Source organism: Trematomus bernacchii, unplaced genomic scaffold (assembly GCF_902827165.1).
Source record: "Trematomus bernacchii unplaced genomic scaffold, fTreBer1.1, whole genome shotgun sequence".
In the NCBI taxonomy this organism is placed as follows: domain Eukaryota; kingdom Metazoa; phylum Chordata; class Actinopteri; order Perciformes; family Nototheniidae; genus Trematomus; species Trematomus bernacchii.
In genome coordinates, this window is record NW_022987720.1 from 16639342 (window position 1) to 16709220 (window position 69879).

The window sequence follows — 69879 nt, forward strand, 5'->3', positions numbered from 1 at the left end:
GTAGTCGTTCACTTTATAAATCCATGATCGTAGTGAGCTTGTCTTATCTAAAACATCGTCTTCTAGTTGTTCAATAAACATAGAAATCTACAGGTGTAAACGAGCACGTAAGGCGAAAACTCGATATGATGATAAACATTGTCTTGTATTACGTTTTATCATTCAAAAGTGTAGTAGCCCTCATACAACTCATTTGAAATGCAGGGATTTTTGCTAACATAGCTCATTAGTAAACAACATTCAGATTGCTTCCGCCTGGTCAGTTGTCAACAATATCTTGCAAACAGTAGAGGTAAGTCGAGATAGTTGTTGTTCTCATGAAACGTATATTTATTTATTGTTACAACTACATGATAATCAAAATGTTGTATTACAATATATATGTTATACGAAATGGGTTTTAAACCCCAAAAATGCATTCAGAAGGGAAATATTTCGTAACGTATTGTAAGTGTTTCACCCATACCACCAGCAGTGGAACAGTCCACAACACCCGGGTTTCCCCGCGAAAAGACGGCCCGCGCGCCCGAATTGCTTTATAGCATCCATTGCAAGAGACAGCAATCGAGAGACAGTCATTGTGGAGACGCGCTGTAGTTACAAACGGCGTTTTTAACATTGTTTTAACGGATTTTTAAAGCAGTTTTATAGTTTTATCTCAAACGTTAACCTAGCTGTGTACCATGCCATCCAGGACTTCCCTGTCTTTGCCAGAGGATGTCAGGAAAAGGTACGTTAACGTTTGTAACCTCTCTGCTAATAATGTCTTGATGATGTAGCATGCATGCAGCTTGTTGTCTTGTCCAAACCCCAAAGCTACATAAAACCCGTATAACTCTCTGCTCTACACTTGCTCTGGTTGTTGCTCCTCTACTATTTTGCTTATCCTAGCATCTGCACCTAGCGTTAGCTTGTTGTCACTTGACAGTTAGAGCTGGTACTGCATACAGAGTTAGCATCCTGTTAGCCACTTAGCATGTTTAGGCTGTCAATAGACGGAGCAGCGTGTGAGGTTTGGCGCCACTCAGGAAGTTTTGCTGCCTTTTTATTTCTGCTAGCTGCAGCCACACTGGCTTTATTACCACGACCATGTTAGTAAATGTGTTTCAAAATGACACTAACGAAGCTTTGGGTTCGTTGTTCACAGGCTGCAGGTGCTGGGCGAGGATGGAGATTCGGAGGAGGTAGGTTATGTCTGTTTCTAATGTTACTTACTGCTCTTGAAAGCTTGCATGAATAAAGTGTAATTCTAGATGCTCACTAATTAGTCTTGTTAATGACTTCCGTTCCGTTTTGAGCCCCAAAGACGATTAAATAAGACTGTAGATTCACAGTATTCTGCCTTAAATGGAAACTCCACTATTTTATTGTCTAATTCAATTATATTCTGTTAGCAATGCATGACTGAGTTTCTCAGATGCTTAGCGTCAAAGAAATTAACTAGACAAAACTCCAAGGGCTACACACACACACCAAATTAAGTAGATTATATATCTCAGAACGTATTGCTCTCAAAAGTGTGAACAATCAGAAGTTTGAGTCTTGATAGTGTCACCTCAAGTTAAGGTGGTTATGCAAAACATGTGCTGACAGACATGTATTTAACTGTCATTTCGATATATAGCTTGGTGCATATCACCAAGGATATATAAAGAGAACGGGCAATACTTTTTTCTGCCTACAAGAAGTCAGTCTGATTCTCCAGGTGACACATTTTAGCATCAATTTCAGTCAACATAACAATCTAAACAGGCCATATATTGTACGATAGGATTTTACAATGTGTATCATGAACCTACTATACTTGTCAACAGCAATAGTTAAAGGGTCTTTTTTAGCTTCAGTGTTTTATTTTAAGTTGTCATTTTTGACTTGATCTTTTATTTCTTCTGAAAATGCCTCTCAGGATCATGTGAAAGAGAAGCTCAAGTTGGTTCAGGACTTCCTGCATGTTGATGCTCAAGATCAACTGACCAGCCTGGAAGACAAGATGAACAAATCAGAAATCTCAATGGTAAGTGACTTTAACATTTCAAAATAATTTACAATTCTGAAATGTCACTGCCTATCATTTCTAATTGTGTGATGTATTGCAATGTTCTTTCCTCAGGAGATCTACATCTCTAAAGTAAAGGCCTTGCTGGGAAAAGAGCTTCATCTTGAAAAGGGCTCGCATGTGGATGACGTGGAGCAGAATGGAAAGGCGAATGGCTCATCAAATGGTTCCCAAAAAGATGAGAACACTGAAGATGTAACCATGGATGTACAGGAGGAAGAGGAGGCTGTCAAGTCTCCAACTGCCTCCAAAGGGAAGGGAGGCCGTAAGAGCAAAGCAAATTCTGACACTAAAAGTACGTTTTAGAATTCCTTTTAACATTTGTCCTATAATGGCTGCAATATAAGATGGAAATTATGTTAAGATATTAAAGGAAAAACTCAATCTTGTTTTTATTTTTTATTTTTAAAGAGTCTCCAGCCAGCTCCAGGGTTACAAGAAACTCTGGAAAACAGCCAACCATCCTGTCAATGTTCTCTAAAGTGTGCGTATATGATTTCTGTCGTCTCGTGCTTTGTTCACAACTTCAGCAAGTGTAGAAAAAAATGTAAACAAACTTTTCATACATCTGTATTCTGTGAATGTCTTGCAGTCAGAAGCGCAAGTCTGAAGACTTGAATGTCGAAGCTACTAATGAACAAAAATCTACAAATGGACAAAAGGAAGTTACGAAAGTGGAAATGGAAGAGGATGTTGAGGAGGTGAAGCATTTTTGTCTACTAGTGATTTTCAAACGTGTTTTTCTCCACTTGTCTCGTATATAACACTGACCTTCTAAATCTCTTGTAGGTCCAGGAGGAGAAACGTCTAAAGGTGGAATCAGTTGAAAAGTAAGCGTTAAGATCCCTGAAAATGAATGATGGCTATTGGGCCCACACTAATGGAACATACTAATATTTCTCTTTGATTCAGATCTGCTCCAGAAAATTCGACGAGTGAAACGACTAAGCCAGTTTCTGCTGCAAAGGTAATGACACGTTTTAATTTTGCTCGGTGTCATAGCTGTTACAGTTTATGTAAACTTTAATCTTCAGTACTGTCAAACCTCTCTAATGTATTTTTTTTTTTCAAACAGACGCCACCCCCCAAATGTACAGACTGCAGACAATACTTGGATGACTCTGACCTTAAGTTCTTTCAGGGGGATCCTGATAATGCGGTGAGAATTTGTTTGTTACTTCCTGTGTAACTTTTATTTTTTAATGAAACCCTCCATTACCGTAATTTTCGCACTATAAAGCGCACCTGAATATAAGCCGCAGCAGCTAAATTGAATGATGTGTACATGTATAAGCCGCACTGGACTATAAGCCGCAGGTGTTTTAATGTTTAATTACCATATCTAAGGGTTCGTGCACAGAGGGGATTGTTGGGAAAGAGATGGCTGTTTGAGGAAGCTCTCATTTATTAACATTTCAACAAACAAGTTGCATATTTGCATAACGTATTCAAGTGTTACCATTTAGTGCAATAGTAGCTACAGAACATGTACTGTGCTGTGTAAACTGTACTGTATCACATAGCGTTTCAGACACACAAACTTTTCAACTTTCAAACTTAGGAGAGGTTACGTCTTCTTTGTGTTATAAGATAGGACTGGCAGGGTCAGTCAAACCTGGTCGTTATCCCGCGGAGCTCCTGTCCCGGTCCCTTGCGCTCTCTCGGCCCGGTGTCTACAGGGCTAGCCCGAGGATCCCCCGCTAGCATCCCCCGCTAGCAACAGGCCTTCAAAACAATGTTAGAGGCGCTCCTGAAACAGCGTCAAAACGGGTATATTTCCCGGGCTTTAATATACGCTTTGTTTCACTCGTTTGTTGTTTTGCTCCTCCGTGTTTTCAGAGCAAGTCGTCGGAGCTGTAAAAATCCATAGATTAGCCGCACCGTTATATAAGCCGCAGGGTCGAAAAATGGGAAAAGTCGCGGCTTATAGTCCGAAAATTACGGTACTTTAATGTTATTACCTAAATTGATCAAACTAATGTGAAACCTGAAATGTTTGTGCTCTTTTTCAGCTGGATGAACCAGAAATGTTAACAGATGAGCGCCTCTCCCTGTTTGACTCGAATGAGGATGGATTTGAGAGCTATGATGATCTGCCACAGCACAGGATCACAAACTTCAGGTCAGCCATTCTTCACCAGTGACACTTTTGCATGTTGATCTAGTTCAGAGGAACACACGCATGTCCCTACTCATTTTGTACAGTCACATGTTTTTGTATTGCAGCCCCCGAGTAAGTTGTAGTGTAACCTTTTTTTACGTCTTGCAGCATTTATGACAAGCGGGGCCACCTTTGTCCGTTTGACTCTGGCCTGATTGAGAAGAACGTGGAGCTCTACTTCAGCTGTGTGGTCAAACCCATCTATGATGACAACCCTTGCTTGGATGGTAAATCCCACATTTCAAGATCTTGTAAATATTTATTTTTCTTTTAGCCATTACAATCAACCAGATGGTAACTTATCTTTTTGGTTTCATCTCAGGCGGGGTTCCTTCCAAGAAGCTTGGACCCATCAATGCCTGGTGGATCACTGGTTTTGATGGTGGAGAAAAAGCCTTAATTGGTTTTACTACAGGTAGCTAAGTTTCCCGTTCCAACGTTTAATTGATTTCACCCTGTATGAAGTACTAATGGTATCTATGTTCATTATCTAGCTTTTGCCGATTACATCCTGATGCAGTCCAGTGAGGAGTATGCTCCCATATTTGCTGTGATGCAGGAGAAGATCTATATGAGCAAGATAGTAGTGGAGTTCCTTCAGAAGAATCGTGATGCTAGTTATGAGGACCTTCTCAACAAGATTGAGGTGAAGACTTTTTCCTACAAAATAATGTATTTGTGAATTAGGACAAGCTGCAATATTCATCATGGTCCTTTTTATTCTTGGATCTGTGATTAATGTGATGCAACAATGCAATTTATTAAGAAATCTGATTGTGTTTCACTTTTCTATTTTTATGATTCCTATATCCCATCGATGGTGACAGAAAGCTTTTTTTTTAATACTTTTTTTTTAATAAACTAATTGTTCAATTGATTCTTCTAATGTAAAATATTGCGGTTTGGAGCATCTGACATGTCAATGGACAATGTTGACAATTTGCAGGCTAAATAATAACAATACTCAAAACATTTTTTGCTCATATCGGGGCACTATAAAAAAAGAATGCAGGAGTTAAGCCAATATTTCCCGATTGATAGAACATTCGTTCTTGGAAGGAAAATCGTCAACTTTTGTTTCCTGCCCTCAGACCACCGTGCCTCCTGCGGGGCTGAACTTCAACCGCTTCACAGAGGACACGCTGCTGCGCCACGCCCAGTTTGTGGTGGAGCAGGTGGAGAGCTACGATGAGGCCGGGGACACTGATGAGCAGCCAATCATAGTTACTCCCTGCATGAGGGACCTGATTAAACTCGCCGGAGTCACTCTGGGAAAGAGGTATGTCTTGAGAATTATTATGAACTGGTTCCTTAACATTTGTACTGACATGTTTCATAAAAGTAGGCTTATGGTAACTGTAAAAAGTAGGCATATGGTAACAAGAGTGCTTCAACGTATTGAGGTTATTCACTTAATATTTTGCTTATATTCCTGTATTTCTGCTCCTCACTCCTCGTTATCCCTTATGTCTAACATTCCTTTGACATTTCCTAATGCAGCATGCTGCTGTACTGGTAGGTAGGCCTTCCACATGCATCCTTAGCTTGTACCGTGGTGTGTTTACTGTTTACTGTAATGCATTTAGAAGCTATATGGATCAAATAACTACAGCGTTCACGCTAGACGTTGACTTTTATTTTTAGTTGAACTGCTTTATTTGAATTCTCACTATATGATAAGTGTCCAAGATTGATCTTCACTTAGTTACCACTGATTAAGAAACTAATTGAAAAAGATGTGTCTGTAGGCTTTGAAGAGAAGCTCACAAAAGTTATTTCTGTGTTTTGTATAAAACAAAGCTGTCTTCGTACTGTTAGTAAAATTGCTTTTATTTTTTACATTGAAGTCATGCAACCCTTATGGTTCTGGTGAAATGTATTTATAAAAAAAAAAAAAAAAAAAAAAGGAATTATAAGACTTAACACAGTTTGTCAAGAAATTGTTATACACGGAAAGTCGTTTTTCAATTTAACCTTGAGCTCCTTAAAGGAAAGTCAGTCAAACTTCTAACTTAAGCATTGTGTACTAAGGGGTCTTCCTGCTCAAATGGAAATCTATTGCAAAGTTGAGGATGGGCTTTTTATTACTCAGTAACTCAAACCATGCTGTAAGGATGTTGGCTCTATTGGATGCTTATTCTGATTTGCTTACTCTTTGGGTTTAGGGTGTTCTGCCCCGGATCTATTACAGTCAATTATTAAGTTACACCTGGGCATCCTATATGCCTTTAGTAAGAGAACTCAAACACTATTTGGACCACATGGGTTCACTAATCCTATTATGCCCTCAGAGAATCTTCATAAGTCTTTTGCAAAGCTTTTAATAATTTCGATTTTTATAGCGCCTTTCAAGAAACCCAAGGACGCTTTACAATGGGAGATAAAATAATAATAATCAGACTCACAGGTTAACTTGTGTGGGAAAACATGTTGGTCACCATCAATGCACACTTTGAACCTTTAGTCTTAAGTGGTGTTTTCTGTGCAGGCCGAGGCCAGTTGCATCTAACGGGAACTCTGCGTTCATCTTTAATGTGTGTGTTTTGTTTGCTTGTCTCTTACGTTGCATGGCCTGATGCTGTGGTGTGTTGACAGCCAGGGGCTTCATTGTTGCCATCGCTCCACATATCATCAGGTGTTTATGCCCAGCCCAACAGACCTTTTCCTCTGAACACATTCCTCTGAACATATTCTATTGACAGGAGAGCTGCCAGAAGACAGTCCATTCGTCACCCTACAAAGATCGAGAAAGACAAGGGACCAACTAAGGCGACCACTACCACGCTGGTGTACCAGATCTTTGATACCTTCTTCTCTGATCAGATAGAGCAGAATGATAAAGAAAATGGTGGGGCCAAGAGACAGCGCTGTGGCGTCTGTGAGGTGAGTAGTGTCTGAACAGTGGGGCTGCTTCTTTTTGTAGAACTAAACTAACATTGTCTGATGCTTCTTGTGTACTTGGCAGTTGTAATTAAAACATGTTGTGTATGCCTTCAGGTATGCCAATCTCCTGACTGTGGAAAGTGTCCAGCTTGCAAGGACATGATCAAATTTGGTGGAAGTGGCAAAAGCAAGCAGGCTTGTAAGCAGAGACGGTAAGATTGTCTTCTGAGCCGATAAGTCCAAACATCCTTAATATGCAACTTCAGAATGTTTGAGAAGTGGTTTCAGCCAAAGCCTACCCTTAAAGGCTACTTTAAGTTGCTTGATGTGTATAATGTGCACCCCTGCTTTGGACTGTGACAAGGACATGGGACAACTTTAGTCCTTAATTCCTCTTGTTGACATGTGTCCCTCTGTTAGATGCCCAAACCTTGCCGTAAAGGAGGCTGAGGATGATGAGACCATTGAAGAGGAAGAGTTTCCTGTGAAGGCCAAAAAGGTTACTAAAGTCAAGAGGAAGAAGCAGGCCCAGTGCAAGCTGTCGTGGATCGGAGAGCCAGCGCAGGTGTGTTACTTCTAAGTACAAAGTAACTAAGTATTTGTTTGCTGTGTGGTTTTATATTAAATGTATTTTTCTCCAACCCCCTTCAGACCGAGGGAAAGAAGAAGTACTACAGGAAGGTCTGTGTGAATGATGAAGAGCTGGAAGTGGGCGACTGTGTCTCCGTTTCCTCAGAAGACCCCTCAGTGCCCCTCTATCTGGCAAGGTAAGACATTTTTAGACTTGATGGACAATGATAAGGTTTTGTAACTTTGGCTCGTATGCATCTAATGTTGTGTTTAATGTCAGGATTGCATCACTGTGGGAGGACCACACTGGGAAGATGTTCCATGCCCACTGGTTCCTTCGTGGGACTCAAACCGTGCTGGGAGAGTCTTCTGACCCGCTGGAGCTCATGCTTGTGGACGAGTGTGAGGACATGCAGCTCAACTATGTGCAAGGCAAAGTTAACGTCATGTACAGGGCCCCGTCTGACAACTGGTTTATGGAGGTACGTTAACTTCACAGCACGAACATTTGTAATTTGTTCTCATGCTCACGTATTTATTTATTTGATCAGGGTGGGATGGATGAGGAAATCAAGGTGATAGAGGATGACGGGAAGAGTTTCTTCTATCAGTTCTGGTATGACACAGACTACGCTCGCTTTGAGTCTCCTCCCAAGACCAATCCAACAGAAGATTGCAAGTTCGGGTAAGCACCAGCCACATGTATTTGCACGTGTTATTTATTTTCAGTCATGGTTTTTTTTTTTACCCTTCGTTGTGGATTTGTCACCCTCGCTCTTAGGTTCTGTCACAGCTGTGCTAGGATTAACGAGCAAAAGGAACAGAAGATCCCTCGTGCGTTTGAACCCCTGCTGGACAAGGACCATGACTCCAAGGTTTGTTATGCCCTGGCCTGCTATAAGGGGGATCAGTTCAAGGTGGGAGACGGCGTCTACCTGCATCCTGACGCTTTTAATTTCAGGTGAGTGAAGGCAATCCAAATGTTTAATATACTCAAACTTGTACAATTACAAACCTGTATATGAGACTCGCTGCCTCTGTTCTCGACTCAGTGTGAAGCCAGCCAGTCCCGTGAAGCGCTCCCATAGGAAACAGGATGTGGACGAGGACCTGTATCCAGAATATTACAGGAAGTCCTCCGACTACATCAAGGGATCCAACCAGGACGCTCCAGAGCCTTTCCGCATCGGTCGCATCAAGGAGATCCTCTGTCACAGGCGTAGCAACGGGAAAGCCGATGCCTCAGAGGTCAAACTGCGGCTCTACAAGTTTTACAGGTAAAACAAATTGCAACTAAATTAGTTTTGATTCAGGTTTTTTTTTTTTTTATATATGTAACGAAAGATTGCTCAGAATGAACTAGCTTTTGAATCCTCTCCCAGGCCTGAGAACACTCACAAAGGAGTCAAAGCCAGTTACCACACAGACATCAATCAGCTGTACTGGTGTGATGAAGAGGTGACGGTCAGCATGACTGAGGTGCTCGGCCGCTGTCAAGTAGAATATTCAGAAGACCTAAATGAGTCAGTCCAGGACTATTCCAGTGGTGGACCTGACCGCTTCTACTTCTTAGAGGTACATTTGGTCATATTTGTATCTGTTTTCCATTTGTTAAAGTTGGCATATCTTTTAACTCCTTACTGCTAGCATGTTGGTGTTAACACTGCATAGGGATGAAACGTAAAGCTACAATATGCAATTAACATAGCATGAATTCACTGTATATGCTGCACTGTAATGATCTTATATGAAAACAGCTTTCAATGATGTGTCTGATCTTATACATGTACCTCTCTCCCAGGCCTATAACGCAAAAACAAAAGGTTTTGAAGACCCTCCAAATCATGCTCGCTCGGCTGTCACTAAAGGCAAAGGGAAGGGCAAGGGCAAAGGTGAAAATCCCTGATATAAATAAAGATTCCTTGATCTTCATATTGTTTTCAGGCTCACTGAAAATGCTCATCTTTATAGGTAAAGGCAAAGGAAAGGCTGCAGCGGCACAGGAGCCTCAGGACTCTCAGAATGACGCAGAGTCACTTAAAGCACCCAAGTACCGCACGCTGGACGTCTTCTCCGGCTGCGGAGGCCTTTCTGAAGGCTTCCACCAGGCTGGTAAGTACTGGATCTGTGCCACCCATGAATGTTGTTTTCCAATCCACAAAATGACATGCATAGAATAATGGACAACTGTCATTCTATCCTTCAATGTAATGCTGAAAACAAGACTGCTGGTTTGTTTCAGGTATGAATGAGACTCTGTGGGCCGTAGAGATGTGGGAGCCCGCCGCTCAGGCCTTCAGGCTCAACAACCCCGGCACCACAGTGTTCACTGAGGACTGCAACGTCCTGCTGAAGCTGGTCATGTCTGGTGAGAAGACCAATTCTCTCGGCCAGAAACTACCCCAGAAAGGAGACGTGGAGATGCTGTGTGGAGGCCCTCCCTGCCAAGGCTTCAGCGGGATGAACCGCTTCAACTCTCGCACTTATTCCAAGTTCAAGAACTCGCTCGTGGTCTCCTATATCAGGTCAGTGTCGGACCACATTCTCATCTTGACCGTTTGAGATTTATTGTTGACATGAAGTTCACTGCAGTATTGTATTCTGTAAGTGCACCTTTTGAACATGTGTTTTCCTTTCTTGCAGCTACTGTGATTACTACAGACCCAAGTTCTTCCTGCTTGAGAATGTGAGGAACTTCGTCTCCTTTAAAAGCTCCATGGTTCTGAAGCTGACTCTACGCTGTCTTGTGCGCATGGGCTACCAGTGTACTTTTGGTGTCCTTCAGGTGGGTCTGACTATAGGGACGCTTTTCCTTCCGGTCTGGACTTAATGACATTCAAAATAAATTGTGCTTCTGACTCTTGGCATTTGCGGGGATGGCTTTCCCTCTAACATGGTAAACCTCCCAGCAAAGCATATCAGCACAGTGCCTCATAACTCCCAATGTATTTGACTATTTCATATTCTGAGTAGAAGCCAACAGGGAATTTCTTCAAATGTGTACAAACCTCCCCTTTGTCCATCTTTAAATTCAATGCAACTGTGACCTCCCAAAACATCTTTGGCCATAACTCAAAGAAATCAGATGCTAATTGTAACTAGGGATGCTCCGATCGCCAATTTTGGGGCCGATCGCTGGAATCAGTATCGGCCGATACCGATCGAGTGGGCGGGGCCTATGGGGATCTTCCATTTCAAGTGATGCTTAAAACTCAGTTAATGGGGCTCATTCACTGGCGCTTCCACAAACAACAACCAACATAATTATTACATTCAAATACAGTACATTATTCAAGTTTACATTAACTTTGGATAATAACACGGGAGAAATGAGCGTAAGCGCTCTCTTTTCCTCTCTCCCCCTCTCTCTCTCCTGACAGCCTGTCAGTATCTCCTGCAGCTCACTGATCCAGTAATGAGTGACCCGACAGTGAAGAATAAATATATTTATAACTAGTTTAGCTTGTTCCAGAGGTAGATAAAATAGCTAAGTGTGTTAGGTCTAACTCTTAGTTTGTGTTTCGCTCCCCTCACCGGTCCGTCATGCGATCGGCATATTTAGAGAGCACCGATCGATCGGCAGAGAGTGAGTATCGGCCGATATCGATCGGCGCATCCCTAATTATGACCATTACACACAATGGTCTAATTGTAAAGTAATCACATTTTGGACCGACCCAACTTGACTGGCTGATGGCGGATCGTACTGTGTATATGTGATGTCATATAGAAGCAGACTAACCAATGACTCTCCCACCCAGATTAATGAAAAAGATAGTCCTGTATGCCAATGTTTATGACTGCAGAAGTCTGCTCCATCACTAACGTGCTGAACGCTGCCCCCCCCCCCCTTAGGCCGGTCAGTACGGCGTTGCTCAGACCCGCCGCAGGGCCATCGTCCTGGCTGCGGCTCCTGGAGAGAAGCTGCCTCGCTTCCCTGAGCCGCTGCATGTGTTCGCTCCTAGAGCGTGCTCTCTCAACGTGGTGGTGGACGAAAAGAAATACGTCAGTAATGTCACAAGGTAATGAAAACTTCCCCGACAGTACTATTCATTAGTCTGTAATTCTAGATCATACATTTAAATGTAATGTTCTGTCTACAGAGGTAATGGAGGAATCTACAGAACCATCACCGTCAGAGACACCATGTCGGACCTGCCAGAGATCCGCAATGGTGCAGCATCGTTGGAGATTTCCTACAACGGAGAGCCTCAGTCCTGGTTCCAGAGGCAGATCAGAGGCACACAGTACCAGCCAATCCTCAGAGATCATATCTGCAAGGTGAGCCGTCTCTCACTTTATATAAATATTCATCTTAACGTGATGTCAATGTTGGATTGTAACGTTATCCTACTTCTGTAAATGCATGTCAAAGCTATGTTTGTAACAAGAGCTCTTTGTCGTCAGGACATGAGTGCTCTGGTTGAAGGGCGAATGCGTCACATCCCGTTGGCGCCGGGCTCTGATTGGAGGGACCTGCCCAACATGGAGGTCCGTCTGAGAGATGGCACCATTTCCAAGAAACTGCGTTTCGCGCACCCCGATAAAAAGAACGGCCGCAGCAGCACCGGTGCCCTCAGAGGGGTCTGCGCGTGTTCAACAGGTATGGAGGTTGAGTTCACTACTTTATTAATGATTACATTTGCAGTGTGGAGGCATCTCTGATCATGTTTATCATTGTAGGGACCCCCTGCGACCCTGCAGACCGGCAGTTTAACACCCTGATCCCCTGGTGTCTCCCCCACACCGGGAACCGCCACAATCACTGGGCCGGACTCTACGGCAGGTTGGAGTGGGACGGCTTCTTCAGCACCACGGTTACCAACCCTGAACCCATGGGCAAGCAGGTACCTCAACTTTCTATAAATAAAATCATTTATAAATACACTCCCTTGAAACATCCTGCCTTTTGTGTAGATTGGATAAACTGAATTCTGTCAAATTAAGAGTTGTCTGGGTTACCCAGATATCAGAAATTGCTTAACATTTTTACAATTATGGACATTTTACAAAAGGACGTCGGTGCATTTGTCTCAAGCCCTGAATCGGAGATCCTGTAGTTGCATCCTAATGTATGCGTGTTTGTTTTCAGGGCCGCGTCCTGCACCCTGAGCAGCACCGAGTGGTCAGTGTGAGGGAGTGTGCTCGCTCTCAGGGATTCCCCGACACCTACCGCTTCTTTGGAAGCACCCTGGACAAACACAGACAGGTAACTTTCCTTTAAAGCAGGCAGTTGGGAAATGGTCTTCCTTTTTATCCTTTGGTTCCTAAATGACACCGGCAGCTCAGTTTTAGGATGTCCTGCTGTTCATCAGGGCTTAAGGTCTGGTTAAAGGACCCCCAAATGCTGTGGGTCAGTAATTATTCTGAGTTAGTCTAGAGTAGACCAAGGAGACGCGTGCAGGACATTTTGGAATTGCATTTATCATGTCGCTAGTAACAAAACTACAACAGAATGCCAAATGTTGTTCTTGTTTCTGCCAGGTTGGAAATGCAGTGCCCCCCCCCCTCTCCAGGGCCATCGGCCTGGAGCTTAAGAAGTGTGTCATGCAGAGATTGAAGGAAGAACAAGCATCAGGTGAGCCATCCATTTGAATGTAACTTTCCATGATTGACCTTACAAGTGAAGATGCATACATCCTTATCACCTTTCCTTCTCTGCAGAGACTGTCAAACAAGAGAAGATGGAGGCCTCTGATTAGTCCCTGGTTCCATTTCAAGCGAGATCTGCTCAACAAACCTGATGCTGCGTGTCCGGGAATCATTTGTTTTAAATAATCTGGCTTTTAACTGCGTCACTAAGTGGCCGCCATGAACATTCAGTGCAGTGCCATTCCATGTTTGTTTTAAACTGTGCTTTTAATCATCGTGTTGAGAAAGGTACACTTCATGTGGGACCAAATTGTATGTAGTTTTTATATGTGTAATATTTCAAATAAAGCTCTTATGAAATGTACTTGTGACTTGCATGAGTACGTGAGCCCCGTCTGGCCTTGCTGTCTTTAAGAGGCTGCCCTCCAGCTAGAGTGAACTGGGAAGAGCTGATTAGCCACATTTACAAACACTGCTTGACCTCTCACTTCAAAAATATCCTAAGACGGGTTTCACAGTACCTACTCGCCTACAAAGTGCATCAATTGGCTGTGATTTGGAAGCTTAGACATGTGGATTTAATAACTCCATCTGTTTTCATGTGTGATGTTGGTCCCCAAAGTAGCAAGAACATTTCGTTTTTAAACTTTAACTCCTGCAAAAATTGAGTTGTGACCCGAGTTAATCACAGCCTAATGATTCTTTATAATCTAAGCTTCAAACTGTGGGCATACAGTGGATATATGGATTAACAAAATGTAAAAGTTTGAGCAGTTTGCAGAACACAAGGCATCAATAATAGAAAATGTCAACCTTTTGAAACAACCATATTTTTTGTTTTCTCTCCCATTGAAGAAAAAAATTGTTCGAGTATATCCAAGGATTAATCCTTTAAAGCAGGAGTGTCAAACTCGAGGCCCGCAGGCCAAATAAATTGTATGTGGCCCGCAAAAAATAGAATGTTTATTATACGGTTAGATGCGGCTTTACAGAATGTCCCATAATGCATCTCATTTTGTGACATGCGCACTGAAGAGTTGCAATTATTTTCCCTAGACTTCTCCTTTCAGACGTAGTTAATTAAGTGTTTACCCTATCCGATAATCCAATACATTTTATATATATTTATAGTCTTAAAGTTACAACCGGCCCTTTGAGTGCATCCATAATGAAGAAGAAAAGGAGGGATGAAACCCTCTTTAATGGTCACATGCATAGCACACAGTGAAATGAGTTCTCTGCATTTAACCCATCCTCGTGCCAGGAGTCTAGTACTAGGAGCAGTGGGCAGCTATTGCACAGCGCCCGGGGAACTGGCGGCGTGTCAGGTGCCTTGCTCAAGGGCACCACGGCAGGGCAGGAGGTGAACTGGGACCTCTCCAAGTAGCAGCCCACACTCCATATTTAGGTCTGTTCTGGGACTTGAACCAGCGACCCTACGGCTCACAGTCCAAGCCCCTACTGACTGAGCCACTGCCAGAAATGCTGATGTGGCCTGCAATGAAATTGAGTTATGACACCCGTTTAAAGTGTTATTGAAGTAATGTAAATACGAGCAGGTAGTACTTGAGCGGAAAACGGCTAAGACTAATAGTTTACGTATAAATACAATGCTGCAGTCTGTTAGTCTTAAATACCTGTATGTCACAATAGGCAATGTTTCAAAGAAAATGCTACCTACATTTTAAAGATTTGATTTACCTAAGTGTTTTGTCTGGTCTTAGCTGGTTGAATATTTAATGAAACACCAGTCAGAATACTGTACTGATATGGCTTCAGATCACTCTTTCAATAACTGCTCACCCAAAGTTCTACTGATTGAGGTTTAATACATGCTATATTCAGAGTTGAAGTTGTATTACAATGCAGAACAAAAAGCAGATGCATCCCTTTAAGTGTGGCTTGAGTGGTAAGAATCTGTGTTCCCTTTCCTTTAAAAAGAGTGTATGAAACACTCTGCTTTTGCCAGTTCTCAGTTGGGTCTACTTAATCTCCAACTATAAGTGAAAGTTCAGTAAGAGTAAAGTCTGCTTACAAATGCGCACACTAGAAGAAAACAATAACAAGGAAATGGTGATGACAATTGTGATTCTCTTTATTTAGGTAACAGCCATGTTTTACCAAAACCATAAAAGCTGGCGTCATCCTGGAATATATTCTGATGGATTCCTCAGTTGTTTGACGGTCTGCAGAGAGAAATAAATAAGGTTGTTAGCAAGAATTTAAAAAAAAAACACATGTAACACTTATTTGACAAAACTGAAGTTACTTACTTGGCCCATTCAACATTGAGAATAAGATGATCGTATCCAAATCCTGACACTCCTGCGATGGCTCTCGCTGCATCCTCCCGGCGGTGGAAACTGATGAAGGCGAATCCCTGCAGAGAACAAAGTGGGCGGTTGATGGATGGTACAACTGTAACCGGCTGTGTTTCTGACCACTATCATGTTTAGGTCATATAATTAAGTATGAGACTATAAGACTATATAAAAGACTATATACATCCAGCTTACATGCAGAAAACAGAGATACATTTATAAAAAAAAAAAAAGGTTCTACCGCTTTTATTGCTCAACTAGTTAGTCCATTTGTTTCCTAAATTCAATTTTGTGTGATTATTTCTTAGTACAGTTGCACTTGTAAATGTAGTGTTTTCTATATAAAAATAGAAATGTTTAAAATGGTCATTGTCATCTGTGCGAAAACTCAATAGTACATACTTTGAGTAACCACTACAGTCAAAATAGTCTCTACAGTGTTGCTACTTCGCTTCCTCCGATTGTTTTTGTAAATAGCAGGTGTGTTTGTGTTGTTGAGGCTCAGCACTGACCTTGGACTGCCCAGTATTCTTGTCCTTGGCCAGATAGATCCTGGAGATGGAGCCAAATGGTCTGAAGAGCTCCTGCAAGTCCGTCTCGCGGGTGTCCTCAGACAGATTGGTCACACGAATAGTGGCATTGTCATCAGCTGTTGGGGGCAGAAATACAGCATCAATACTGGGCAAAGCTTTGTTGATGAAAAATGATTTATGTAAAGAATTGGCATATAGAAAGTCTGATTTAACGTACATCCTCCCCTCCGGTTGGGCTGCATGGACTCCCCTCTCCGCGTGCTTCCATCCCTCAGGCTCGGGGGGACATACTTCCCAGTCTTGCTCTGCGCAGGCTGTGCCGGCTCAGGCTCTCCTGGTGGAGCAACGGAGAAACAGGCCATATTAGTCATGACTTTAGAAAGGTCCAAAAACCAAGTGGATCAGGAATGACAGATCTTAATTTGAATGATTTGAATAGCGTGTGGATGTACCAGAGCCAGCAGGCTTGTCCTTGTCTGCTGTGGAAAGCCCAAGCTGCTCAGCCAGCTCCTTCTGCATGGGGCCCAGGGTGTCCTTGTATGGACAGCGGGTGGTCCAATGGTCGCCTTTGCAAATACGGCAAGACACAATCTTCTGTCCTTTCAGTTTGTTCATGGGATCCTCTTCCTGGTCTTGGGCATTTAAGTCCTGCAAGAGGTAAGATGAGAAACTCAGTAACAAGCATAACCAAGAAAATAACAAATCAATACCGTATTAATGCATTTCAGCATGTTTTATGTGGTCCTCAACACATCACTAAGCAGCAGCACAACATTTTAAAAGTCCCAAAGCATACTCGCCTCTTTGCTGGAGATGAACACCATGAAGACATCGTCACTGACTGTGGTGGTGGCAACATTGGGACCTGCTGCATCAAACTCAGAGTTGCCAAATTTCTTCCAGTTCTGAAACAAGAAAACAATATCAGATATGGACCCTGACCTAACCCAAAATCTAAATCAATTTGAAGTGAAGGCAAATAGACTTAAATGCAAACCTTTCTCCTGGCAACAGCTTTTGAGGCTTTCCTTGTCTCGATCTTGAAGGTCCGCACAATCTTGGGGACAAATAGGCAAGGAATGCTAAATCCATTTAATATGTAAAAGAAGCAAAATGTTTGTATGTCTGTTGAAACTACTGTGGTACTACAGTTTAAAGCTTGTATAGTATATATCATCACTTTCATAGTGATGACTGTTCCAGCTCAAAATAATCAAAATAAGCAGTTAACAACTGTGCCCAAAAAAAACGTTCTCAATTTATCATGCCGATTTCTATCCAATTGACATTCAATTTCTTGTAACGTATGAAGAGAACCAACGTGTAGTTAGATGACTACTTGATTATCACAGTACAGCTTATTTTAACAGCATTTTCATGAATTAGTCTACAACCATACTAATAATTTTTTATTGAAAATAAACTCCTCTGTACCATAAGGTCTTATAGCAGATGTCAAAGCACACTGAAAACCAAGATCATTTCTAAGCCTGTTATGCTGCCAAAGCACTACAGCATTATGAACAATCTAGACAGATGCAAGAATATATACCTTAGTGAAGCTCAACTTACCTTAAACTTCTTCCCATCATCATCTATTTTATATTCCGTGATGGTCTTAATATTTCCTTTGATGATTTCCTTGGGAGGGGGTAGTGTGCCTGATAAAAGAATATACAGTCAAGTTAGACAAGCCAGAGGGAAAAGTAAACGATGCACTCTTGTAAGAGGCTTTGCATGTGTTGGTCCACTACAAAATGAACAAAACGTTTATTTGGCGACACTTCACTGTCCTATGCAGACAACACATCTCTTCATCACATCTCAAGCTCTGAACTAATCTAGGACTTGCTTTACAACCAAATGGAAAATGCGTATCCTTATAAAGACAGTGACATTAGTCAGGGTTAGTATGTTTATTTCATAGATGTTTACATATTACAAAAGGCCTTGGAAGACGCTATCTTGCTAACTTTTAGCCATCTTGCCGTTAGCAGTGTATGACACTGCCTACGTCACTGTCTAGCATATGCCGACTAGTAGTTACACATTTCATCGATACTATCATTATTGTATGTCAGTGACGCAAACGTAATAACCAAGCCGTGCAAACGTAATATACCCGGACAACACAGGTACGTTTATTTTTTCTCTAGTATCAAAGCCAGCAACCACGTGGAAGTGGAAGCCGCCTAGCCGGCCTCCTCCTCCTCCGGTCACAGAACTACAAGAGAGGAGCTAGTTTTAGCAAACTAAGCTAACTAATGTTAGCTCCTTACCTTCATCTACTTCCTCCTCCACTTGGTCTGCCCAGCTGGGCTTGGAACTGGAAAGTACAGATTGACAAGCAACATTAGATTTATCGATAAAGACCTCTCGCACAAGTAGAAATGATGAAATGTTTATAATAGCACTCACTCGTCGTATTCCATCGACGGCATCCTCTCGGCTAGCTTAGCTTCAGGACCGTAAAGAGCGGAGGAGTGCTAGCCGAGGAGCGTAGTCGCGCCGCCAATCCAAACACTTCCGGTTAAACTTCACAATAAAAGGACCGCGTCTGTTACATTTAAGCTTCACAATAAGAGTCCTGTTGTAGGGCTGACAGAAAGTAATGTGTAATCATCATGTAATATTTTCTTTCAGATTTATAATTTGATGAAGATGTTTGACATCGTAAATATGTTTGATATAGGTAGGACTATAGAAAGGAATAGGGACAGTAACCCTGAGCTCCACTCAGACACCAAACAACTGTTTTATTTGAGAAGTGTTTTATTATAGGATTTCAGCTCACATTTTCAGGGAGATAAAGAAAAACTATTTCCGCTGATATGTCTTATGTTCCTACGATTCTGTGTATTATGTTTTTTTTTTGGGTTGTGGCTATCTGAATACTTTATACTAATAATATCAATTATGTGATTAGGATATCATAAATCGACATTGCTTCATTAAACATTTTGAAGAATTAATCACAGAGATAACTGGTTTGATTTAATTTATTACACTGATTTTTAAACTTTATTTATCAAAAGGTCCACTGTTCAATCATGTAAAAGTGGGGAGCTTGCTCTGTAATGAAACGTACTGCTACCAACAACGCTGACTTGACTAAAAAACAAGGCACCCTACAACAACAAGTCATTCTTTATTTCAGATTATTTATTTTTGTTTCAAAGTTAATATAAAAATAAATGTCAGCATTAACAACGCACAAAATAAAAGCAAGTTTTACAGCATGAAATTGTGTGGATTATCAAGCATCAGCAGCTCTACTTTCTTATCACCTCCAGCTGTTTTTCCTCTGAGCTCTTCCCACAACATGCTACTCTTATACTGTCAAACAAAGCCATGTATAGGATGGGATGGATACACATGTTCAGAGTTGCAAGTCCCTTGGACACCTGATACATGTAGTACACCCGACAATCAGTTTGTTCATTGATTTTCTGATACAAGTGATAGATCTGAAGGATGTGGTAAGGCACAAATGAAATGGCATACAGCACAATCACTGATCCGACCAACAGGCCTATCTTGCGTTTCTCCAGGGTGGTTATACTGACATTTTTCCAAATCACTGAAATAAACACACAGTAGGAAGTGAAAGTAACAACAAAGGGAAGAACACAACCAAACACAGCAAGGAATATTTTGTAGTATAAGTAAGGACTTTCATTCTTGTAGGAGGACACACACAGAGTGTTGCCATTGTGCTCATTGAAGTGAACTGAGGCAAATTTCAACTCAGGGCAGGAAATGACTCCCACAACAATCCAGATGATGACACTGACGACCTTGGCTTGGGCAGGCTCTACATAGGACCGGGTGAAGAAGGGACAAGCGATGGCCACACATCGGTTCACACTTATCGCCATGATGAAAAAGATGCTTACATACAGGTTACAGGAGAAAAGAAACCTCTCGATTTTACACAAGGCATCACCGAACACCCAGTGTTTCCCCAGGGAGTAGTAGACTATCAGCAAAGGCAAGGTCAGGACATACAGCAGGTCACTGATGGCCAGGTTACAGGACAGGACCACCCCGGTGTGCCAGTTCTTTTTCTCTCTGACCACCAGCAGCCACAGGGCAAATATGTTTCCTGCCAGGGCCACGATGAACTCCACCCCATACATCGAGGGCAGCAGAGCCACTTGAAACACCTCACAGTGAAAGAAGTTGTTCTCCATCTTGATCTCAGCTGAAGGTTATTTTGTTGTCGAGCTTCTTTCACACAGATCGTACCATCCAATTGCTGTAAATTGAAGAATGTTTATTCAGTGACTTGCAATAACTCATATTCTCTTTTTGTAAGTTTAAGTGCACTTCATATTTGTGAAGTTAAATATAAGAAGTAAGGACATCTATGCAGATAACCATTTTTACGATATTAAATGTTCTCTATATCTCTATGTCTATTTAGAAAAGAGGACATTTAAATGATGAAAGCTTTATCTTACCGAAAGTATTCGACTTGCAGCGCTCTGTAAAGTGGCTCATAAGATGAGAGTTCATTCCCTTTGTGGTATCTGTAATGAAACTGACAAAATGTTATCACCATCATAATCACTTTAGGCATCTGAATCTATGGTGAGAAATGTGAGTTTGTCACGAAGGGCAACCTCAAGACACTTCCTCTTACACACACTGCAATTTGAAGAAGTAAAACTGAAGACACACATCCGATGCAATTGCCAAACACACTCGCAAAAATAGCTTACAGTTTTAAGGTGACTCGTGTGAGTGATCAAGTGCTTTTTTAGAAACCATGTTCATATTTGAACAGATAACTCATACATATTATCAGATGTTAACAAAAGGACCTCAAAAGTACTCTTCATAATCATTCTACTAAAAGGACTATTCAAAGACAAACCGGCATTCACTTTGTTTGAATACTTTGATTTGGTTAAAGATAAGTTGTCTTGTTTAAACTATGTTACTATATTCAAAAACCTCTTGAACAGTATGGATATGCCTCTTTTAAGTAGCTAACTTTTATCTGTGTAGATAAGAGCCACTATATTTATTGTGAAGTCAAATAATAATACAAAAAACGGATTTGTGTGTTTTGTATAGAGGCTGCTGCCAGTCTCTGCCTCACTCCCGTTTTTTTTAAATATCAGTCGGACTAAAAAAAATGTACATCTGCCCCCAGGAGCTGGAGCAATTGTAACAGCACAGGGTCAACTCAATTGTCTTCCGTGTTGCTGAAACATATTTTCAACTAGGAAGGCTTTTTAAACCGTCATTTACATGTTCTGTGAATAGAGTTTATAGACTACGTAAAATCCGTGCGAGATATAAAATAATTTGAAGACATGTACGCATTTCGCGGTTCCATTTTGTACTTTGGTTTGAGACAAACTCGCACTTTGAATAAGTTGCATTTACTCTGAAATACATTGAAGTGAGCTGCTACATATTACCGTGTCATTTTCTATATCCTATTAAATGCTTTCCATAAAAACGCACTAACATAACACCAGTTTAGTTTTAAACATCCAAAAGAAGATAAACGCCTGGTGTGCTATACCATTCCCCCCCCCATACTGTAACCTATAGCATACTGATCAGATATAATGCTTAGCTACTTACAATTCATTCCTCAAATGAAGGCACGGATGGAGAATCAGCGAAAGTAAATGGGTGCGACCTTTAGGGATCCTGAATAAATCGAGTGACCCGGAAGATCAGGTATAAAACCTGAAGGCACATTCTTAAAATCCTGTGAGTTTCTGCAATAAACGCGAGTTGTAATGCTAAATCTGAGACCTTTTCAAATAAAATAAGGTAAAATGGACCTTTATTAATCCCCGTGGGGAAATGCAGTTGTACAAAGCAGGGTAAGCGTGAAAAAACAGGACAGCAAAGATTCACACAGATTAATAAAATCAAAAATCAAATCAAGAATTTTTTTTAAAATAATGATAAACCTCATGCATCTATCACATTATAATTAATATCTTACCCAGCACTTTAATTATCAGAATCAGAATACCTTTATTAGTCCCAGAGGGGAAATTTGAATCGTTACAGCAGGAAAGAGCCAGACAGCTTAATGTTACATATGTAAAAAAAAAGTACTAAGTTATGATATAATAAAAAAGAAAAAATTATAGTATTTTATATCCATTGAGTCTACTTTTATTTATTCTCTTGGCCTTTTTAAAAAGTACATGTTGCAATGAGTTTCTTTTGCACTGTGCTTATGCTTTTATTTGTGTTGTATTGTTCTTTAAATTACCTTGTTTGAATGTGGTATATAAATACAAAACGTTGCTTGCCTTATGGAATGGAAAGGACTAGACACTCAAATTATTACACAAACCTGAAGGAAAATAAATGACGGCACTGATCACCTGAAGAGTACAATTCACCAAGTCAATCGTTTTAACATTTTATTGAACAGGAACAATTTCAATATTCATTTATACAGTGTGAAAAATATAGAACATTCCTCTGCTGATTTTCAGCAATAAAGTCTCACAAGCATCACTCTCTGCTGAGGCACTGGAGGCTCGCTGCTGCCACCTGGTGGTCAAGCATTATAAACATATTTAATGTCCAGAAAGAAGAGGGAGGGGCTCAGCCTTTTCCCTTCCTCTGTTTGAAGCCTTGCTTTGCTCCTGCACCTTTCTTCCTAAAGGCCGAACTGCTTTTTGGACCTTTAGAATTGAAAGATCTGTCCTTATTTTTGTTTCCACCAAACGATTTGTTCCCTTCAAATCTCTTCTTCCCACCAAATGATTCCCTATCGCCAGTTCTCTTTGCTCCGAATGACTTTCCACCAGGACTCATTTTCTTTCCATATGGCTTCTCCCCGTCCCCCGATTTCTTCCATCCCTTTCCAGTGTTCCCGTCTCTCCGATATCCTCCTGGACCGTTTTTCTTGGGTGATTTAGAATCTCTGTCTTTTCCAAACGATTTACCGGGGGACATTTTCCTCTTCTTTGCAGGTCCATGAGTCCTTTCTGAACTATGCTTCCTCTTGGTACTTGGGAACATGTCTGAAATGAAAAAAAGTATTGTCAATAAATAAACAAAAAAAGACCCAGGAGCATATGGTTTAAACTTGAAAGGATAGCAATTATGTTCACCTTCATCGGGATCCTGTCCTACAGCCTGTCTGTAGTACTCCACCTCATCATCAGATTCAACAGCAGCCGGCCGGACATCTTGATTTCCAGGATCCTCTACCTCACTGTCCTCTTCGGCCTCCTCTTCAGCACGTTTCTTCTTGATGCCTTCCAGGCTCTTTTTCCTGTTAGAAGGTAAAGAAATTCCATTTAATACTTTAACCAGATTAAACATTGACAAATGTACAAGGTCATATTCTCATGTTGTCAGCTCCATTTTAAATGCTCATTAAAAAAAAAAGAGAATATATTACTTGTGGTCTTCTCGTTTCTCATTCTTATGAGCAACATCTTGCTCCTGCTTTTTCCTGCGGGCCTGCTTCTGTTTAAGCTGGGCCTCCTTTCGTTTCAGGATCTCCTGTATCTCCTCTTCCGTCTTGGAGACTTGCAAACAGAAAATAACTTCAAATTAAAAGACAATGTATACCCAGTGTACATTATACTGTGTACACTTTGGATGCATCAGTAAGCGTTTACTTTTAGAGATAAATCACAGAATTCATAATGATTTTGTCATCATGTGCATCTGAATATATCACAAAGGAAGGTGAATAAAAAGGACAGTAGTGCACTCACTCATGGTGTGATAAAGGACATTCCCATCTCCCATGCCTTCTTGTATCTTCGTCAGCTGCAGGGTCATGCGAGGACCAATCTGAGGAGAACACAGTGCAACAATTCAGGTTCCACTCAGGCACCAAGATTGGTTTTAACAGCTTTACTTCCTCAGGATGCTCACCTCGGTCAGACGGACCGCGCTCTGCTGGGAGGCCATGTTGCCTCGGCCAGAGTAGACCTGTGGTAGTTCAGTTATGTTGTGCTCCCCGTCTTGCTCTGCCTCACTTTCTGAAAGGTTTGCCCCCCTGAGAGTTGTAGAGAACACAATATTGGATCAGATTTAAATCATCAATTCTGCAGAAGGAAACAAATAACTTGAATCCCTGTGTTAGAACAGCTACATCTCACTAAGCATTTGCATTTTGAAAAGGACCTTACTTCATCATCAGCTCACTGATATCCTCAAACTTGGCCATGTTGGGGAACCTCTCCTGCATCAGCTTTTTGACTCCACGGCTCATTCCCACAGGGACAACCTTCAGGCTGCTGCAGGTTGGAAACGTGATCATGTGGGTCAGTAACAATTACTGAATAAATCAAATAAATATGGTCATTGTGTTGAGGCCCGTCAGTGCGTTTACTTTGAACATACATCACTGAACAGTCATGTCGAAATCTGTCATCATGTGAGCCCAACATCTCTGCTGTCAAGCCCTTTGCTAGGGCAAACAGGGCAAAAACAAAAAGTACTTACTAGTGACGGAATTCTATTTCCTGGGTCTCTGGGTTGTAATTCAGCAGCACACACCTCTTGATATTGTTGAGGCTTACCTGGAAAACAACAATATCTTTGTTTTTGGTTGCAAGAAGTCATGGATACATTTTTACAATGTTGAATGCTCAAAGATTTAGTAATCAGATAGCGTTTACTTTTGATTCATCTTCAAAGGAAATCTCAGAAGACTATACAATCATCATGATGCCAACAGGGCTTTACATCTTGAGTCAACCACAAAAAGGCAGTATTATTGTTAAAAAGAAACATACCTTGTGCACATTAATGGAAGGAAACATGTTCTGAAACATGGTGGCCATGAGTTTAACGTGCATGCCATCAGATCCAAAGTTGTTGAGGATTAATAGAGGATGATGTGTGAACTGCTGATCGTGCATCCTGTGCTTCTTCAGAGATGAAACCACATCTTTGACAAGGGCGTACTGAAAAGAGTTTTATAAAAAGAAGAAAAGAGTCCTCAAAAATGTAGGGAAACATTTAAGTGTTAAAAATTACATTGGCAGTTTGGGCGCATCAGTGCGTTTACTTTGAAAACATCACTTACAGTCACATACTAAATTGTCATCATTTGAGCCCATTTTCCTTTTGTACTTCTATTTCAACGATGAGTTCATATAATTACCTTGACTACTTTGAAATTAAGCATCGGACCTTTCGGAAGTCGTGCCAGTCTCTGAAAGCACAACAAAATAAATGGTTGGATGGGGATCAGGCTAATCATGACAAAACTGAAAAAGTTCTTCAGCACCCGAGAGCTGTTTTTAAAAATAGGTTATTTATTTAATCTTACCAGGTTTACAGAGGTGGGAGTTTTGCTGAATATCATGAAGTGTGTTACTCCCAGAGGTCCTGCAATAGCCACAAAGTCTTTCAGCACATTCTTTTTCCTAACCTGGTAAAAGGAAAAAACAACATTAGATATAGTTGAAGTGAAAGAGCAGAGTATACTTGCAGATTAAAAATATCAGAAAAAGCTCATATATATATATATATATTTCATTAAAATGCTCAAATAAACCCCACCGACCTTCAGTGACTCCGCAGTGTAGGGCTCCATGACTCTCCGCATATCCTCGATGAGCTGACCCACGTTTTTCCCGATCTGTCCCCGGTTAAACACGAAGGAGTGGGGGATAGATCCGTAAATCTCCTCGGCCACATGGTTAGCTGTGGCTCTGGACTTCTTTTGGTTCTTAGTCTGAAAAAACACAACAGCAATATATTAATTATAATGAATACATTTAGTTAAATGACACTTGACAGATTATTGTTTGATTTTGCTTTGAATTATGATTAGAGTTTACATTTTAATTAGATTTTTAAAAAGTAAGCTAACGTACACGATTAACTAGCTCTACTAACAGTGACACAAATCCACCACAAACTGAGGTTTATCTTTCTCATATAACATATATCACATGTTTATTCATTAAATAGACTCAAATATAAATACAAGTTTAGCTATCTTTCCTTAAGGCTAACCCATGCGCACAGGCCGTCACTTACCTTTGATTTCCCCATTTTTCAACGAGATGTAGAGCAGTTATATTGAGTTAACAATAATAACATAGATAGTTGCAACACTATATTAATTATATCGAAACAAGTACGTTCATTATGACCGTAAAATGCAATCAACAACCATTTAAACCATCGAGGCTTCAACTGCGAAGACAGCGCGACGCCTTCCACATGGTGGTTCTGCTGGTGTGTGTCACGTACTAATGTGTCCGGGGTGATTGCTCACGTGTTTTGAAATAGTTCCTAGAGAAAAAGGGTCCGCGTCCCTCAGCATGATCAGAAAGGTAGATGATAATAACCTAGGCAATTTACACGTTTTAAAATAAAAGTACAATGAAAACAAAAAGACCGCTTATATTTATAATTGTGCCTTTGTCGTTCATTGCAATATCCCAAGTAAGCCACTTGTTTTGCCATTTGCAATTTCCAATAAACATTTGGAGTTTTAGATTTTAAGCAACAGCAAACAATTAATATTTCTAAATGAATATCAATTTTGTTCAGTTGTGATTGCCTGCTGCATTGTTTAAATTAAATGCAAGTGTTTTAATTATGCAGTTCCTCATTATGATAACTAGAGGGACACCTTCATGCTTCATCTCGACCAGCGATGAGGAGGTCACTAATGCCTCAGGTTTATGTTTTTCCATTTATTTAGTATTCTTTTTTTGTGCCGTTTGAATGCATTTATTTTCCATTGGTAACAGGATCAATGTTTTAATTTTAGCAGTCAACATAGCTAAACAGTACATCTTTATTTCAGGCAATCATACATCCTACAATCTTGTAAAAGCAGGATGACACAAACACATGATTTTGTCAAGATAAGCACTGACCTAAACATTATTATTATTAATAAGCCATTAAGAATTGTATGAACACATTCCAGGTATTAAGAGGAAAGGAGAGTTGTCTGTAGAAGCTTTATTTAAAAGTGGCAACAGAGAGTAGGGAGGTAAAAATTAAACAAAGTCAAACAAAAGCTATGTTTTATTTTAGACTGTTAAGTACAGGAGGTATTGAAATCACAAGTTGTAATTATCTCCTTAAGATGGCAGCAAGGTTACATTGTCAGCTGCTGTGTTACCACAAACAAGAATTTAATTTTAGGTTTCACACTTCCACCCCATCATTGAGGGATCTTTGACAGGTCTGTAGTTCTGTTAGTAACAGCTATTACAGCTTACAAGACTGCTGTAATATCAAAGACAGTATTTCAAGTGTTTACCGACAACAATGCTGGCCAAAGAACATGGTGTAACACCAGCTTCACATGCAAACACCTAACAGTTGTCCTAGCAATTTAAAAGTCAAAAGTATCTGCTGCTATCTCACTCACATCGTGTCCCCACCCAAAACCGTATGTGCCTTCATATGACGTATTGGGTGTGACCAGTGCAACAAAGTTGAATCTCCCCGATCACAACATTTATTGCATGAAATGGATTTCCCTTTTGCTGCTGTCAGTGGTTTTCACACTTTTTTTGGCCACACCAAAGACCAAGCCAACATCTCAAGGCACACCTATAATCATATCCGGGCAAAATACCCTCTATAACACATAGTATCACTGTTATCACTCTGTGAAAAAATGTTTTTATTTACTAATGCAAAACAAAATTTGACAGACAATTATATTATTTAATTAATCATTTATTAACAAAATAATTTAAGAATCCATTTAATTAATTATTGTACAATTGGGCCACATTAAAGTAGCAACACACCCAACAGTACATTTATATTGACATACAACAGAAATGAGTTGAAAATAAAACGTTTTCAACTAAACTTGTAAAGAAAAAAGATGCATTGAGAATGAAAATGAACTGGCATGCTAAAACTGAATACAGACAAATCATCAACGCAGTTTAGAAAATGTTTAATTGTGAATTGAAGGCTACATTTAGATCAACCATCAACGCAGTTAGCAATAGATGAATGTGAATAGTTGTAAATTGAAATATTAGACCTAACTTACATTTCAATAAGCATTCAAATAATTGCTATTGTAAATTATGTTCTGTCTACTTAAAAGCTAGTAAGACACATGCTTGGCGGTGTGCGCAGATTTTTGTAATCCTTGGTGGTACTGAGGAGAGGGCCACTCGCAAATCCTGTTCAACAGAGAGGCGCGATCTCCTGTTGCTTTTCATGTAAACCAGAGAAGAGAATGCCAACTCACACAGGTAGGTAGTGGGGAAAAAAGTTGGTCAATTGCTTGGCGTGAGATTGTAGGCCAGGTCCATGTTTTTAAGTATTTACAGTTCTGGATTTTTTTGTTCAAAGAAAGCTGAAACAGAAATTGCTAATTTTTGCAGACTTGAAAGTACAATTCCAATATATTTACTTGAGTATTTACATTTTATTATACTTTGTACTAATACTTCACTATATTTAGGAGGCAATTGTTGGACTAATAAATACATTTTTCTTACAGCAACAGTTACTTTACAGACAACGATTTTACATATAAAACACATGATCACTTTATTAAATAAGATGCATTATCATGGATTAAAGTGCTAAAAGCTACTAGTAGAGAAAATAGTGGAAACAAGTGCCACCGCAACCAAACGTGACATTAAAGGATGCATAGATATACATTTATCATTGAGAATATCATGGGATATTTTCTAATACAAAATGTGACAACGTTAATTAATACTTTAAGTACTTTTTGCTGCATTTGTCGTTACTTTCTGACATTTTATAGACACAATTAACAAACTATTTATAGAGAATCATAACTTGCATCCCTACTTCAAACAAGTGTATTTGAGTACCTCACTAGTTCAACTCCTAAAGGATAGTCTGTGGCAGCAGAGCAGGTTGATGGCAGAGGGAGGAGACATCCAGCTAAACAGCAGGTATACTGGGAGGCGTCATTTGGATAGTTTGTAATTAGATGTCTCTTCTTCAGAGATCCTGAGACAGATCCTTGAGAGAGAAGGGGCAGTCTAGCTGCTGACAAAACTTGAGTGCAATTCTTGTTCTTTTCTTCAGATACATTTGTGAGCCTAATTTTCTCTGCTCACACACTTCACACAGGACCGCACCGCAGACAACTTTTGGAAGGGGCTGCTTGTTGATATGCCTCTTGGTTACCCCTTTAACATGTGATTTAAAAAAAAGTTTTAGCCTCTTTTTTTACATATGTGCGTCCTTGGAGCTGCAGCTACACACTGGAGCAGAACAAAGACGTCCTGAAGCCTTTTTCTTCTGCTACGGTAAGTCAATGTAATACTTTGGATGTAGACTGAATTGTACTGGTTATGCATTGGCATACAAAGTCTCACTTGGCGAAATAACTTATTGATTTGATAAATCCTACCAGAGAGTTGATTCTGAACAAAAGTATTTTGAAGTGTAGATGTATACTTCTATATCTGTGAGAAAGGTATACTGGAGATTCTTGTGTGTGATCCTTGTTGACCTAATTGGGTTCATGTGTTTATGGTGTTGACCGTGGTTGTTGTGGTTGGATGTGGTTGGATGTGGGGCTAACTCTTCTGTTGACCGTGTGATGGAGGTATGTTGACTCTGGCTGGTTGATGTTGACTATTGTCCTTTCACTGTTGACCTGCTAATAAATTCCAGCCAGGGGGAAATGTGCTACTTTCCAAGGAAACATCTGGTGTCAATACCCACAGCACTATGAAGACATAGTTTAAGTAATGTAATCATGTGTTGTTACTGCAGTGGAAATTCTAATCATGTCCTCTCCTTCACTTCCAGGGTGTCCACAGAATCCATCACCTTCATGGAGAGGACATGGACAATAGGTTTGACTCTTTTCTTAACACTCTGTCTGGACATACCAGGGGTCGGAGGACGTAAGGAGGGGACTCATGGCGAGAACGCTCAGAAACGTTCCTCGCGATCTTCAGAAACAAAAGGAGGCCGTTGCTCCTACACTTTCATTGTCCCACAGCAAAAACTGACAGGTGCGCTGTGTTTGAACACACAGTCGTCTTATACCAACCAGTCGGAGGTGGCAGCGCTGCGGGCTGAGCTCAAGCAGCAGCAGGAGCAGATGGAGAAGCTCCAGGGCAAACTGGAGCAGGAGGGGTCTCTTGCCATGGAGGTAAGAGCCCTGCGAAAAGAAAGTAGCAGCATGAATTCACGCATTGCCCAGCTCTACGCCCAGCTGCTTCATGAAGTCATACACAAGAAAGACCAAGTTTTGGAGCAGCAAAGGGTGGAGACCCTCCTGCTAAATGCTACAACACAGGTAAGCAGATAACCTCACTCCTTGTCACAGCAAAGCAACATCCTAATTGTAATCAAACTCATCCTTACAACATGTCAGGCACTGCAGGTGTCCAGTAACTACATGGAACTGGAGAAGAAATATGGAGTCCTCACCTCCATGATGAGCTCCCAGAACCAAATCATTGCTCGTCTGGAGAAGCAGTGCCAGAGCAGGGACACCACACAGGCTCCTCTGGTAGGGAACAAAATGTGGTCTGCTTTTTGCACATTTATACTCGATTTCTCCACTGGAACTGACAATGGTATTTTGTTGTTGTGTTGGTCATGACAGGTGACAAGTGAACCACCAAAAAGTCAGCCTAATGTGGATCGTAATTACAGCTCTGAAGCCAAAGAAATTACCAATGATGTTCAAAGGGACCAAAGTGCTCTTCCACCACAGCAGGAAAAAACTGTTTTATCCCTCAACACCACTACAGCCAACACTCCTACAGACCCTTCATTCATTAGTTTTCCTGTCACAAAGACACCAGGTATGTAAAGCACGACTCACAGCTGAAGTACTCGATCAGACTTCAAACTCTAAGCGTATCAATCTTCTGCTGGAGTTATTTAGCAGCTTAGATAAGCAGACGCTGAAAGAGTCAGTGACCCGACGGTAGGAGGCCTATCTCGCTGGGAATGCCTAAACAATGTCAAAAACAGCTAGAAGCTCTTATCAGAAGGACTTTTATAATGAAGACACGCTTGTGAACCAGAGCATTTGTTGGAGCTTCAAATGACACGACTAATGTATAGTTGGACTGGAATGCTTGTAATAAGTCAAGAACAAAGGGACTCCACTTTGTGAGTGCCTCAGTTCTTGCTCAAAGTACAGACCAAAGACGTACATTGTCACATCTTATGTAAACGTGACTAGGTATGGACTACTAATGCTTGTTGGGAATTAGGCATTTGTGTGGGAGATTTTTCTCCATGTATACATTTTCGCCAGGCAGATTATCTTATCTCTGTCACACTAGACACTAAGCATGTGTTGGGAGAAAAATGGTTTAGCTGTCAAAAGATAAGCTGGAGTTGCCGTGTATTTTGTGATCTTCCTGATGCTAAAATAAACACAATTCCGTAAACTATCTATAACCGGCACCCTTGTGTTTTACAGAATTGTCGCTACTGAGTTTAACTCTGTCTTAAAGCAACAACGTTGACGAAGGACAAATCCCCAGTTACTTATTTCAAAGGTTTACTGTTAAAAAAAGAAAGGAAAAATTACAGATTGAGATCCATTATGTCTGGATTTCACTTCTTTCTCCCCAAACAAAGTCACTCCAACTGAGCGATTGGCTATATTAATACCTTATTTAAAGTATTTCAAAATCAAATATTATATGACAACATATATCTGAATATTTGTATTTCCTTCTCGACCCATACATGCTTACATATCCTTTTCTCATAAATCAGGGCCGTGGCGGGACTGCCAGCATGTCCTGGAATCAGGGGAGACCACCAGCGGGATCTACCTGCTCCGACCACAGAGTGCCAACCGCCTGCTGCAGGCCTGGTGTGAGCAGAGTCGAGATGAGGGAGGGTGGACGGTCATCCAGAGGAGACAGGATGGCTCTGTAAACTTCTTCAGGACTTGGGAACAGTATAAGGTGATTCTTAGTTTATTTAGAATACATACATTTGATAGTTAGCAACAAACACAAAGTAGCAGGCTCATGGGAATGTCATTGCTTTTGCAAATATTCAGTCATTAGACAATGTATTAAAGATCACCCATGTTGTGGATCCCTATTCTATTCCTATTCCTTCTGGAGGGGGGCATAATTGTGTATAGTAAACAGCTTAGCAATCCATCCAATAGTTGTTGAGATGCATGTACCAATTTTTGTTTCAATTAATCCAATATAAATGAAAATGTGACCTGCTGCGCTAGAGCTAGGGAAAAAAGACCTACACATGATTAATACTTTCCGTCAGAAATAACCCATACAATGTTTACGGGAAGTTGACATAGTAACCATGATTTCAACATTGTTGATTTGACAACATGACAACGTTGTCCTCAACATTTGTTTGAGGACTGTGGTTTTGAAACCTCAAATTTGTCATTCTTTTGTCAGAGGCATGTGGCTTCTTTAAGAATCAGAAATGACACCATTAGGGGAACTGAGTATTCTGAACAAAACATTAGGCAACTAACCAGGTGCAATACCGTTTTTTTAAACTGAAATCAAACTGTAAAATGGTAAATCTTCTAAGACAAAAACATTTAGAGTGCTCCAACCTGGACAACTATGTTAGTGAATCACAAGACAGCTGCTTTTTAAACTTCAAATGGAAAAAACTTTTAAGAAAATAAAATTCATGCTCTGCTAAAAGAGACACAAAACTATCATTTTACATCATAAGCTTGAAAATGTCTTATGAGGTAATACATACATAAAATAATAGAATAATTGTATTCATAGACTTCTTATTCAACAGGGTTATTTTGTACATCCAGTGGGATGCCCCCTAACGGAAGTCAAATCATTTTCACAGTGGCTTCACTTTTCAGACTCTGAGGTTTCCTCCTAATTAAATAGTTGTGTGGGTGTGTTACAGCAAGGCTTTGGGAACCTAGACGGAGAGTACTGGCTCGGCCTTGAACACCTCTACTGGCTGACTAAACAGGCCAAGTATAAGCTTCGTGTGGCTATGGAGGACTGGCAGGGCCGGCAGGTTTATGCTGAGTATGACAGCTTCCACCTGGAACCGGAGAGCGATTGGTATCGACTGCGGTTAGGACAATACCAAGGCAACGCAGGGGACTCCCTCTCATGGCACAACAACAAGGCTTTTACCACTCTGGATCGAGACAAGGACAGCTATACAGGTCTGTATAGCTCCTTCTGTTTGTTTGCTCACTGTTAGTGTTTTGACTTGAACTGTTTATAAGCCTGTTCCTCTGTTGTGCCCCCAGGTAACTGTGCTCATTACCAAAAAGGAGGCTGGTGGTACCACATGTGTGCCCACTCCAATCTGAATGGTGTGTGGTATCGGGGCGGACACTACCGCAGCCGCTACCAGGATGGGGTCTACTGGGCCGAGTTCCACGGAGGGTCCTACTCCCTCAAACGAGTTTCCATGATGATCAAACCCACATAACATAGTTGCATTATAAATAAGTAAGAAGGACATAATGATGAACTGATGCAGATAAATGTAGAGGGCCTAGAGAATATATTTCAGTGTTATCCCTGTACAGTGTTGAGCCAGTGTGTTTGATAAAAATGTCTTTATTTGTTGAAGAGGCCACTCAGTAACGTGTGTAGACTGTGAATCATGTTCTGTGTTGACACATCTTTCCGTTATTGCAATTTCCTGACAACATTTGAATCTTTCAATTCAATTTGCTCTGTGCTTTTTAATAAAAAAATAAGCCTAATTATTTCCGTTGCAATTTTTTTATGAATGAATGGATAATATACTGTGAATGTGACGAAAAATATTGAGGAAGAATAGTATATTATATAGGGTTTTTCAAAGCTCTCCAATAAGAGGAATTTGTGGTTATGGTGACATATTTCCGTTTTTTCTGGCAGTTTCCTGTACACTGGGGCGTTACATTTTGCCCTGGTATACTTTCTTTTCATCCCCCAGAGCACGTGTAACTGTCAGCAGCAGGTAGTCACCATACTACTCCGCTCCGAGACAGCATTCATCTTATCCAGATACTGAAGCTGGACATCTTCTGGACCATCCTGAAACACACTTGACTTCTTCCTTCCACCTGGTGCATTCTCACAGCCTGCATGCTGCCTCTCAGGATGTTGGGTCTCCTCATGCTCATGCTTTCACTGTGTGGTGAGTGATAATGATGCTCTACATGAGCTCTGTGTGGGTGCTAAATGTTACACCTCATTTTCTGCTTGAGCTATGGATAATACTTACTACACCACTGGGGTCATTTGAAAAGCTGTAGTTGTTACCAGTGATGATGAGTAGACAAATAAACGGATTGATTTCCTTTTGTTTGGTTGCTTCAAAAGATCATCTAAAGAGAATCTTGAAAAGTGGAAGTTGTCGCCTTTGACTTTTCAAATATAATAAAGTGAAAAAGTTGGAAAATGTAATGGAATTTAAAAAGATAAGATTTTAAGTAGCATAGCAAGCTGAAATGATTGTGGCACAAGCTTCCTCTATATCGTTGACTTCTGTTAACCACATTAACGGCAATGGGTGTGGTGGATAAAGAATCCATTTTGAAATCAAAATGATTAATAACATTTTGTCAGATTAACTTGAGTTTTAGCATAGCACAGATGTTTTTTTTCAAGACAGTACATAACTATCTATTTCTAAAAATGGAAGGATCCGGTAGTTTTTAAATCCTAAAACATCACACTACATCAAATAAATAAACGTTATCATACATTTTTAGGATAATCTATTTGTATTGTTGCCTTTTATCTCTCCTACATATTTTAGTGCTGACCTTACATTTCTGTATTACTATATCTGTGATTCAGCACTTTTGTAAATGATACCATTACAGACTCCTGTGAGCTAGAATTCAGCCCTACCCAATTCAAAGTATAATTGGACCACCAGAGAGCAGCACAGTCCTCTTTTAAATTCCATTAAAAGCATTACCAATTGTCTATCAACAGATGCAGACAGCATATGCCCCACTGAGCTCAACCCTCTCACTCTGGATGTGCCCAGGGTCATAGAAAACTATGGAGCGTCAGTGGAGGTAAACTGCACCAGCACAGAGACGGATCATGATGGGATGTACTGGAGAATTGGAAACAATGACTCTAAAATTATCCTTGAGGAAAGTTTTATCTCCCAGTCAGTGTCACTGTCTGAATGGAATATGACAGCAGAGTGCAGAATAAAACTGAATGAAACTCATGAATGCAGCAAAGAACTTGAAATCACCATATACCGTAAGTACATTTCAAATGAATACTACAACATTGAAAAATACGAAAACATAATGATTTAACTCCAGTATCTAATTTCTCTTTGATAGAGAATCCAACGGTCAATGTGTATGCAGTGAATCCTGAGGTGGAAGGGACCCTGTTCGAGCTGCAGTGTGATATAGCAGATGTTGCACCAGTTCAAAACCTCGTTGTGAGATGGTTCAAAGATAATCAAACAATCCGGACAGACAATTTCACCAACACAACCACAACACCTGTAAGTGAGTCCTCTACTTTGGCAGTCAACATCAGCAGGGCAGAACATGGAGCTGAGTTCAGGTGTGAGGCTCAGCTCGACTTTGGGTCACACGGACCACAACTTCCTGTTCATTCTGAGATATACATCGTTTCTGTGAACTGTGAGTAAACACTCTGTTGTTTCCGGATAAACAGAATAATAAATTGTTCCATATCATAAAGTAAATATTCAAACATCAATCAATGTTTTTTTGTATTTAAAATAAATACAAAGCCTTGATTTGCCTCTGCAGATGCTCCTGAATTCAAGAACACATCAGAGAATTACTTTGTGCCTGAGGGTGATGATGTGACCCTGAACTGTGATGCTGAGGGGCGACCCCAGCCCACCTTTCATTGGAAACATGATGGGAAGAAATTATCTGATACTAATAATCTCAACATCACTAGAGTAAACACCAGTGGGACGTACAACTGCTCAGCAATCAATTCTCTTGGAAGCATAACCAAGGAAATCCATGTTCGTGTAACAATGAACATCCCAGCAGCCCCTGCAGTCATAACAACCCCTGCAGTCATAACAACCCCTGAGCCATCCACACCTAGAGGTAGGATACATTCCTGTGTCCTTTTCATGAGCTTACATGATTCAAATGTATCACTAATTATATGTGATGATCACCCTGTTGCTAACTTTAATTATGTTTTTTAAATGATTGTGTACTAAACTTAAGCGCTCATTAAACATCCTTTTTCTAATGGCAGGATGCCCACTAGTGTTGACACCTGCGAAAATAGTGGTGAGATTTGGAGATCCAGTTTCCATTAACTGCAGTACATCAGTTGCAGTTCCTATAAAAATGGGCTGGGAGGTTACAAGTGGAGACATAAGCAAAGACAATACTTCTGTCACCTGGAGTCTTGAAAAAGTGGAAGACTGGAGCATAAAGTCTGTTTGCTTCATTACTTATAAAGATAATGACAAGGAACCACAGTGTCATGTGGAGCTGGACATCACTCTTTATAGTAAGTACAAGTCTATAGACTACACCCTATCTTCTGTCTTTATCCTGAGGGGAAGTAATGATGTCCATTGCTTATAGATATTCTTAATTGTATACATTTTAAGTGACACTTAAAAAGCAAGTAAATATGGAATATATCATGGCATTTGTGTGTGCATATTTGGTGTATATATTTGATTCATCCATTCATTCATTACATTTGTATTTCTGTATCATACTAAACATTTTGCTCATCTCGCACGAGTTAACAAGACACCACTATTTTACATAATTCTCGTCTTGCATACAAAACACGAGGAAAAGGAAAGAAGCACAAATAAACAACATTGGTATCCTAAATTAGCTGTTCCTATTATTTGTTTTAACTATTAAATATCTCCATATGTTTTAAATCAGTCTTTGTGCATCATCCTAAAATCTATATCTACATATATGAACACCTGGGATTGTAATTTTAGGGATATCATTTTGTTTTCTACTAAGTATTGTCCCTTGCTTTATTTTCAGAGACTCCAGACATTGTGTCAGTCTCTGCGTCGGATCCTGGGCCAGTGATGGAGGGCACAGAGAACCAGCTGAAATGTGACATCATTAATGTGACTCCTGTGCAGAAGCTCACTGTGAGGTGGTACCGTGGAACGGACATTTTGCACACAGATGTATTGGATGAAAATAGGATGATCCCAGTAAACATGTCATCTATTTTCAATTTCACTGCTGAGAGAGATTACAACGGAGCAGAATTCAAATGCGAGGCTGAGCTGCAACTAGAAACAAATAGACCTGACCTTGATCATAATTTAACCTCATCATCATCACCTTACACGGCTGTGGTGCACTGTGAGTTGTCCTTTTATATATCTATTTTTGTATTTTTCTTTACTTGCTAAACACACCCTAAAAATCAGTTTTGCTTAATGCTGTGTTTCTTTTGTAGATAAACCACTAATCAAACCCTGTCAGGGTCCTTTCGCTGGTGTTGAGCATGAGTTCAGTTTGGACAAGTTTCCCTGTCAAGCTGATGGGAACCCTCCACCAATTTTTCGGTGGTACTATGATGGGAAAATGATCAATGCATCTGAACCCCTCACCAGGACTCAATCAGGAAAATACACAGCAGAAGTTTCAAACCGTATTGGCAGTAGCAACACCTCCATCGATATCACAATCGAATGTGAGTGAATGAGACCTGCCTGATTGTATACATGTTTATGTTTAATTTTCCATCATTTATTTTAAAGAATATTTGATTAAATGTTTTACAGATGGCCCCACATTTACTTGTGATGATCGCTATGAGGTTGAGGTGAATAGCAAGCTGTGTGAACCAGAGGGGAATCCTAAGCCGGACATCAAATGGTTCAAGAATGGAACAATTGTGGATTCCCCCTGGCAAAGCATGACAAAGCATGATAGTGGATCTTACATGATGAACGCAACCAACAGCCATGGAACAGCCACTCATAAGCTGCAACTTGATGTTCTGTGTAAGTGTTATTGTTTGTAATGCACAAAATAAGCCTTAGTATATTGTTTTGTTGACAGTGATTTGGGATTATCAATCATATTACTTCTTCTACTCAACACTTACCATTCTCTCTGCAGTTGCCCCTGAGATCAATGAGGGAACTTACAGTAAGGAGGTGAACTTGGATGGAAATGTGACTCTTGTCTGCAGTGCTGAGGGCAACCCTCTTCCTGACCTGCATTGGAACTACACCCCTGCAGAGAATGTGAGGGAGACCACCAGAGGGCACCAGAAGAGCCTCACCATCACAGGAGCCACGTCTACCAATGCTGGTCTTTACATCTGTGTTGCCACGAATAATGTTGGGAAAGTGACAAGTACTGTCACACTGAAGATGAAAGGTATTATTATTGACTATGTACAGTGAAGTGGTTTCTGATGTTAATGCTATACATAGGTTGTGTTATTTATTGAATCAAGAAGTAAAAACATAGTTCAATGAATTTGGTTTTATCTTGTTTGTCTTACAGATGTATTTCCTTGGAAATTCCTTTGGTGGTTGCTGATTGGATTGATCATCGTCTTCATCGTCATCCTCATTGTCATTGTCCACAAATGCTATAAAAAACATGGGCGATATAGTTTTGTCCCTGACAGAGCCAATGATGGTTCAGATATCCCAATGGCTCCTCAGTCTAACGGGACTGAAGATACAGTGTAACATACTTCTTCAATGGGTAAGATGAAACCAGCCAATGAAATCAGTTAATCAAAACGTAACCAGAAAAGTCATTCTTGCCATCTCTATAATATGTTTGTAAATATTGTGTTTAAATGTAAACGTTGGTGTGGTACGACGAGTCTAGGTTTTCAGCAGCAGAAAATGTGTAAAAATTCTTAATTAGGAGCATTTGTTTGTCAAGAAGTGCTACTAACAAAGCCGGTGTATTATAACATTGATTATTCTTTTCAAATGTGTGAATTTAATCTTAGTATAACCAATTTTTTCTATCTCTGTTTCTATTCTTAATAAAGTTACACAATAGCCTTTGATGATGTGTTGTGTGTCTATTTGGCAACTTCATTGCTAATTATGTAGGCTAATGTTGGTTACATCAAAGAGTAATGTTCTTTTAAAAACATTGTTGTACAGCTACATAAAAAACATGGGGAAATAACAGGGTATGGTTGACTGCCAGGACTGATTTTGATTATGAAACATTAAAATATTCTACAAGAGCTACAAATCTGAGCATTACTTTAGAATTTAAGTTATGATGTATTATCAGCACAGAAACCTGTCTGTAGCACTTAATAGAGTCATTCATTATTTGAAGAAATGTGAATCTTTCAGGGTGTTAAAAAGGATGTAATGTGTGATGATGAATGTGACCATGCTCTGTGAGGGCAGCACAAAGCCCTAAAAGCTCCTTGCCTTGCTCAGGGACACTATTAAACCAGGTTAACTAAAATTATTAAACCAGGTTAACTAAAATTATTAAATCAGGTTAACTAAAACTATTAAACCAGGTTAACTAACACTATCCTAACAAAGTGGCAGGATGCGCCTGTGGATCAGAAGCTACACTGCCCCTTTAAGATTTAGGATTTGGGAGTGACGCGGATATGAAAGCTAGTTTATCCCTCTTTCCTTCGCTATGAAAAATATTTGGACATACTGGACTAACGATTGCCAGCCCGTGTTAATTAGCTCATTATGATGCTGATTTACATTATTTGTTGACGGAATCAGAACCGTAGTGCATAGTGGTCAGGGCCGCTAGGGATTATACTTGCCAGGGCCGTCCTCCGAGCTGCTGGGATAACTTTGGAGAAGTTCTTTGTATTCGGGATAGTCACACAGCTTGGCCAACAAGTTGAACATGGACTGGGGCACAGAGCTTTGGGTGAGTCCATCATCTGGCTTGCTTTGCTAGTAATACTTGTTAAGATGGAGATAAAGCGATTTCTTAGATGGAGTTCGTCGAGAAAGTCTGGTAACGCCAAACGTTTTGTTGTTGAGGGATACATGTCTGAAGGAGGACGAGGCGCTGCAAAACGGTGCATTCATGAACACAGTTCCTCTCAGAATCTTCTTTAGTTTTCAGAAGTTAAAGCAAAAAGTGACCTTCTACCAACATGTTGCTCTTGTGGAAAGGGAATCATCTTTGATCCACGTTTGCACATCGGTTGGATGTGCTGCAGGATTGTTTCCCTCAAGTATTTTTATAGTGATATCTGCAGTGCACTAAAATGTACTTGCATTCTAAACGTATTATTGCATTTTCAGTTCCTGCCATACTTCACATATGAATCAAGGCAACTTGAACAACAATCTAATTTGTAGATATCATGTGTCCTGCACGTATTCAAAACATGCATACATTGCAAAAATGTGTTAGAATACTATTTATTATGCACATATAAAGACTTTTAAATAGTGCGGGTTGCTATGATGTCTCAGTGTTTACAGTTTGGCACTCCTTGCCTCCATGGAGATGAAATCAGTTGCTATAATTTGCCTTGACAACAAGCTGATGAAGTGCCTCATGTGTCCACCTGAGTTTCATGATTATTTATTCAACAAACCAAAAAGTGAACTGGTTTCAAGAAGTCTTGATTTTCAATTAAAGTGACTTGGTGAATTGAGTTCTTATATAAACAGATTCCTTAGGGTATGTTTTTGTTATTGCACTGACCAATGTAGCAATTAAAATTACCTGCTTCAGCTGGTAATTTTAAAAGATGAGTGCTGTTTTCTAGGTCATAACAAACCAGGCTACAGATGGCTCCAGTCTAAAACATTTTTAACTTGTTCTGGTAGTGACACTATCCTGAATCTAAACAAACCCTGTTGAAATATCTCACCTTAGAACATATTACTTTGACTGCCACCATGTACTGCTACACATTTGCAACAGTCACACATACTCAGGGAACCTGAATATGTAAATTGGAGCATTGCAAAGATGAAGAGGTTGTGACCTCATTACTGAGTATCCCCCTAGGCCTCTTCCTCTGTCCCTTTTCCATCCTACATGCTGGTGCAAAAGACTAATTAGTTTTGCCCTACTTTGATTGAGTGAGAGAAATATCCGTACCCCAGAACTAATCAGAGGCTCTATCTGGGTGTAGGAGGCTTTCCTGTTCATCACATGAAGTGGTTTTACAGAAAACTCTCCACTCAAACTCATGTATTCTCTCGTCAGTAATCTTTTTATATATATATATATATATATATATATTATTTTTACTCTCCATTTACTTTGCGATTTTCTCACCTGTCTGGTTAGTCAAAGCCCTTAAGGTATAATTCTGTTAATGTTTTGTTTTGGTTCCCCTAGGCAAAGTCAGCTCAATGGCATCTGTCCCCTGATTGTTGTTAATCCATTGTCTATTTTAAGGTACAAGCTAGCAGAGTGCAAGATAAGTGTCTTAGCATTAGCTGTGATAGTGAGTGCTACCAGACCAAGAGAACTACAGGTCTGATCAGGCCCTACTTTTCGACAGGGTGACTCAGGGCTGAAACTTCCACCCAAGCCTTGTATGTTGGTGACTTTCAGGGTGACTCCTTTTAAAGTTATGTGGCTTTCACTTGACGCCAGTTTCCTGGATGTATTGGAAAATGTAGTGGACATGTTTTATGCATGCTAGGTTTAGATAAACACTTGAAGTCCTCAATTTTTAAGTATTATGTAGCAGTATTTGTTCACCCCCTAGCCTGAATCTGTGCCACAGAAATAGGTTGTGGTGCAGAAGAAGTTCTATAATTACCAGGGTGCTACTGGATGTTCCTAAGGAATGCTTTACAATATGTAAAAGCTACTCAAAATGTCTAATTTATGAGTACAGGCCAGGACAAAGGGCTTAAGTAGTAATGAAATAGCCAGGACACATAGCATAGTTTAACCAGAAACAGGACATTTGCTGTTAATTAAACCTCATGACCATTTAAAGTTGTTAGGATCAGTTTCATACACACACTGTTGTGATTTATGGAAATTAGTTCTGTACAAACCCAGTCTATTGGGACCTATAAAGATAATTCTGACTGTGGCTGCAATGGTTATAAATCAGCTAGTGCTGACAACAAGACAATGATTATGTCCTTGAAAGCTATCTCAATGTGTTTTTAAGACAGTTTAATGAGGTGGCTTTTCTATAATTGGAACACTCTTGTTTTGAATCAAGCAGTCAGAGTTGATTTATAGAGATAATCAGATGCTACTTTTTCTGCCATTTATAAAAGAGCACGAGTACAAGGCCCTTCTTTCCAGGAAACGCTGGATTCAACCGGAGAAACATGATATACGTACATAGAGGAAACAGTCAACATGGCTACCATTTGCCTACTATCAGAATGGTGGAATTAATTTGTTTTAGTCAGTAGATGTGTTTCGTAGCCTTACTCTGCTCTACTGTTGATGTGTGGAGGCTGTACTGGATGCAGACAACTAATAGTCACGTTTAAATCATTCATCAATTCTCACTCTTTAAACGTTGAGAGCTAGATTCAAACAAAGTTGGCCAGTTCCTCTATTCTACAATTATTTTCCTCATCCAAGAAGAAATCTATTGTTAACACAAGCACTTCAGGAAATTGGAAACTGTAGTTGTAAGTTGGCTGTATTGAACCTCATTAGCTTTTCTCTGTAACTAATGAATCTAAATCAAAGCCCTAATGCTGCCTGTTGGTTAGATGTGGTTGTGGTGATGGATTGCAGACCTCTGTCTTAACCTTTAACTGTGTTTCATCATTCATTTAGGTTTGGTCTCTTTTGTTTGACTTAAAGGGCAGGAAGAGTATAGATGAACGTGACCCAACTTGTCAAGAATCTCTTTCGACATGCCCCTCCTCGATAGTAAAGTCAGCAGTATAAAGCTTGGGGGAATTGTTTTGAGCGTGTGAGAGGATTGGCTTGGATATCGTCTATCGCTCTCTCAGACTTGTCAGAGCTTGAAGGTGTCATAAAGTTCTCTCCCAGATAAGGAAGAGAATCACAATCAACCTCTGCATACTGTACAATGAAAAGGAAAAGTCAGCAAACTCAGTTAAATTGGGTCTAAGAATTTGAAACTATAACCTTACATAACATGACATTTTGTTGATGCTTTTATCCATCTGACAATAATAGCATTCAACCATGAAGAAACAAACACAACTAAAAATCTGGATAAACACATTTTTACCTTCTTAACATTGCCCTAAGGCATGTTTGCTGCATTCATGTGGTGTCAGAACAATAGCAAACATGATTCCCAGACTGGGAAAATTCATATGAACGTCCCTTCAAGTTGAAACAACTTCTTGAAACCAGCGTCAACCTTTTTTTAAATGCTCTAAGCAAGAAATACAACATATTTTCTTTATAGCATCCATGTGTTTCCAAAATACAACTTAGAATTCTTGAACACAACAAAGTTGGAAGATTGTCTCCCCAACTTGGGAAACTTGGATGAGCAGGAGCATGTGATATAAATATATAAAAGAAATATACCTTCTCTTTTCTGCCTCTGACCTCTGTTGTGACCCCTTATACTTCCGACTGTCCTCCTTTTACAACACAGTTGCCAGGGGATTTAAAGCTAGGCGAAAGTTTAGAGGTCATCGCCAATATGTGGAGAGTGTGGGTGGACTCCAACATGCAGGAACAAATGTCAACGCGTTTAGTTTATTACCCTCCATTCAAGATTATGTTTAGATGACCTCAAACTCAACCGGGAGGAACGTTCAGTTAATACCCAGAAGTCACCACATGTTCCATATCATGCAGAGTGTTGGCTTAATATCTTTTCCTTATTTGTCTCTCGTGCTTCTTTCTCCAGGACCAATATGACATCATTGAGAAGCACACACAGTCTGGCCTTGAGCTGGTGGAGAAGTATGTGAAGTTTGTGAAGGAGAGGACAGAGATTGAGCAAAACTATGCCAAACAACTGAGGTAGGCCTTGCTGTTGTCATTGTTCTCCCCCAAATGCTTTGTGTGTGAGTGTGTTGCTCATGGCAGCTTGTGTCAGCGTGTGTGTGTTGGCTTTTGTTGGTATGGGTGCATATTAAAAGGCTGTTTATGAAATATCTGTGGGGTCTTATGACTACTTAGGGACAGAATCTGATTTGTCTCTGAAACACTGGCCTCATTCTCCAGCTGCAGTGTGCTCGCTTCCCTCTCTTTCTCTCCAAGTCTCCAGGCCCACATCTGTTGTAGCGCTGAGCTCTGCCGGAGAGGAAGTGGGAGCAGACTGGCACATGATAGACAGGATATGGTTAGGGAGAGAGAGTGAAAGAAGGAAGAAAAGCTATTTTAATATTTTTATGGGACTGCTGTTTATAATCCTATTGTATAAAATAGTCTGTGGTTTCATATAAATAGTTTAATTTAGTGAGCTTTCGTCAGAGAAAGTTGTAAAGCATTTCTCTACCAATTAGTTTGATTTGAACCTTCACTGTCCACAGGAACCTTTCAAAGAAATATAACCCGAAACGAAGCGGCAAAGATGAACCAGAGTGCAGGTGAGCTATTGCAAAGCATATCTCCAAGAAAAACTATTATATGTTTGCACATTTTGAGGTTCAGTATTTCCTTTTCCTTTTAACAGCGAAACAATGTCAGCTTAAATTATTCTTACTCGGATATACACCTTTGCTCGAATATCTTGTTGTTAGGACTGACCAGCAAATAATATCACATTTAAAAAGTTTTTTTTATCTGTCATTAGTGTCTATAATGCAGTAATGTGGGACTGCTGATGGAGGCATTTAAATACCCCTAAAAGGAAGCAGGAATAAGGAAGTCATGAGCTTCTTATTATGTCTTGGTCCACTGCTGTTTGTATCATCTTATCAGTGGTCCCATCACTAAGTTCGTATTTCTCCACCCTTTCCTCTCTCCTCCTCTTAAATGGTAGGTTGTCCAGCTACCAGTCTTTTGTGGACATCCTGAATGAGATGAATGACTACGCGGGGCAGAGAGAGCTAATTGCTGAGAACATGATGATGAACATTTGCATCGATCTCACAAAGTACCTGCAAGAGCTCAAGCAGGAACGAAAAACGGTGAGCGGACTAGGAGTGCATTGAAGTCCATATTTGTACCCACAAGTATACCAAAACAACTGAATTAGGCATGTTAAAAGGCAGTTACGATGCCTTTTGTAAAGGCAACTTGTTGACATTTTCCCACAGCATTACTTACCACTTACCATTCGCTTGTCCACGTTGCTGTAATGAGGTTTGGGTCAATTAGCCCAATTGAGGGCTAATCCTAAAACGCGGTGCAACAATTATAATTTTTTTCGTCGAATAATCTGCAGATTACTTTAAATATTGTTCTAACTGTTTCGTCGATAAAACATTAGAACACTAGCGCCCATCACAACATCCTTTAGCTTCAAGTGACTTTATCAAGTGTCTATTTTTTTCCCGACCAACAGCTCAAAACACAATGAAAAAACTTTAACAAGGATTTCTCAATTATCAAAGTAGATGTTTGTTCATTTTCTGTTGATCGACTAATGGACGCAACTTTAGAGTGTGTTTACTTGTGTGTGACTGCAGCGCCATGTTTAACAACACCCTGAACAAATGCCAAAGGAGAATTTAAATTGGAGTCTATAGAGATTTGAAGGAGGAGTGGAGATGCTAGATCTGTTGTGGCAGGAAGAGGTCTCACTGGATTTCAGAATGCAGCAGCTGTTAACAAGCTCTCCCTGCAGATGTGATGTTTCAACACTCACTGGTAATTGTTTTATTGTGTGTCACTTATGTTGTGTTGCTTTTGGAGGTCATTGTTTGTTCAGTGTCTACCCCTGCATACGGCTGTCTTTCTTTCTGTCATATGACCCGCCTCCCCTCTCCTCACTCGGTCTATTTTTATGAATGTTTGCAGTATCTATTGGACGCCAAGAAGGCCCAGCAGAGTTTGGAAAGCACCTACAAACAGCTCGACAGTGTAAGTCTAGAAACAGCATTTTAAGATGTTCTAAAATACATTTAGCACATTTTCCGTACTCTATAGGTGACATTAGATTTTTGTGATTAGCTTAACTGTTAAACATATTTCCTATTGTGTTGGGGTCATTATGAATGATTATAAAGATTCTGTGTAAGCAAATGGCGGAACGTTCAATATGGTTGTTCAGATAGTTGTATTTTTCAACAGTAACAACATATGGACTGATAGTAGAGAAGCATGTTATACTCCTATCATCAAACCGAGACATATTAAGTTGTTATTGGAGATGTTCCCTCCCTTATCTGTTTTTCAGAAAGAAAATAAAAGAATGTTTTGTTCAAAGTACATTCATCTCCTCATATCTTATTGAGGTCTCACTTAGCTGATGATAACATGGTCTTTCTTCTTTTCTCTCTGTCTTTATCTTTCTGCACACCAGAGTAAAAAGCGATTTGAAAGGGAATGGAGAGAAGCAGAGCGCGCAGCACAGTACGCAGAGAAGACAGATCAGGACATCAATGCCACAAAGGCGGATGTTGAAAAAGTAAAAGGAGGGGGGGTCTTCATTTTAAGGACTACTTACCATGATTAAAAGGAGAATCAGATTCATTTGTTTAACCTGGGCTGATTGTGTGGTTCCAGGCAAAACAGCAGGCTCATATGAGAGCTCATGTAGCGGAGGAGTGTAAGAACGACTACGCTGCTCAGCTTCAGAAGTACAACAAGGAAAAGAACCAGTTCTATTTTAGCGATATGCCTCTTATTTTCAATGTAAGTGAATTACATACGGCCAAACGATCATATTACTACCATAAATGTTTATTTGAGTTGTTAATATCCGGTATAGCAATAACTGCTATTAGTGTGCCAAAATATTGCTAAATGGATATATTATAATTGCATTGAAAAACATTGTGTCGGACATTTTGATGCTGAACTCTGATTTTGTTCAGTATTTTGACTTTACATGCACAATGTGAAACTTTCATTTAGCCAATTTACACTGACATTTAGATTTTTAGATATCTCAATAACAGAAAAACTAACATTGCATTTAAATTGATTCAAGCCAGATATCAGTTCATTTTGTTTCAACTTTTCACATACTTACATTTCGATTTGAAACTTTGATCTGTTCATTGTCATGTATAAACATGGATGAAACTGTTGTTTTGTGTTCTCTAGAAATTGCAAGATCTGGATGAGAGGCGAGTACGGAAGGTGGCGCAGGGATACATCTTGTTCTCAGACACAGAGAAGCATGTGATGCCTATCATTGGCAAGTGCCTAGAGGGCATTACTAAAGCCGGCACTAATGTTGATGAGAAGAATGTGAGTTGGTCTAAAAAAAAAATCTTAAATGGATTTTTATGTGCAGTTTAGATTTATACAGCTCATTTATTTTAACTGTACATCTACTTCCATCAAATGTAGGACTCCTTGATTGTAATAGAGCAGAACAAGTCTGGCTTTGAACGCCCTGGAGATGTGGAGTTTGAGGACTACAGTCAGGGCATCAACCGAGCCTCTTCTGACAGCAGCCTGGGAACGCCCAAAGGCCCCATGGACGTCCTGGGAAAGAATAGAAACAAAAACTTTTGGCTTTTCAGCAAAAAGAGTAAGGTAGGTCAATCCATAATTTGCCTTTCATTAAAAGTCATGTTTTTTTTAAATATTTGAATGTAGTTGTGCAATGAATACACTAGCAAGCCCCCCAATCCATGATCAGCAACAACAGGTCAGATTAGTAGATGACTCCTTGCAAGTCAGTGTGTTTGAGCCACAGTGCCAGCAGGAAGGAGCCAGGAAATCCCCTCCCCTCAGTCACGATGGACCTGTGGTTGCACACACACACACACACACACACACACACACACACACACACACACACACACACACACACACACACACACACACACACACACACACACACACACACACACACACACACACACACACACACACACACACACACACACACACACACACACACACACACACACACACACACACACACACACACACACACACACACACACACACAAACTTCTCATCTCTGAAGCTCAGTATAATATTGCATGAATCTTCAATTTGACTTCAGTGAACTGTACACAATATAACTCTTCTAGAACAGGTCCTTTGCATGACTCAATCCCCTGACTGGGTGAATAACCCCCCCCCCGACACACACACACACACACACTCCCTTCGTCTGCAGCGTGGTTTCCAATAGGTTGACCGGCAGTCAGCATTCTGCTGTGCTTGTGCATTCATCAGCACTCGGCCAAACAACATTGAATTTTCCTCTACAGGCATCCACAAACACACTGCCTCTATTATACTGCGCAGAAGCTAGCATTATGTCTCATCACAAAACAACGATTGGGATGACACCATGTTTGCCAGGTCAGAAAAACTGGATCAGATCCAACTGCATTTTAATGCTATGGATGTCAACATAGACATTTTTTTATTTGGTCTTCAGAATATATGAGGGTCAAGAGAGCCCCACTACATTGCAAATCATGGATTTTATCTCAAAGAAGCACTCCCGCTGAGGTCCAAAATTGAACTGTTGATATGAGTAGCTGACCACTAACCAGCTCACAGCCCCCCCCCCCCCCCCCCCCCCCCCCCCCCCCCCCCCCGCCTCGGCACTAAAGGATCCCTTCTTTCTTCCCTGCAGTGTTTGCTTGTTCAGCGCCTCTCTTCTCACTGCATGTCTTAATGGCTGTGCTCTGCTGTGCACTCTTCCTGTTCTGTGTATGTGTGTGGCACACTACTCTGTGTCATCGGTCATGCTCTCCTAATTAGGCCTGTAGAGCAGTACGAATAGGAGGCAGACTACATTGGCTGGAGGGAGCTTTTGGTTTATGTCAGGCCGGTTAAAACATTCCCACTCTTAGCTGCTCTCCTGTACTTAGATTCCCATAACCCTCAAGAAAAGTAGACGTTCACCTAATGATAGAGCTGTACCTCCGGCTCTCAGTATTTACACAAGGGGCCGTGTTTCAGGGTTGTTTTAGACGTTCACTATTGAAGGCTAGGAGGCATCAGCCTCCTTTTGTAATTTAGCTAATAGATCCCACCCCCACATTTTCACATCCACTTACAGCTGACAGTGAGAGGTTTGACTGAAGTTCGCTCCCAGCATTTCTTTCAAGTTAACTTCTTTCTCAGAGGTCATACAGGGCATTCATCGAGCCCGGAGCAATCTATATATATATATATATATATATATATATATATATATATATATATAATATTTATTGATAAAACGCTTGACTTCACACCTTGGAGTGAATGGTTTGTAGCTGCTGCGGTAGTGGACCAACCCCACGTCCCCTCAATAGATCAAAACAGCTTGACAGGAGAAGTTATGATGCCACTGGGTTATTTCCGTCTGTATCTATTACCTATAACCAGAGCTAGTTTGTGTGTAGGTGCAGTGCTGCTGTGGCTCTGCTGAGGGAGCTGTGGTCGGGGGCTCTCTGTCTTAACTTTGTATTTTTTTTTTCTTTACATGTGTGTCCATGCAAGCCAAAAAGACAGATGTGTGTTTGTGCTTTCATGCTCTCTGGGCTTGTGTCCTGAGTTTGCTCCAGTGTTGTCTTCCTGCCTTTGGTGTGCTTTAAGGTGTTGATGGTGTCTTTTTCTTTCCCTTGTCACCTTGTTTTTGTCTTCCCCTCTTTTTCTATCTTTCTATCCCCCTCTCCCCCATCCTGTACACCGCCTGCATACCTCATGCTCGGGTGCTGGTACTTCTTATCCCCCCCCCCCCCCACCCTAGCTCTCTACATCCACGCTCCCACCTTTCTCAACACCCCCCGCCCCCTCGCCTGCTAACGGACCCAATTCCCCCAAGTTTGGCCGGGACCCCCTGTCGTACTGTTTGAAGGAGATCAATAAGACAGTCAAACCCAGAATCTCTTCCTTCCGGACGCTCAGGAGATCGGTGAGTCAGAGGAGAAGGTTTGGAGGTCAGAAGACCTCCACTCATCAGGGACACATCATACTGTGTTCCTGCGCATGAAAGAATGACTTGTCAACATTTTCAAAACTTAAACATGTACAATAATGTACAAGAAACTTTTAAAACTAAACTATTATGATCATTTTCTATACACATACTGTTTCTTTTTCCTTCAGAAGTTTACTCCAGACAGGAACACGGTAATATGGACCACTTAGCTGGTGTGGGGGTCTCCGTTGTGTGACAAGATGGCCTCCTTTTCATTACAAAAGCTCAAGGCATTTCAATAATTTACCTTATTAAACTGACAAAACTGAAATAGTTTCTGTGTTTAAAGACCAACATGCAGCATACATGATCATGTTATGTGGCAAAAGGCTTGTCTTGAGTTTGTATTGAAGAGGTGGCCACCTGGTGGTGGAGCAAGGGAGAAATGATTGGTAGAACAGGAGGACACATTTCAAAGTAGCCTTGATTGTCTCTACACTTCTATTGGGTCACCGTTTCCATCCAAAATATTTATTTCTTGAAGTTGTAGTTAAAAATCAATATAAAAAGTGATTAGAGTGTGTTACATCATATGTGTTGGTCTATGGGTGGTGTTTTTTGGTTGAGCTCACTGTTGTACATGGAAGGCTTTATATTAATAAGCCTAGCAAATTTTTAACTAGGATATTTGAATCTAAGTTTCGACAGTTAAACATTGTCCTTTGAGCTGAACTCAAACAGCAGGCTGTGTTCTTCCGGAGGTGTCTGTTTCTTTTCACATGGTTACTGTCGCCATGAAATGGTGAGACTCCGCTCAGTGTTAACACGCCTTTCCCTGTGAACTCTATGCAGCCTACAGTGACAGAGGACTTCGCCCATCTTCCTCCTGAGCAGCGCAGGAAGCGGTTGCAACAGAAACTAGAGGACATTTGCAAAGAGCTGCAAAAGGAAGTAGATCAGAGGTGTGTGCACTTTTGTATACGTGGGTATTAATAATCATCTCTGTTGTGCACATCAGTGTGTATAACTCTGGTGTGTGTGTGTGAGTGTTGTTTACTGAGTGCTAAGCTTTTTACTGAAAGTCACCCCCCCTCCCCCTCCTCCTTTGTTCTTTTCTTCAGTGAGGCCCTGGGGAAAATGAAAGATGTTTATGAAAAAAATCCCCAAATGGGAGACCCTGCTAGTCTGGCACCCCAAATTAACCAGACATCCCAGAATATAGAGCGGCTCAGAGGAGAGCTCAACAAGTACGAGGTAATTTTATGATGATGAGGTCATCACTAACCATTATGAGGTGAGCCCATTGAGGCTTTTTGTGATTTTTTTACCTGACTTGGTATTTCTACTATTCAATGCTTCACAATAAACAGTATGTTTTCTCTCCTTGATGCTTTGGCTCTCTGATGTAGACTTGGGTTGCTGAGGCAGGAGTTCGAGGGGACACGTTGCGCTATAAAAGTCATACATTCAACAACAATGGAGGTCACGATCTTCTCAGGTAACACTAAATTCTCTTAATAGACAGTATGTCTAGCGCAATGATGTGTTGTCCGCTCTGTACAGGAAACCTTTGTTTTTCTCTCCAGCCCTGATGGAGCTCACTCAGATGAGAGCACTCCTGATACCTCCCAGGCCATCTACGCTGAGTTTGATGATGACTTTGAAGATGAGGAACTGACTGCCCCTATCGGGAAATGCACGGCCATGTACAGCTTCCCTGGTATGTCACAGGCTGTTTAAGCTGTCTAGCATGTGTATACAATTTCTCCCATATATTATTTAAAGACAATAATTACTAAAAAACTATAATATATATAAAATATAAATGTGAATATTAGTGAGCAACATGGACATTTTGAGATGCGTTGATGGTATTTGGCTGTGTTAGTGCATTTACCTGCTATAACAGTGTGTGGTTGGCTTTGTGTGTATGTATCCTAATAGCAAAATGTGGTCTGTAGCGGGAACTAATGATACACAAATCCAGATCAATATAATGATTCAATGATCAACAGGAAGTGGAAAAGGTGCACAGAAATAGCATGACTTAAAAGGTTTTACTTCATGACTTCAGTACATTTTGAGATGGTAAAACAAATTTAAACTTCAACGTTTTTTGACGACAAGACAATCCATCTACAATGTAGATTAATACTGTATAAGGGTGGATGTAGATTCTACATCCACCCTTTATTATACAATATTAATTTTGTTCAATGGAAAAACTATTTATGCTTTTCTCACAGCTCAAAACTGTTGCCGCTCAATTTCAGTATCACATGTTAGCTTGGTGCTTTTTGGCACCATAACAAAGTCAATACACTTATTATATTGATTAAAAGAAAACCCTAAAACATGAGGCTGCTGCTTGACTCAGCTTAGGAAGAGGATGCTGCACAAGCAATATTATACATGTCTAATAATTAGTGTTTTGTCAAGGAGGATGATGAATTGATATTGCATTGCACTGTTGCTTAATTTTCTTTAAGCTGCCATTGTTATTCAGGGGAGACAGGATGTGATTGCATTATCCAGCAGCTTTGTGTTAACCTGTTGAGTTTGTGTGTGTATGTATCGTCATGGCAAATTGTGGTCTGTAGCGGGAACTACTAGGGGTGTAATGATACACAAATCTGGATCAATATAATGATTCAATGATCAACAGGAAGTGGAAAAGGGGCTAATGCAAGATGGCTAGCTTTAAGTAGCTTCTCTTTTGGTCAGCAAATGATAACTTTCACAGTCAAAATAATATCATGAGTCCTGTGATGTAGTCTTTTATGCACAAACTAGGGATATTTGCTACCACCTACTTTGTCTTTCTTCCAGGTGCCAGTGAAGGGACCATCTCTATGCAGGAGGGGGAGGTTCTGTCTGTGGTGGAGGAGGACAAAGGGGACGGCTGGACCCGTGTCCGTAGGAGCAATGGGGATGAAGGCTACATACCAACATCTTATGTCACCGTCAGCATAAACAAATGACAGACATAATAGGAACAAGAGAAGAAAGGAATTATCACTTCTCCAAACTGTATGCAATTATTCCCATGGGACCAATCATGAAGAGGCATCAGCACTATGGGCGGGACCTCTGGTGTATCCAGACGGGGATGCCCACGCTTGGCAGAGGATTGGTGCTGACAGTCTGTTCCTCCTCCTTTCCCAGTCACCTACCCAAAACACAAGGTTGTTTTACTTTTTGATATCATGTCAGAATCATTCTGTGGTTTTGGTTAAAAACATTTGCATGGACCTTTCGCACTATCACGGTACGAGTGCTCAACCTCACAGCCTAATAATCCATTGGCTGCTAAAAGTGAGCTGAAGAAAGTAGAGACGGAGGATGAAAGGAGTGCTGCTGCCATCTATACACTGAGTGTTAATGCCAGAAGAAGGAAGTTACCTCACCTCTTTAAGGCAAAAACTGACCTGCCGTTCTCATTCATGTCACGCGTGCCACTTCTTAGCTTTACTAGCACTTGCAAAGATGTATGGTGCTGTCACTTTGCTCCTTGTCGGGGGTAAGATCTTGAGGTTTTGGGGAAGAACTCTTATTTTGAGAGACCAAATGTGGATACAGCTCTCCCATCATAGTAAATCACAAACACTCTATTGTTCAGACAATCACTGTCAAGTTTATTTTCAACACATACCAATAACAAGATATAGCTGTTACAACCTGAGAAATGTACTAAAAATAATTTATTACAAATGTGTATGTTCTATGAATAAAACTTAAGTTTGACAGAAGTTTTACTTTCAATTGAGGAAGGTCTCAAATGGTTTCCCCTTGCACACATAGTGGACAGTCTGTAGCCACAAAAGGGAGTTATTAATGCACACATAAAATGTGCTACATTAAGACTATTGTATTTATGTAATGAATAATATATATTTTAGCTATCACAACACCACTATTGTCTTATTAGCTTTTTAACCATTCAAATAAAGATTTTTACATCGTGAGAGGAAACTACAAGTCTCTTAATACGTTGCTAATTATGTTTTGTTCGGATTTACTTCTCATCTTCTCAAGACGATCACGTCCTGTTTTTTTTACATTGTTATAGAGCCAGCAAGAAGCAGTCTCTGCTAAAGTGTCTTTGGTGCCTTTCTGGTTAAAAGCATTGTGTATATACCATGTTTGCATATAAGACATTTTGTTTTCTTAATAAATGTAAAGCACATTTCAAAGTAAAAAGTGGTTATGTCATTTCTGGACTTGATAAAATACATGTTTTAAGCTAACAGTGGTTTTGAGGCGAGTACTGTCTCCTAGAACAGCTCAGTTAATTCATTGTCTGCCCCCCAGGACAGTTTAGTCAATACATGTGGATCTTAAATGTATGGTTTCACTGGGGTTTAAAGAGGCCCCACATACTATAACATTAATGTGGCAGTGGGTGGATTTAAGATTTGAGGTTTTGCTTTTCAAACTCAGTTTACTGTTAATTCTGCTTTCACTTTAATGAAGAGTAAATGCATATTTAAAATCCTAACATCGAAATCATCTGTTTTCTCTTTTTTCACAAGGCAATCTTTAAAGTTCACCAAAGCCGACTGAGCTGTTGTGTGCACAGAAGACAGGATGTGATAGCATTATCTGAAGACAAAATTCCAATACAACACAACACAACACAATTCTTCCAGGTGGCTCAGAATTCATTGCTACGCCTGTGACTATCAACTGATCAGAGGAGGTGCTGGTCCCTCTCAGTAGGTGGCACTGTTGCATAATTTCTTAGAAAAGTGGTGTAGATCTGAGTCTACTCTCCTATCTGCATAATTACGTTTTCAATATAGGCCATGCAATTGCATACCTGATTAAATTGCACTGGCTTCAAAACCATACTGTTTATAAGATTAATTAAATAACCATAAATTGGCAAGTTCCCCACTTTCACATTCACCTTACAACAGCAGACAAGTAAAAAAAAAAAGGCAATGAAATTGAACTTGGTCTACACAAAAAGATTAAACAAAAAGATCCTGCAATATTTCCAATAAAAATTCAAAGTCACTGGTCAGAAATGGTGGAGCTCTGCTTGACTACGGGAGCATGCAGCATCTGCTGTGACGTTGACTGACTGGTCAAATGACAGAGGAATCAGATCATCATTTGTATGCAGAGCCTTTAGTCTCAAGATGCGTTAAAGGTCAGCGTTTCAACAAGGCTGCTGGACCCAGCCAACATCCTGCGCCTGCCTACAGCTGGGAGAGAACACTGCATCCTTGCACCTAGACTCAGCCTAGTGTGGACATTAAAGGGTAAATCCACACTCAATAGCATATAAGAGAGAAACAGTACCTCAAATTAAGAGTGTGTTGTGTGTTACAGTGCTCACCTAGAACGTTTTTTTTTAGAAATGTACCAGTGACAAGATCAATAAAGGTATGTGAAAGGTTATTAACAGGAAGTAAAAAAACACAGGAGTTGATTGCTCATTTAATGAGATGAGCTGTTTTGTTTGGTGTGCTTATATGGCTACCGTGTGTGTGGCCCCAGGGAGAAAAGCGTATCCTTAGTGATAATGGGGATCTTAATAAAGAAATAAAGAAACAACACCATCATGACTGGGGTGTGGACAGGAAAGCAACATGCTCCAGGTTTGAACCACAGAGAGGTACAACAGTAGTTATCTGCCCTTTAACAATCATTACATATTTACCCTTTAAAAACAGACAACAGAGGTAATTGGGCAATTTCACCTAGGCTGTCAAAGTTTACCATACCTGTTGGAACATTTATTATCTCTCACCTCACAAAAGGGATTAGACTGGTAGCTGCTCCACTGGTTTGGAACATACATCCTGCAGAACAATCTGGGAAGATGCTTTAGCAAGAAACTGTGTGTACTAGTTGTACAAGATGACATCAACAAGATAGCATCTTTATTACTGTTTCTCATATCTGTTACACGGTATTAAATATGATCTTTGTTTCATTCATTATTATATAGTCAATGTAGGCATTCCCCTAAAAAACGTTTTACTGTCCTCAACCAGGTCCAAAAAAGATAAGGAATATTCATTAGCGTGTACATTTCAATGTATAATCATCAAGGGTAAAGTAGTAGGCTAATTATGGTTTTATTCATTTTACATTATTTTAAATTAAACCATTCTCAATGACATTGTATATAATAACAAATCACGCGCTGCAGAGGTTGAGCTTCAGTATAGAAATGTGAGGCTGAGTATATGTGACTCTTTCATCGTAGCATGGGGATGTTCTGTGTTTTCTGAAGGATACACAGAGCTTTGAAATGCCTCCAGCATCAAAGATAAACCTTTATGTTGGACCTCAGAGTTTGTGTTTGTTATGTACTTGTTTTTGTTTTTAGTGGAAGCGAAGACAACTAACAGGGCTCACATTCTTATTTACCAACATAATATAATGCAAGTTGTCATGGCTGATCTGCTAATTACATTACATTACATTGCATTTAGCTGACGCTTTTATCCAAAGCGACTTACAATAAGTGCATTCGACCAAGAAGATACAAACTTGAAGAAAACAGAATCATATAAGTACATCAGAGGCCTGTACTACGAAGCTGGATTTTCGCTTAGCCGGCTAAATTCAGGGAAATCTCGGGCTTTCCGGTCCTACGACGCTGGTTCTCTTTTTAGCAGGCTAGATTTCCATGGTAACTTATGCTGAGCGGCAAACCTGCTCCGGAGCAGGTTAGGTGGCAGGCTAAGAGATCAACTCAGTGAAAGCACTGCCTGCTGACCAATCAGAGCTCCGTGTGCGGAGTTTAAAGCGATCAATTCATATTACAGGATAGAGGAAATACAGAAAAACTGCCGTTGCAGGAAAGACTGCCGGCCAAAATCAACTGACTGTGTGAACGTGAAAATTAATAGAATATCCCCTCCCATCTTCAGAGCAATCTGACTATTATAATATTAGCGTTAAGAAAGCTTACTTAAATATCTGCCACGACATAAGTAACCGGATCAGAGTAACATTAAGTACAGTCCGCGGCACTGTGAGTGCAGACGTCGATGTGTCCCATTATCATTCATATCATACCACATCATAATGTATCATATATTTCCTTATTTGAGTCAGCTTCTCGAGCCGTATCTGGCCGTGCAACACTCACAGTGTCACATACTGTATGCAGAAGTATTATTTTAAGCAACACATTAAGTTGACGAAACACTCGAGTCAAATTCTCCTAATTAAAGTCAGATCCACTCGTGTCTTGGACGGGGCAGTGATTTCATAAACCTGTTAATGTACGCATTCAAACACTTTTTCTTTTACCAGCTGTATTCACCTTGCAGGTGCAGCTATGTGGCTTTTATCCTGGATAAAGTGTTTAAGTCATGGATGTTTAAAGTTTAACTTCTTCATATTTGACTAATATTAAAGTTCACTTTTCATTCAGGAGGTATGACGCTGCGCTGTCAGTACGCTTGTCCGTGTTTGAGATTGGTCGAATGCTCCAAATACCACCCCTTTCATGTGAACGCGCACCTAACTAGATAGGACACGGCTGGCTTGAGCGATCCACTTGATAACCAGCGTCGTAGTACAGTTTAGCCAGAGCGCGTATGTTTTGGATTGGGCCAACCGGCTAACTCAAACATATCCAGGTTAGGTTGAACCAGCTTCGTAGTACAGGCCTCTGATTTCAATGGGGATTTCTAATGAGCAACAACCTGATGATCATAAACAATCCTAAAATCAGTCATTATATTGTACTATTGGCATAAAATCTGTACTGTAAACATCCATCTCTTGGCAAGACTTTAGTATCTGTATTCTGTGTCAGACTCCATAACAGTTTAAATGATGTATTATAACTTTTTTATTATGGTAGGTTGTGCTGCTGTTACAAAATAGGCGATTATTTCTCCCTCTACTGCACCACAGGTGATTAAAGATTTAAGAGCTCGATCTTCCAGCAGTTGCTGCAGGAGGGAAACCTTTAAGCTTCTCAGCAGCTGTGTGTGCTCTTATGGTATACAATCTCACTATTAAGCTATTCACAAAGACAATTTACAAGATTAGTAGGTCAATAATTAAAAAATGAATATTTCAGGTTCAGCTTAAGCAACTGCTTTGTGATATGTGAGTAATGACAGTCCCTCAGAATAAATCACTGCCTCGTGTTCACTCCTGCGGCAAAGCTTTAGGCTAGCATGGAGTACATTTACTACTTATGTGCGCTCACAGCCATTCTGCTGCACAAATGCAGAGTGCCATATTGGAGGCATTCAGCATTTGTGGTTCCAAAGAGCTTTTGATTAGCTTCACCAATCAACACTGCCACAGACTCAGCTTCATCACAAATCCTGAATAACCAGTAAATAATGATCAATGTAATATTGAGTCATCCAATTTTCTAACTGAGACTTCACATAACCACAAATTAAATGTTCATATTATAGTCAAATTTAACAAATCCCAACTGAATGAATTATATTTCTTTATAAGCATGACTTTTACATCAGAAGTCTGGTGGACTTTAAAGCAACCATCCCCAGCTATGTTGATATTTGCCTTCACAGGCAGATGTAAAATTGAAAAATGCCTTTTTTGTGAAAACGGAAAATAGCAGGAAAACATATGCACCTGTTTTAAAATCAGTCAAATAGAAAGCAAAGCCGTAAAATCTGTTTAGGCTTAAGCATGAATTTCTTAAAACATAGAAGCACTAGGTGAAGTTTCAAAGTGGTAGAGTAGTGTTTGGATTTGGTTACGATAAGGGCAGGTTGAAAAAAATAGGGATTCTATTTACCCACATTAACAACGTTTAGGATGGGTTATAAAATCAGAATCAGCTTAATTATATATAACATGAACAGAAATGCTTTAAAGCCCAAAGCATCACTAACACAGAACATGGTGAGTGCTCCTCTGTCTAAGAAACACTGCCTTCCTCTCACAACTGCAGGATTGTATGATCATGCTGGCCCCTCCATGGTCATCTGCAGGGAAGTGAAGACTTCAAAAAGAGGTGCTGGATGAAGTGGCTCCTTTAAAAACACCCTTCTGTTATTTTGAGAATGGCACATTCCAATCATCCAGGCCCATCTACTTAGGCAGGTGTATTTCAGCTGCTCAGACTTTTGCCAGGAGGACGGTGAGCTGCGAGACACTCACAAGAACAGGGTTAGAACAGGGTTAGAACTTTACATTTAGCTACGGTGGCTGAGAAGTGCAAACGAGAATTACAAAGTGTGAAACACTTTTACAAAGCTAGAGACACATTTACATTTTATAAAAGAAAATTACATTTTATAAAAACAAAAATTACATTTAAAAAACAAAATTACATTAGCTAAAACACTTACGAGAACTGAGACAAATTCACAAGTCCCGAAACACTTTAACATTTGCCGAAACACTAGAGACTATAGAGAATAGACCGCCGCTACCTATGGACAGCACGAGTGTGTTTATGGTCGTTAAAGATGTTTTGTCCGTTCTGTGGAAACCACCTGGTGCCAAGTGACACGGTTTTGCTCATCACGAGATACGTTCTCGTGCGCACGAGAAAGTTACCAGTTCGCCAAGTAGAAAGTGGAGCTGTGCCTTTTACACACCGCCTGCGCTGTGTTTACCTTGATTAGAACAGCTAAAGAGTGACTGCAGGCTGCTTCGTTTTAACCACACACACACACACACACACACACACACACACACACACACACACACACACACACACACACACACACATACACATACACATACACATACACATACACATACACATACACATACACACACCATGCGCCTTGGTGACCGGACATCTCCTTCATAAAAACGAAGCAGGCTGCAGTCGCTCTTTAGCTGTTCTAATGAAGGTAAACACAGCGAAGGCGGTGCAAAGGCACAGCTCCACTTCCTACTTGGCGAACCGGTGCGCACGAGAACGTATCTCGTGCGGACGAGAACGTATCTCGTGCACACAAGAACGTATCTCGTGCACACGAGAAAGTATATCGTGATGAGCAAAACCGTGTCACTTGGCCCAGGTGGTTTCCACAAAACGGACAAAACATTTTTAACGACCATAAACACACTCGTAACGTCCATAGACCGCCGAAACAAACTTAAAGGGGACCTATCATGCAAAATGCACTTTTTGATGTCTTTTATACATAAATATGTGTCCCCGGTGTGCCGGAGAACTCACGCAGCGTCAGAAAATAAAATGTAACTTTATCTCCGGTATAATTCTGATCAGGCATTAGCTCCGCCTCCTCTTCTTTCTTTTTTTTCAAGCTAAGGACCCAAAATCCGCGTTTCTCTAACAGGGCTGCAAAAGAGGGGTTTGAGCAGTATGAGGCATGGCTACAATAGGCGCGTTCACACCGGAGTACTTTGGAGTACTTTTCCCACAATAGTTCATCAGAACTACGATATATTTGCGTTCACACCAAAAAGCACCAAGAACTAAAGTAGTTCAAATTAGTTCATCTGACCCGCTTTTCAGTCCCTGCTAGAGAGCAGGGACTGTCGTGGGAGAAAATAGTTCATACGTCTGATTGGCTGTGCGGAATGCAAACCACGCCCGTTTGACTCTGAATTTTTTTTTGTAAGCGGCCATTGTATTTGCTCGCTTCGGGCCAGCGCACCCGAAGAGATTACTTTTGTGAAAGCAGTTATTATAGCAACACTAAATAAATCATCGGAGCGGTGGAGTGATGAGGATGTGTCGGCACTTCTGGCGGTTTACTCGGAGGACGCGAAGCGCCGCATTCAGAAGCTTCTACTGAATGCAGTTTCCGTGACTCAGCAAAGTTAGCAGACCTGGCAAAGTCATGTCGGGACGACTACGAAGGTAAAATAAAATACATGCACTGCACTGTTTTAATCTGCACAATACTGGTCTTAGATGTACTTTTATTTGCTCAGTAGATCGAGCTAGCCATGCTAGAACTTGCTATCATAGGTCCAAGCTGGCTAACAACATCTAGCTAGCTAGCTATTCTCAGCCGTGCCCGCTATGAACACGTTTTGACTTGTGAATAAGTGTGCAATGTTCTGTAATTTGCTTCACTAACTCATGGCACTAATCATGTGTTTCAGGCGAGGTGTTTCTCTCAGGATTAGAAACTAGTTTTCCCCTCCGGGATAAAACGATAATATAACGTTAGCAATTAGCATGCTAGCTGGACATAATGCTACCTCTAACAATACATTGTAGTTGCTATAATTGCAAGTCATTTGCAACATTCATTCTACATGTTAATGGTAAAAGCTTAAACAGTTGATTACCTGCATGCCACAAAGACTGATGTTCTAATATTTTTGCACATTTAAGTAGAAATCTAATTGAAATTCTATTTATTTTTCCTTTTTTTTATTGATTGTTATAATTGTACTCAGCCATGTTATGTTAGATGTCAATCCACTTACACTGTAACTACTCTGGCCTTGAAAGAAGGTTACACATCTAACTGATGTCCACTAATCCCTATAAAACAAAGTTCAAGCATACATTAAGCACAAAACAATAAATAAGGGCCCTTTGATATTTATTTTTTATTTGATATTATTTGATCCTATCTTATCTTCTACTTTACACCTGCATTTTGTACACTGTCCCTGCCTGCACCATGTCCAATGTTGGACAATGTTGTCTCGTTGTTGCGATTAAACTGATCTTGTATCTTGCATATTTCACCTTAGGAAAGCAGGCACAGGATGACAGCTTCCTTGACACCATCATGGCGATGGACTGCCGTGCCATGGTCAGCAAGGAGAATGAGGACCTGCGTGCCAAGGAGATGCACGACGAACGGCTGCTGCATTCACACAAGGCCCAGGAATCGGACGACCAGCTGCTCATGGTGCCAGGTGGAGCAACAAAATACCTTTCAGGCTGGGCTTCTGGGTCAGTGTATGTTTTGGTCATTGGATTTTCTTTTCACAAAGTGAAATTCAAAAACAAAAAACGACTGGATATTTGATTTTCGTTTTCAAATTGAAAAACCAAAATTGAAATACAAGGCGTTTTTCTTTATCACGGTCAAAAAGGGATTTACTAAACTTAAAAAACGGGATGATTTTCATTTTCTACTTCTCAAAACAAAAAATAAAATCACTAGAAAACAGAAACAAAACAAAACCCCGTTTTTTCATATTCTGCTACCAGAAGTTGTCTTTCAAAATAAGAGCGCAGATGAGGACGGTCAATCCGTGTATCTACGGTCTATTTGTTTTCACAACGAAAACAGCCAAGACACATATTGAGCCCAGAAAATGAATGTTATTAAGGGCTGTAAATATAATAGGCCTATGTCTAAAATGGACAACATTGTTAGGAGATTTAAACTATACAGCGATTCTGCACTGCGGTCAGCTCAGCCGTCTCTCGAGTTTGTTATAATTTTTTCTGCCATTAGTTCTTCGTGAGATCAATCCTGTTGGACTCAGTAGGCTAGTAGTGAAACTACTCCCACAAGTACTATGAAGTACTTACTGTGTACTTTTTGAGTAATCCTCTGTCAATGTCCCCTCTTGAGAACAAGAATGCATGTTTCTCTGCTATTTTGAATCAGCGTTAAAACACCTTTCTTCATGAGACTGATATTGTTGGACAGAGTATTTTAAGAGGATATGGTAGACATGATATCAGCAATACTTCCAGTCAGAAGTCCGGCAGCAGCATTTTTACCCCTTGGAAAGTCTTGCCCGCTATTTAAATTGACTTTGATTGAAGTTAATAACAATATTGATATTATATAGATATATATAGATATAGCATATTTGATGCAGTCTTTCTGAACACTTTTAAAATAAAATACTGCAAATTAAGAATATTTGTAATGTTCTGCAGATAGTGCCTTAACTTGAATTTGAAAACACGTGGCAGCATTATTAATACAGCAGATGAAAAGATTTGTGGAAGGATACATTCTTCATGGGCTTCAATGGCTCTCTAGATAAAGGGCGTTTTATGGTTGCTTGTATTATCCTCAGATAGAGGTTTGTTTAAAGTGACATTTTAATAAATATTGCAAAAAAGGGCTCCAAAAAAGGCATATATCCTGGTCGGCTTAGCCAGTGTGTATTTTTTCAAGCACCACAAGATTCATAGTTTATAAAGTACAATTCTGGGCCATTGATTGTGTCATTTCTCCAAACTCATACAGTAAAAATGGCTGTTTTTGAAGCCTTAAAATGGTGCAGGAAAATGACTTTACATTGTATTATACTTAAAGACAGGACTATTCAGTTAAGAGAAGAGAAAAAATGAAAGAAAACTGTTATAATGGGTGATGTAACATTAATGACAGACATAATATGAGGTCCTTGGCACACATTTTGTGATCATGGGGCATCACCCTTACAGCATCAGGACAATATCATATGGAGTCAGACACTGGAAGTGTGCTGGAGGCGTTGACTGGGACTGATGGATGAGGCTGATGAGACTGAAGAATCTGCGAGGAACAAATTAGCGGCTGAGAAATAGTTATATATTAAAAGACAGCAGCATCATAAGAGGGCAACCAGAGTGACAGTGTGTTACTTTGCTGAAGGATATTACTACTAACAATACATTGAAGTAATTTTACTGTGTACTTTTTGAGAAATCCTCTGTCAATGTCCCCTCCTGAGAACAAGAATGCATGTTTTTCTTTTAATAAGCGTTAAAAAACATTTCTTCCTGAGACTGATATTGTTGGACAGAGTATTTTAAGAGGATGGTAGACATGATATCAGCAATACTTCCAGTCAGTACTCCGGCAGCAGCATTTTTACACCTTGGAACTTCTTTAGAGACTGGCCTGGATAGGCTACTATGGAGGGGACTCTGACAGAGGATTACTCACAAAGTACACAGTAAAAGTACTTCATTTCATTTCTGGTAGTGTAGCACCCATAAGGTTGAGGTTGTCTACCTGCACATGCATGTTTATACCACAAGGGGGCAGATCACCTGATGGTTCATCATTGTTTTATGCTGGAGATGAACAGAAGAAGTGTGTCTGTGTGTTGTGCTTTGAGATGCTGACATCTTGCACATGTGCCTTGTGGAAGTTAATAAATGAACGTTTTCTACACCTATAATACCCTTGCGGTCTGAGTGGTGTAACAGTAGCAGTCAAATTAGTACAGAGTCCAACAGTGTCAGTTTTATTAAGAACTTGTGGACAAAAATATTTGTATCACTCATTGAATATAGCAGGAAAATATATGAAGAGCAGCTGATTTGAAAAATCAAACTCGAGAGACAGCTGAGGTGACCAGGTGCCAGAAAGCCACAAGTGGGACAGAGCTCTGTCCCACTTGTGGCACAAACATACTCTAGAGTTTTTTACCAAAAGTTCTTAATAAAACTGACACTGTTGGACTCGGTACTAGTTTGACTGATACCAGAAATGAAATTAAGTACTTTTACTGTGTACATTTTGAGTAATCCTCTGTCAGAGTCCCCTCCATAGTAGCCTACATAATGTATGTTTATCTGCTATCTTTGATGAGTGATAAAAAGACAATTTTACCATTAGTTCTTAATGAAATTGATACTGTTTGACTTTGTATTAAGTTAGCCTACTACTACAATACATTGAAGTAATTTTACTCTTTACTTTTTGAGAAATCCTGTCAGGGTTGAGTGAAGCAGGCAGGACCCAAATGCAGATTCCCAAGATAATTCCTTTAATCCAAGGTAACAAAGTAGACAACAGAACACTACCCTGTGACACAGTCAAAGACAAACAAGGAACCAACAATGACAGACAGAAAAACCAGAACTAAAATACACACAAGACCAATCACACAAACAAGACACAGGTGAGGAGGGAGGAGAAAACACAGGGGCACCAGGTGAACACAATCGGGCAATCAGGCAGGAGGGAAGTGGAACACAGAGACAGGAAGCAACAGGCAAGACGGGGGATGAACACTTTTCAAAACAAAACAGGAAACCAAAGACAGAAAAAGACAAGACAAAACACAACACAGAGAGATCGTGACAAATCCTCTGTCAAAGTCCCCTGCTGAGAACAAAATCAAGCCACTTCTGCTCTAGAGTATGTTTGTGTGGGACAATGTGGCCCGTGGGACATGTAAATGCAATGTCGAGTCGACGCGTGAACTGTCAACGGGGGGTGGAGAGACACTATGGACGCTCGTGAACTGTCAGCGGGGGGGTACACATGTGAACCTCTGTCGCTGTCAGCGCAACTTACATGATGCCGTTTAAAACCATAGACTGTATATATAAAGTTTAAAACATATAATAATAAAGGGCGGTGCCGGCCGTCAGCGAACCGAGCCAGCCTTTCTCCGCATCTGATTCATGTCATACATCAGATTTTAGAAAAGCGTTTTAGCCAATCTAAATGAAATATGCGGGACATCGTCTCAATTTGCGGAACGCACCAAAAGTCGTGAAAATGCTGTGCAATACCGCACAAAGCGGGACATCTGGTCACCCAGACGGCTGAGTTGACCGCAGTGCAGAATCGCTGTATAGTTGAAATCTCCTAACAATGTTGTCCATTTTAGAAATAGGCCTATTATATTTACAGCCCTTTATAACATTCATTTTCTGGGCTCAAAGTGTGTCTTGGCCGTTTTCATTGTGATCGCTAAATTCCCCTTGTTTATAATAATCACAGTTCCTTCAACAGGATACTGTAGTGATTCAAAGTGTGATTTTAGCATAGCCTACGAGTGCTTTTGTTTTGAAATCACTTCCGTGAGTTTCGTTTGCGCTCTTATTTTGTAAGGTAACTTCCGGTAGCAGAATATGAAAAAACGGGGGGTTTTTTGTTTCTGTTTTCTAGTGATTTTATTTTTTGTTTTGAGAAGTAGAAAATGAAAATCATCCCGTTTTTTAAGTTGATAAAGAAAAACGCCTTGTATTTCAATTTTGGTTTTTCAATTTGAAAACGAAAATCAAATATCCAGTGGTTTTTTGTTTTTGAATTTCCATTTGTGAAAAGAAAATCCAATGACCAAAACATACACTGACCCTTCTGGCAGTGCTAAGCGAGCTGATTAAATCCAACAGGCCTTCAATACAAAAAATAAGAAAAACTTGTCGTTGTTGATAAACTGTACAATGACTTGTTGGGAGGCGTGTGGTGCAGTGGTCTGGTGCGTTGGTGTTCGGATCAGGGGAGCACAGGTTCAAACCCCACTGCAGTCAGGATGTCGTTGTGTCCCTGGGCAAGACACTTCACCCCAAATTGCCTACACCTGGGACAGTTAATTTTGTATTATTGTGATTATATATATATATATATATGCCACTGTTATTAATACTGACACCTAACTTTGCACTAAGGTGTGTCTGCTGCTGAGCCTACCTATTGTTATTATATATATATATATATATATATATATTGCCACTGTTATTATATTGTTTTGATACTACTGACACTTATTGATCTGCTGCTGATAAATAAAAGAGAACCTACATGCACAGCACTAGCATCATGACTGTCTTTGTTTAAACCAGCAGCAGTGCAGCGGTACACAGACTAACCTGTGTGTGTGTGTAACGTAGTTCTTCAGGTGTGTATGCTTAACATGTATGTATTTATCACAGTAAAGATGGTATACAAAAGCTTTTTAAAGAGCTTTCAACCTCATCCCATTGTCTTTAACACACATTTAACATAATAATATACTCATATTAATATACAAATATACAGTATGAGTACTGTTTTGATACTGACATTTAATCTTTGCACTAAGGTGTGTCTGCACTATTGTAATTGTGTCTGTTGACTGTGGTAAATAAAAGAGAGAACCAAATGCACTGTACAAAAGATCAGCTTTATTGTCAATTTACAATTTCCATGCTGTTCAGATGCCTCATAAGGGCTGTGCGCGTGTCTTGCCCCGCGGCGATTTTTTTAGGTTGCGTCTCCCCAACGTTGCTTCCAGGCGAATACAGAGGAGTTGAAAAGAGCCCTTGGACATTCGGAAATCTTTGATCCACTGCACATTGGTGTACGTTGGCACCACCTTCTCCCACCAGGCCGATGTTCTATTGTTCACCCAGAGAGAGTGCGGGACACGGCGCGTTCCGTAGTATTCGCATATCTGGAACACATACAAAGACACAAATTAGCCCTACATAACTCCATAAATTCTACATTAGATAGTATTAATGTGATTTAATGAACGTACCATTGCTGTTCTTTGGGCGTGATAACGGTCATCATCCTCAGCTGTCCTACGGCGAAACATGTCCATAGCGTGTGCTTTTCGTCGTCCAATCCTTTTGTTAAGGCTTCTTAACCGCCTTCGCCTTCGCCTCCGACTCAGCATTTCTATTGCATTTGAATGGTCGATCTGTATTTGTATTTGTGGCTGAGTTATTGGCTTAAATAACTCAGTTACAAAGCTGTATAACACGAGCACCAAAACGTCAACTCCATACCGTGTCTGAGGTCGGAAGGTAAACAGAAGCATACAGCGGAAGCAGAAGTTTTTTTTCTTCTTCTTCTCTCGGTTTTTTGGCGAATTGCAACTTTAAGGTGTGTTACGTTCCCTACTGGGCTAGGGGAACCAGAGGGAAGTAACAGCATATGAAATAACCGGGAGAGAGAAAAAAGGAGAGGAAACTGAGCTATAAAGCCACAAAGTGAGGTTTTAATGGATAAAAAAAGGGCTCACCAGCCAACTTGCAAAGCAAACCAAAATAAACCATACACGAACAAACTGGAGCACATCTCCTAACACTTCACAAAAACACAGGCCTCACACAGAGACAGAGACATGCTGCACACATGCAGCCAGAGGAGAAGGAGAGAGCGACTGCAGCCTTCCTCAGGTCCTATATGGAGGCCCTGATTGGGGAGAGGCTGCACCTGGAGACAATCAGGGAGAGAGAGAGACACACACAAAAGCACACACAAGCACCAACTGCGGCACGTAACACCCGCCCCCATAAAACACACGTTATACTGCCCACAAGCAGCCAACACCGGAGCAACACATGGAACACACACATCACATGGAATACACACATCACACACTGAACACAGATCCCCATTGCTCTGAGCCAGGTCCACAGCCACCGCTTCAGAAACGGGAACACCCACAGCACTGTCACAGACGGACGCAGAACTTAACTGCAACTCACCACTCTGTCGCATTGCAACTGGGTGCTCGTCTCTTGGCTTTTCCACAGACCGCTTGGAAGCTGCCACCTGCTTCTTCCGAGCTACACACTCTGCCACTAGCTGACCAGGGTCAAGACAAAAGAAACACAATCTCTTTTTCTTGGGTCCTGGAAGAGAAACAGAGTGAGCATGTGTGGCACGCCTGTTACAAGCTTTCCGGAAACCAACACGATGAGGAGAATCGCTCTGAGCCAATACACCACTGTGCATTAACACCAGCTCATCCGCCATAGTGGCAGCCTGCAGCAAGGAGGTTATTTTTCGTTCATTTAAAACAACAACAGTATGTTCTGGGACACAGTTTTTAAACTCCTCCAGCACTATGAGATCACAAACTGAAGTTAAGTCGCCTTTGATGCTTTACACCATCCGTTGAATAGCTTGCTCTTCTCCATTGCAAAGTCTACAAAAGTTTGGCCAGGTGTTTTCTTTAGGCCACGATCAGGGAGAGAGAGAGACACACACAAAAGCACACACAGTTGCATACCGCCACCTACTGTACTCGCCGTGAAGTTGTTTGCGGCCTGCCAGTAAACCCAAAGCAGAAGAAGAAGAAGTGACGTCAGCGGCTCATTTGCCTAATCCACCCCCAGGAACTCATTTTGGTGTGAACGCGATCTGCTTTAGTTCATCAGAACTAAAAGAGCTCTCATGAACTAAAGTTCTCATGAACTATTGTGGGAAAAGTACTTGGTGTGAACGCGCCTAATGGGTGAACTGTTTGCTATTTTAAGCAAAAAACTTCACAGACACAGAGGTATGGTCCTACAATATATTTTTCCAATATAGCATGATAGGTCCACTTTAAGTTTGTGTCAATCACTTGCACGTCACTTCTGGTATGATGGACATTCCCTTTCCGGTTTGATTCTCTAGTTTGTTAAAGTGTTTCGGCAAATGTTAAAGTGGTTCGGCAAATGCTAAAGTGTTTCGGCAAATGTTAAAGTGTTTCTGGACTTGTAAATTTGTCTCAGTTCTCGTAAAAGTGTTTCGCTAATGTAATTTTGTTTTATAAAATGTAATTTTGTTTTATAAAATGTAAATTTGTCTCTAGCTTTGTAAAAGTGTTTCGCATCTTGTTAATTTGTTTTTGTTAATGTTAAATTGTTTTTTCTTTGGTAAAAGTGTTTTGCTAATGTAATTTTGTTTTATAAAATGTACATTTGTCTCAAGCTTTGTTAAAGTGTTTCACTCTCGTTGCACTTCTCAGCCACCATATTTAACACCTTACTAAACGAAACACTTATTCTAGCGGGGGGAAGCAAAGTGTTCCCATGAAGTGTTTGGGTTTATTTTGGGGTGTTTAAAAAAAAAAGAACATAACATTTAATACGCCTGGTTGATTGTGCAGCTTGTAGTTACACCCCCGCATAAAGATTAAGGAAATATTCTCATTATCATTTATAAAATAATAGAGCAGAAAATATTTGAATACTCAAGAAGGTTAGGAGTCTTACAGAGCAAGACCTATGATTTTTCAGGACAAATAAAAAAAGACTGTCCAATTTTGCACATTTGTGTAATGAAGGAGATTCAGTTTAATAGCTCCTCAGTCGAATTGCTAGGTACTTTAAGGATAAGTGTGTACAAAGATCAGATTTTTCATGCTAATAGGAGTCATTACCTGAGGGAGGACATTTCGCTGAAAAGATATTAAAATGAAGACTAAGCATTTTTACCTCTTTCTAAACTGAATGGACCATCACTAAAAAGGGTCAGACAAATTCAAAAACACAATCAAGCAAATTTTCAATTTGGTCTTTTCATAGTTTTTGTCATGAGCACAGATTTTGTTTAACTTTTTGCATTAGTTTTGGCGAATTCAA

General features: G+C 40.3%; 6 protein-coding genes across 9 annotated transcripts; 4 read left to right on the forward strand and 2 right to left on the reverse strand.

Annotated features, from left to right (window-relative positions):
- The first annotated feature begins 538 nt into the window (after positions 1-538).
- Positions 539-13626, forward strand: dnmt1 (DNA (cytosine-5-)-methyltransferase 1). Its single transcript, XM_034143001.1, has 34 exons — positions 539-730; positions 1148-1184; positions 1907-2014; positions 2111-2351; positions 2468-2540; positions 2649-2757; positions 2846-2886; positions 2969-3023; positions 3132-3215; positions 4069-4178; positions 4326-4444; positions 4540-4632; positions 4712-4863; positions 5309-5496; positions 6920-7100; positions 7215-7312; positions 7521-7665; positions 7752-7867; positions 7951-8152; positions 8222-8355; positions 8452-8631; positions 8723-8947; positions 9053-9245; positions 9472-9562; positions 9642-9782; positions 9913-10195; positions 10314-10455; positions 11526-11692; positions 11774-11951; positions 12078-12273; positions 12354-12517; positions 12763-12879; positions 13155-13248; positions 13335-13626. The coding sequence occupies exons 1-34, from the start codon at positions 684-686 to the stop codon at positions 13370-13372; spliced, it is 4542 nt and encodes a 1513-aa protein (XP_033998892.1). The 5' UTR covers positions 539-683; the 3' UTR covers positions 13373-13626.
- Positions 13627-15333: 1707 nt separating this feature from the next.
- eif3g (eukaryotic translation initiation factor 3, subunit G) lies at positions 15334-18663 on the reverse strand. The gene is made up of 10 exons (XM_034142991.1): positions 18535-18663; positions 18396-18442; positions 17689-17777; positions 17114-17173; positions 16917-17021; positions 16569-16764; positions 16334-16450; positions 16096-16232; positions 15536-15642; positions 15334-15448 (listed from the first exon to the last, which is right to left on the reverse strand). Exons 1-10 carry the CDS (start codon positions 18555-18557, stop codon positions 15433-15435), a joined length of 897 nt encoding a protein of 298 aa, XP_033998882.1. The 5' UTR covers positions 18558-18663; the 3' UTR covers positions 15334-15432.
- Positions 18664-19097: 434 nt separating this feature from the next.
- LOC117493280 (suppressor of SWI4 1 homolog) lies at positions 19098-26341 on the reverse strand. Its single transcript, XM_034143762.1, has 13 exons — positions 26119-26341; positions 25640-25810; positions 25403-25504; positions 25235-25285; positions 24864-25034; positions 24571-24647; positions 24255-24362; positions 23998-24121; positions 23835-23913; positions 23513-23642; positions 23220-23383; positions 22710-23129; positions 19098-20326 (listed from the first exon to the last, which is right to left on the reverse strand). Exons 1-13 carry the CDS (start codon positions 26131-26133, stop codon positions 19389-19391), a joined length of 2550 nt encoding a protein of 849 aa, XP_033999653.1. The 5' UTR covers positions 26134-26341; the 3' UTR covers positions 19098-19388.
- Positions 26342-29203: 2862 nt separating this feature from the next.
- angptl6 (angiopoietin-like 6) lies at positions 29204-33769 on the forward strand. The gene is made up of 7 exons (XM_034143452.1): positions 29204-29363; positions 29872-30367; positions 30446-30583; positions 30680-30881; positions 31813-32006; positions 32962-33232; positions 33320-33769. The coding sequence occupies exons 2-7, from the start codon at positions 29897-29899 to the stop codon at positions 33502-33504; spliced, it is 1461 nt and encodes a 486-aa protein (XP_033999343.1). The 5' UTR covers positions 29204-29363; positions 29872-29896; the 3' UTR covers positions 33505-33769.
- A 230-nt stretch (positions 33770-33999) lies between these two features.
- LOC117492454 (hemicentin-1-like) lies at positions 34000-39074 on the forward strand. The gene is made up of 10 exons (XM_034142719.1): positions 34000-34203; positions 35010-35291; positions 35378-35689; positions 35822-36136; positions 36294-36554; positions 37061-37393; positions 37491-37727; positions 37819-38040; positions 38159-38422; positions 38552-39074. The coding sequence occupies exons 1-10, from the start codon at positions 34152-34154 to the stop codon at positions 38740-38742; spliced, it is 2469 nt and encodes an 822-aa protein (XP_033998610.1). The 5' UTR covers positions 34000-34151; the 3' UTR covers positions 38743-39074.
- Positions 39075-39663: 589 nt separating this feature from the next.
- trip10a (thyroid hormone receptor interactor 10a) lies at positions 39664-53696 on the forward strand. Of its 4 annotated transcripts, XM_034142720.1 has the most exons (16): positions 39664-39928; positions 43848-43963; positions 44476-44532; positions 44928-45075; positions 45908-45970; positions 46413-46517; positions 46616-46744; positions 47159-47305; positions 47408-47596; positions 49764-49928; positions 50123-50146; positions 50787-50896; positions 51056-51188; positions 51344-51432; positions 51521-51654; positions 52764-53696. In XM_034142720.1, exons 1-16 carry the CDS (start codon positions 39905-39907, stop codon positions 52913-52915), a joined length of 1785 nt encoding a protein of 594 aa, XP_033998611.1. In that variant the 5' UTR covers positions 39664-39904; the 3' UTR covers positions 52916-53696. The 4 variants fall into 4 exon arrangements, with proteins under 4 accessions (XP_033998611.1, XP_033998612.1, XP_033998613.1 ...); XM_034142721.1 differs by lacking the exon at positions 50123-50146; XM_034142722.1 differs by lacking the exon at positions 49764-49928.
- The last annotated feature ends 16183 nt before the right edge of the window (positions 53697-69879 follow it).

Bases quoted from the DNA above. Each gene is read 5' to 3' on its own strand.
- dnmt1 (XM_034143001.1), top strand. From the start codon at position 684: ATGCCATCCAGGACTTCCCTGTCTTTGCCAGAGGATGTCAGGAAAAG. The intron at 2,541-2,648 runs GTGCGTATATGA...AATGTCTTGCAG, and splicing joins CTGTCAATGTTCTCTAAAGT to TCAGAAGCGCAAGTCTGAAG. The intron at 7,868-7,950 runs GTAAGACATTTT...GTTTAATGTCAG, and splicing joins GTGCCCCTCTATCTGGCAAG to GATTGCATCACTGTGGGAGG.
- eif3g (XM_034142991.1), bottom strand. From the start codon at position 18,557: ATGCCGTCGATGGAATACGACGA. The intron at 17,174-17,688 runs GTAAGTTGAGCT...TTTGTCCCCAAG, and splicing joins ATGATGGGAAGAAGTTTAAG to ATTGTGCGGACCTTCAAGAT. The intron at 17,022-17,113 runs GTTTGCATTTAA...TTCTTGTTTCAG, and splicing joins AAGCTGTTGCCAGGAGAAAG to AACTGGAAGAAATTTGGCAA.
- LOC117493280 (XM_034143762.1), bottom strand. The intron at 25,035-25,234 runs GTAATTATATGA...AACTCTTTTCAG, and splicing joins TTAATTTCAAAGTAGTCAAG to TACGCCCTTGTCAAAGATGT. The intron at 23,643-23,834 runs GTGAGTGCACTA...TCTGTTTGCAAG, and splicing joins TGTCCTTTATCACACCATGA to TCTCCAAGACGGAAGAGGAG.
- angptl6 (XM_034143452.1), top strand. From the start codon at position 29,897: ATGGAGAGGACATGGACAATAGGTTTGACTCTTTTCTTAACACTCTGT. The intron at 32,007-32,961 runs GTGATTCTTAGT...GGTGTGTTACAG, and splicing joins GGACTTGGGAACAGTATAAG to CAAGGCTTTGGGAACCTAGA. The intron at 33,233-33,319 runs GTCTGTATAGCT...TTGTGCCCCCAG, and splicing joins AGACAAGGACAGCTATACAG to GTAACTGTGCTCATTACCAA.
- LOC117492454 (XM_034142719.1), top strand. From the start codon at position 34,152: ATGCTGCCTCTCAGGATGTTGGGTCTCCTCATGCTCATGCTTTCACTG. The intron at 36,555-37,060 runs GTAAGTACAAGT...CTTTATTTTCAG, and splicing joins GCTGGACATCACTCTTTATA to AGACTCCAGACATTGTGTCA. The intron at 38,423-38,551 runs GTATTATTATTG...TTTGTCTTACAG, and splicing joins TGTCACACTGAAGATGAAAG to ATGTATTTCCTTGGAAATTC.
- trip10a (XM_034142720.1), top strand. From the start codon at position 39,905: ATGGACTGGGGCACAGAGCTTTGG. The intron at 43,964-44,475 runs GTAGGCCTTGCT...CACTGTCCACAG, and splicing joins AACTATGCCAAACAACTGAG to GAACCTTTCAAAGAAATATA. The intron at 49,929-50,122 runs GTGAGTCAGAGG...TTTTTCCTTCAG, and splicing joins TCCGGACGCTCAGGAGATCG to AAGTTTACTCCAGACAGGAA.